Here is a 72,089-nt window from a genome sequence, read left to right as displayed (position 1 = left end):
GATAAGACGGTGCCTGGCCAGTTAGAGCTTTGTAGGTGAGTAGAAGAATTTTAAATTCTATTCTTGATTTAACAGGGAGCCAGTGTAGAGAAGCTAATACTGGAGTAATATGATCTCTTTTCTTAGTTTTTGTTAGAACACGTGCTGCAGCATTCTGGATCAACTGTAAAGATCTAAGAGACTTATTAGAGCAGCCTGATAATAAGGAGTTACAGTAATCTAGTCTAGAGGTAACAAATGCATGAACTAGTTTTTCTGCATCGTGAATGAATGAACTGATGAGTCAGTCTGGGCCCAAAGTTGAGTGTTTTTAAGCTCTCTCCACGCCCAAAACGCATTCATCTCTATGGGGAAATTTCTCGCCGTTTTTCCCAGTTCCCGTTGAAATCGCTGTCCGAATCTCGGAGAACAGTCATAGCACACGATTCCCGACCAGGACGCACGTTTTGATGTATTTTTGACGCATGTGCTTCTTACTTTGTGCTGTTTACAGTCTTGTTGCTACACAGCCACACAGAATAAACTTAAATCACAAAAACATTGTATATATATCTATATGGAGAGAGAGAGAGAGAGAGAGAGATGTAATCAGAGAACAAAATGTAAATTCATACAGTTGAGTCGATAAAAGGTGCATGTGAAAGTGTTTTTGTATGCAGAAGAAGAGGAGGAAAACGAAAAGAAGAAGTAAAGTCACACCTCGTCTTCTTCCTCATTCCTCTTGTAGGATTTATGACTCTAAATTTCCACTTGTCTCAGCATTTAATTTAAATCATCTGCTTTTCTTTGGTTTGCTTGTCATGCTCTCACCTGACCCTTGAACAGTGGGAATTGAAACTTGTTCTAGTGTACTAGTGTACAAGTTTTTGCTGTGTGTAAGTTAAGTGGGCGTGGATTGAAACTTGGATGGGGGAAAATTAAAGTGAAGAAATAATGTGAAAGTTGAAGACATCCAGTGGACTCAATAACAGGAAGTGAACATCTCTCACTCTCTCAACCCTGCTGCCCCCAAGTGGCCAAAAATATCAAAAAATGAAGTTTGACTGGCTCACACTAATTCACTGTCTCAAATGCACACAATATGTTGCATTATTTCATGGACTGATGTCAAGCAGTTACCCTTCTAAATGTAACCCAGATATATCAGTTCAAACATTCAACTCTCCACTAATTTTGCCTTTATTTCAAAATAAGAGTGCACTAATACCTAAGATAACTTCACCACGATAAACAAATCAATCCTCAAAGAACTGCTTTCAGAACCAAATTTGCTGCATGCAAACAAACAGGACTAGCATTTAAACATTACATATCCTGCATAATAGCTTCTTATATTTCATCTTTTATCTCAGTTAAACACACAAGCAAATAAAGAAAATTTTAAAAGTCAGAAAATCTGACTTGTAGTCAGGCACTCTACTTTGTATGAAGATAATCGAGTTCTCCATGGCTCAATTTATTTCTGGAACTGTTGTCAATCAGGACAAGTCCTTGAGGCCAAACCTGCCTAAACAGTGCAGGCTCATTGCTAGTTAGCTGGATCGTGACTGACACTGCTTACTGTGAAGTTCATGAGTAATTATTTAAAAGGATTCTGGTCTAAAGTTGGCAGTTTGAGGATTTATCTTCTTTTTTTTAAATCTTCTTTTAAAATAAAATCAACATGAGTAGAGAGTTGAAGTGAGAGTCAGCATCCATATTATTGGTTGAATGCAGATCATGTGATTGCAGTTACATAGGTGTGTTGGGAACCCTCCCAGGATGTAAGTAATACAGAATGACATTCATTTACATTTGTGTTCTTGCATTGTTATGAGTTCCATTTTGTCCTACATTGTGTTGCCACTGTGTTAAAGATTAGATATTACCAGTGAATGGAGTCAGACTCTGAGAGAACAGTGCATGATTGGTGGGATTCTCCCTAACGAACAAGCAAGACAATTTTATGTGATGATCATGACCCTCCTATTCAAAGGAAACCTTACTTTTCATTATGAAAATATAGAAATTATAATAACACCAACAGATTCTAATAATTTCTCAATGAATTGCACAGTGGCGTAAGGTAGTTACAATGGGCCCCAGTGCATAGTATTATGACTGGCACTGGTGCACCCTAGTTACCAGTTATGCTTCATAAATGGTAACCCACACACACACACACAGCGCACGCACACACACACACACACACACACACACACACACACACACACACACACACACACACACACACACACACACACCATTGCATGGTCTTGTCACGTGATCAAATAAAGATTTTACATTGGACATGTTGAACATACGTCATTTTACAAAATTATGAAAATCTATAATCTGAAATTTGGGTATGGGTGCATATTTCTCAATATTTGTCTTAAAGTCACTGTGAGGGACTTTTAACTGGTTCTGAATCAGTCTCAGTTTAATACTGGTGCCTCTATGACCTTCATCAGCAAAGCAGACCATCAGAGAGAAAAATCTCTATTTCTATAGAATTATTCTTTATGGTTGTCCTTGGTGCACCAGGTCAGATTCTGGTGAAATCAGATGAACTCATACAGGTTTACCATAGCTTTCAACCTGCAGTTTGGTCTCCGGAGGGAGGAGGAGAGCTCAGCGCCTGGCAGTAATGTATCCTCCTCCACGCCAGGACTAGAGCTTTGCCTCTGAATGCACAGGAGAACAGGAACCAGGACCAGGACCAGGACCAGGACCAGCTCATGAGTCAGTCTTGCCTGTAATGTTGAAGTGTGCTTATGTTTGTTTAGCTTGTTCCAGTTGTTTAGCTGTGTCTGTATCATTCTTATTTTACATACGTTTCTCTCATTGACCACCAGATGTCGCTCTGATGTAATCTTCTCTCCCTGTGGGCCCTCTGGAGGATTTGGGTGATGAGGAGCTAATTGTTGAGTTTCATTTCTGAAGATGTAGCATCAAGAGGGTTCATTACTGTCCTGCTGTAGTCAGAACACTTATTTTCTTTGCCACAAGCTCATCACCCTAACAGGTTGCAGTTTAAATGTCGTAATTATGAATCAGACATTTTCCAGATTTTTTATTTATTTATTTAATGTTTCTTTTTGCCAGCAGTTGTATCCAGCAAAGTAGATCATAAAGCAGCAGACTTGCTTTATCTTCCTAATCCTACGTGTGTAGTTGATCTCTATCTCTGTATCTCTCTGGTTTCAAAACAACTTTATATCAGGCTCAAACGGGAGGGGAAGCCAGTTTCAGATCCACGGTTGACTTCACATATGTCCTCAGTTTAGTTCATCTTTAGATGTGCCCCCTTTATCTACTGGGCTCATATTGCTGCTGTGATCTTGGTTGATACCGGACAGCTCCTTATAGCCCTTCTCAGGGAGGGTAAAGCCTCTCCGGCCTGCAGCTTGCCACAGTAAAGCCTCTCAGCTCCTGCAGAGGGTCAGCCTTAACATTTTGTAAGTGAGTTTGGTGCGTTTAATAATAATATTCTTCATAATTTGATAATAATATCAAAACGCATATATATATATATATATATATATATATATATATATATATATATATATATATATATAATATATATAATAGTATGTAATAATAATAACTCACAATAGCAATTCTGAGACGTTTAGTATTTATATATATATTAGAGTTTAGCTGTAACATGTATTTAACAGTAATGATTTCTGTTTTTTAAGCGTGTAAATTGTTGTTATTTTCTTATATTATATTATATATAATATATATATAAGAAAAAATGATGTGTAATGTTTTTGAAAAATAAAGTGTTACAACACACTGCTCTGTCCTAAATTATCTCTCTAATATAGGTCATAGATGCAATACTAGAACGTAATAATATGGACTTAGCGTTTGTGTACTGTATTTTATACATTTTCTTCCTTTGTTTCGTCTATTTTGCTGCTGCTATTCCGTGTCCTGTAGGTGCAAACTCCCTGCAGAGAGTGACACCAAAGATGATCTCAGATTGAATCTTAATTTTCAGTATAAAGAGAAATCAAAAAATAGTCTCTAACATGGAAGCAGTGCTGAGATTTAGAGACTGACCTTCTGACAGCGTCTTCATCCAAAAACAGCTCTTATCAGCTGTGTGTGTGTGTGTGTGTGTGTGTGTGTGTGTGTGTGTGTGTGTGTGTGTGTGTGTGTGTGTGTGTGTGTGTGTGTGTGTGTGTGTGTGTGTGTGTGTGTGTGAGCAGCGCACCACCTTATAGAAACACGTATTTAGAAGTGAAACAACGGCAGGAAGAGACGTTTCCTGTTTAAATGTCTGACAGATTGTTGATATAAGGAGTTTTTAGCCTTATTATTATGTTGATAAATAGCTGAGTGATTTACAAAAACAATTGTAAAATGAATTAAAAACCTACAGTGACTATAGGCTACAAAGAACACAGAAACAATATAATTCCCCAAAGGATTCCTCCTCATGAACACTGTGAGAGCCGTTGTTACATGCTACACTTCTGTATTGCAGAACGACCTCAGACACTTTCAATAACTGTAGGACTATTGTAGAATTATTATGAATTTTATAAGGACAACAAATGGTAGTTAAGGCATCTAAGAAGGTAGGAAAAGCAGGCCTACTTAATCAGTGAAAGCCAGATACGAATTTATTATTATTATTATTAAAAAATGAGGATGAATTACCCCATATAGACAACAGTTATTGGTGTAAAAATGGAGCTCTAAGGCCCCAGTTTCACATACAAAAACAAACAAATAAAACAAGGCCTTAATATGAAATATTAATTAGGATTTACAGTAATTAAGTTGTCCCTTCACTCAGTCTTCTCTGCATTCCAGGACTTTTCTATTAAAACCTTGAAGAGTGCGCCTGTCTGTTGCGTTGCATTTCTTTTATTTTTTTTCTTTGAGCGCACTTTGATGAAGTGTTTGGGTACGGTGATGGTGACAGAGGCTTTGAGTCACTTTTCTCCCACAGCCAAAGTGATGAAGGTCCGGCTGATCAGGCGGATTACAGAGTAATTAAAACCTATAAATTATCCACCGGCAGCGTCTTTCTAACAGGGCGAGATAAGAGAGCGCTATACTCCGGCTCTCGGACTGGAAGACAATACCGGCTGACAATGGTGGTTGTACCTCAGAGAAGAGGAGACAGAGGAGCCGGGTGCGTGTATCAGACATGCGTGTGCGTGTTTAATTAAGCATTTGAGTATCTAGGAGCTGGGCTATTTAGTTTAATATGTAACAAAATAGGTGGATGCCTTGTGTTGTAGGCCTATTCTCCATTATGGCACTTTGTGTGTGAGAGATAACCCAAAAAATGTCCTGTACACCAGCTATGTGCCACATTAAAAAACATCATTCTGTCGGATGTTTGGATGCAGGACAGAGGATGTGAGGGAAGAGGACAGAGGATGTCGCATGTGTACAGATTGTAAAACCCTCTGAGGCAAATTTGTAATTTGTGATTCTGGGCTATACAAAATAAACTGAATTGAATTGAATTGAATGCAGGACACTTTCTCGAAAAAATGCCAAATTCGGGAATCAAAGAAGTGTAAACCTTTATTGGTCTGTCCCACCGACCTGTCCTCTTAAAAGTAAACTTCCTGATGGTGAGCAGTTGTGCAGACAGCAACGGTGTGTGTGTGTGTGTGTGTGTGTGTGTGTGTGTGTGTGTGTGTGTGTGTGTGTGTGTGTGTGTGTGTGTGTTACCATTTATGAAGCATAACTGGTAACTAGGGTGTGCACCAGTGCCAGTCATAATACTATGCACTGGGGCCCATTGTAACTACCTTACGCCACTGTGCAATCCATTGAGAAATGATTAGAATCTGTTGGTGTTATTATAATTCCTGATGGTGAGCAAGTTGTGCAGACAGCAACGTGTGTGTGTGTGTGTGTGTGTGTGTGTGTGTGTGTGTGTGTGTGTGTGTGTGTGTGTGTGTGTGTATAACTTTGATCCTGCTATCCCTCAGCGGTAAGAGATGTAACAGATGTAACAGATGCACCGTAACCAGGCTGAAGGCACGGTGACGGAGCAGCTCTAATCTCTTGTTTGGCTTGCCCGTGGAGTCGTGCTCGCTGCTCCAAAGTTCCAGTCTTTAAACAGAGACGCCTAACGTCATTGGACGTCGTCACCCACTGTCCTTAAGTGTTCCGGTCGTTGATTGGCCCGCTGCGCTTAGGACGTTACATTCACCTTCGGTTGATGTTTGTGAGTCTGTATGAGTGTGTGTGAATGTACGCATGGTAATGTGATGCACGGACATTGTGAGGATCCCGACTGTCATACAGCGGTGAAAAGCTCCGGGTGTGTGAGAGCAGTGAGCAGTAGCATCCATAGCCAGGGTTTATAGTAAGTCACCGACCATGACGCGCCGGAGCCCCTTTACGCAAACAGGATGTCCACAGTTTGCGAATAATTACACCAACCAGCAATATTTCGGAGATAAAATAACTATGTTTTAGTGCTTCCTCTTGTCATATTTTGGATACAAAACAGGTGAACAAAGTGGAAGTGGATTGAGAGAACAGAAGACACGTTCTTCACAAAAAAAAGCAGCGATGGAGGAGCAGCGGGGTCTGAACACCACGGATAGCAGCGAGGGAGAGAGCGTGTCCCCGTCTCCCAGCCTGCCTTCGCCGCCCATACTGCCTTTGCAGGTCGCCCAGCACCAGCAGCCCCACAGAACCACCAACTTTTTCATCGACAATATTTTGCGGCCCGACTTCGGCTGCAAGAAGGAGCAGCACAGCCAGGGCGCTCGGGAGAGGGCGCAGACGTCGGGCCGGGAACGCGTCCACCCGGCGGTCAGCAGGCCGAGCCTCCCCGGGACGCCATGCCAGGACTCCAATTGCAGCAGTGACAGCACTTCGTCGTCGTCGTCCGCCTCCTCTGCCTCTTTGGCGAGTCCCAAGAAGAAGAGTAACGGCGGCTGTGGAGGAACCGCAGCCGCCTCCACCGGGAGCAGCGGCTTGAAAGCCGAGGAGAGAACTGGCGGCGGGGATGGGGAGAACACGTCCTCCTCGCTGGTGGTGCTGAACGGAACCGGGGCGTCCACACCGGAGAGCCAGCCCTTGCTCTGGCCGGCCTGGGTCTACTGTACCCGGTACTCGGACAGGCCCTCATCTGGTAAGGCAATAGTTTCACGAAGAAAAAAAAATTCTGAAGGCGCAATTGTTTTTTTTAATATATATGATGTGAAGAATAACATTATATATAAATAAATAAAAATCTATGTGATAAACCACCTTTATCACATAGATTTTAAAACCTTCTTTTTCTGACACAAATACATTTATCCTACATGTAGATATTTTTCATTCAGAATTAAAGCTCAAAATAATATTTAGACAATTTTAAGATTGTATAAATCTCAGGTCATAGCTGACCAATCTTATTTTTTACTATATCGTTATAAACTATTTTTTTTAAATTTGGATGTTTTAAATAAAATAAGTGTTTAATAACGTTTTTATGTTGTCAGGTCAGAGTTCACCTTCCTTGCTTTCTAAAAATATTTTTATTTCACTATTACAATGAGGTCGGTGGCCAAATATTAGATGAGTTCGATTAAATATATTCCTTCAACGATGATTCATGCAAACTAAACTTAAAATAAATAGTTTATATTTTATATTTTATCTTGTTGGACAAGACTCACGTGTGATTCTCATAATCAACAACGACTATACTTTATCGTGCTGGGTGCTGTATAGACATTTACAGAATGTAAACATTAGGATTTTGGTTTTTTTTTTCCTCCTTCACTGTGAATTTTCATTTTATTTTATTTATTTATTTTCGATTTTCGATTTTCGATTTTATTTTTTATTTGATATTAAGTTATCCTTCTATTATTCTAACCTCATCCGTGTATTTGCAAAAAAAAAATAAATAAATAAATAAATAAATAAAAAATGTAAAAAGAGCTAAACCCGCTCTGGATCTATGTGTTAAAATTCAAATATGAGAAAGCAAAGGTGATCCTGCAGGTTGAGTCATATTACATGTCATTCAGTTGTCTGATTTATTGAATAACTCCACTATCTTTTAGACACAATCCGCCTTGTTACATTTACATATGCAGCTGGCCAGCATTGATCATGTAGGATTATGATTGTACAGATGACAGCTACAAGCCCCGCAGCTTTTGGCGGTGTGTGACACGTGTTTTTGGTTGACAGCGGACATTTTCTATCGCTATAAAGTCCTTTCTCCAAGGGATCACTGTGTGAGAAACCTGTAGTTCTATACGAGCCGGCTGTGTGGAATATATGAGCTGTCAGTAAAGCATGGCGGAATAAAACACAATGGAATTACCCGTTAATAGCGGCTATCAGCCCTCCCTACCAGGAGACATTTTGAATTAATTGGCCGCCTGACTAAGTTTCACCAAAATACAAAACAGACATACAGTATGTGTGGAAAAAAAAGGGTTTACGTGGAGCCTTCTGAATATTTTCATTTTTTTGCCGGCTGTATTGACTGGCTTTTTTTTATTTCATGATATCAAGTTATCTTTAACAAAAAATAAGAGATAAATCGGTTGTACTATAATTTGAAGTATTTTGTTAATCTGCACGAGAATAAGAAGCAAATAAGCCTACAAATGAATGTGTGTGTGTGTGTGTGTATTAATAAATAACACTCTTAGGGGTGAATTGTAAACGAAGAGCCTACATATTTTATTCCAGACCCACACATGATTAGGACTATTGTATGGATGATATGTTTGTAGGCACAACTATTGCGCTTTATTTGACTAGCAGTCTGTGTGAAATGAGCTTGCTTATGAATTTATCTTCGTTCAATCTGGCTGATCTTTAATTTCCACGTTTTTAATCCAGCATGTGTATTCATATTTTTAGTGTTTCTTCACTTACAAGTACAGTAAGTCTGTAAGAAAACAGTAAGAGTGTGTGCAAGGTTTACGTCACGTCAGTTTCCTCCCATTCTGCGGCTCCTCTGTATGTATAATATTTTCTAAAAAAACAGTATTACGTGTCTACACTTTAAAAATGACGCAATTATTGTGTGTGCTGTGTGATGTGCGTGTGTTGTATATCAGACAACCAAGGGTTCGGGCTGCTGTATTCTACTGTATAACATGATCTTTATATAGATATATGCCTCGGAGAGCTATAACTAAAAAGACAATCACACAAATTATTTTGAGGTTATTCTGAATATTATTATTATTATTATTATTATTATAAAAGAAAAATAGCTTTTATATAATTCGTACTATTGCCATTAAGACAAATAATAATAATATTAATGATACATATTATTATTAATAATAATATGAATACGTATTATTATTATTAGTATTATTGTTATACCTTTTCCCATATGTTTAGGAAGTGATAGAGATCATCACATTCGCACACAGTCTGATGTTGACTGACTGGTGATGTTGTGATTTTTATTCACACAATTTCTTATGAGGTTATTCTGAATATTATTATTATTATTATTATTAAAAAAATATAGCTATTATATGATTCCTACTATTGCCATTAAGACGAATAATAATAATAATAACACATATCAATACTAATAATATGAATACGTATTATTATTAGTATTATTGTTATACCTATTCCCATATGTTTAGGAAGTGATAGAGATCATCACATTCATCATATTCAATTCAATTCAGTTTATTTTGTATAGCCCAGAATCACAAATTACAAATTTGCCTCAGAGGGCTTTACAATCTGTACACATGCGAGGAAAACAGGAAAAACTCCCCTAAAAAACCCCTTTAACAGGGAGAAAAAAGGAAGAAACCTATGGGAGAACGACAGAGGAGGGATCCTTCTCCCAGGATGGACAGAATGCAATAGATGTCATGTTTACAGAATGAGCAGCATAACAGAGATACAACACATTCAATGTATATGACATAAATGCTTCATATAATAAGACTACTTATAATAACAGCAGCAATTATTACATTATCGAGTCCATCGCACACATTTTTGAGTCTGATGTTGACTGACTTGAGATTTGTTACTCGTGAATATTTATGTCCCCGCTCTCCTGTCCTTTTGCCCCTACTGCAGGCCCAAGGACACGGAAACTGAAAAAGTCAAAAAGCGGCAAAGAGGACAAGCGGCCTCGCACGGCCTTCACGGCCGAGCAGCTGCAGAGACTAAAGACGGAGTTCCAGGTGAACCGCTACATCACGGAGCAGCGGCGGCAGGCTCTGGCCCAGGAGCTCAGCCTCAACGAGTCCCAGATCAAAATCTGGTTTCAGAACAAGCGGGCCAAGATTAAAAAGGCCAGCGGCTTCAAGAACGGGCTGGCGCTGCAGCTGATGGCGCAGGGACTGTACAACCATTCCACCACCACCATCCAGGAGGACAAGGAGGAGGACAGCGACTGAGGCAGCCCGGCCCGGCTCTCCACACACACTCTGTACAATGTAAATATATTCTATATATCTAATTTAATGATGAGGACGGGGGCGGGGGAGCTGAACGGATCTTCTTCTCCTCTTCTTCTTCACCTTCCGTCTCCTCCTCTTTAAAAAGTGACTATAAAGCAGAACAGACTGCGGACTCTTCAGACTGAACTGCCACCGCAAAACCAAAGAGATTCTATCGGGGGAAACAGAGCCTGGACACGTTCAGCAACAATAAAAGAGAAGCACTTTGCTTTGGCTGCTGCTGCCTCACACAGCGGCCCTGCAGCAGCCATGATGAACTCCATCCAAACACCAAGACCAGCCGTTGGCTTCATGACACCTTTTTGTTTTGTTGTGTTTTTTCTGCACCAAACTGGACCAAGAACTGTACTAATCCCACAGAACACTTTACAGAGATGTCACACAAAAGAAACAATACAGGGCAGGGGCTACACAGGCAATCCTTCCGGGGTCATTATAGGGATATTAGAGATATACTTTAAAGGGGGTCTTAGCATTGTGAACGGGGGGGGGGGGGTTATCGTTCCAATTCAAAAAAAAATTCAAAAATTTAGAGGGAGTTTATGGTCTAAAATTAAAATGCAACCAGAATTGTTGATGCTGATTCCATTTTTACACGCAGCATATTTTTTATTTAACAATTTTCAGGCCAAATTCAATATTAAATGAATAAATGATTTAGTATTGCCCCACCAGAATCTTGAAAAAAAACTACAGATTTAGACCACACAGAGATTATGAATAAATAATCAACGGGGCAAATAAAATTAGAAAAATCCCCCCAAAAATTTTTTTTTTTTGGGGGGGGGGAGAGAAATTGAAACATCAGTACCTCAGTATCTCTATAATCCTGCGTACAGTCTAACTCCATTAAGCCTATAGTATTCCTATAAAACAACAAATACACAAAAATCCATAAAACATAGCAGCGTTGAAATTATTAACACTAATATAAAACAATGTATCATAGTCCTAAAACTTCCTGTATTGTGATTTTTACAGTGACTCTTTCTCTAGACTTATGGCATCTCGTTTCATTTTATTTTCTAGTGTTTCTGTTTGCAGCCTTCATGGTGTTTTTATAATATCCCTCTGAAAGTGACTACAGGATTACTACAGTTCATAAAGAGGGGATATATATACAGGAGGCGTATTCTGTATATACACCAAATCACATATGGAGTAATTTGCCCCTCTGTGTACATTTCCTGGTGTTGCCTTTATTTTTTGACATGAAGCTGCAAAGGCCTGCTGGCCTGCAAGTAATCTGGAATACACAGTATGTAAGAAAGAAAATATAGTATGTGTATTCAAACCATGTTTCCAAATAAACACTTTTATATTGGAAAAAGAAAAAGAAAAAATCCTCAGGAAACACAGTGAGTGTGTGTGTGTGTGTGGGGGGGGGGACGACAGCTCATTGGTGCAAGTGAGTGGGACAACTGAATCCATATTCATAAGTCTTTGGAAAGGAGGTGAATTTACACTGCGAGACGCGCCGCTATCAGCGCTGTTCAAAGCGTTGCAGAGCATGAAATTGCCTCTCCGTGTCCGTGTTGTATTCACTCATTTCATCAGCAAAAGCCCTCTGTTGGCCTGAAATAAACATATAGAGGTGTTGGAGCTATGGAGGAGAGAGAAGCTCCCTTTGTGTGTGTTTGTGAGACATTCAAACAGCGGCTCAGCGGGTCGAGGCATATCACACCTATATATATATATATATATATATATATGTTATAAACACATGTTATAAAGATATGCTTGTCATATCACATATATATATATATATATATATATATATATATATATATATATATATATATATATATATATATGTTATAAACACATGTTATAAAGATATGCTTGTCATATCACACCTATATATATATATATATATATATATATATATATATATATATATATATATATATATATATATATATATATATATGTTATAAACACATGTTATAAAGATATGCTTGTCATATCACACCTATATATATATATATATATATATATATATATATATATATATATATATATATATATATAATATATATATATATATATATATATATATATATATATATATGTTATATGTTATAAAGATATGCTTGTCATATCACACCTATATATATATATATATATATATATATATATATATATATATATATATATATGTTATAAACACATGTTATAAAGATATGCTTGTCATATCACACCTATATATATATATATATATATATTTATATGTGTTTATATATATATATATATATATATATATATATATATGTTATAAACACATGTTATAAAGATATGCTTGTCCAGGAAGATATATTTTTTCATGTCTTACAGAAAATGATGCATTTGAAACCGTTTAAAAAAAAGACAATAATCCCATGAATTCATACCTTTTTAATTAACAAGAAATGAATTCTCTATTTAAAAAAAAGAGTGTTTGCAAGACCTGATATCCAAGATGTACCCCCCAAAATATACATAAAAAGCTATCGAGTTAAAATTCTATTTACAGTGGCATGGATGCCTGGGTATAAAATGTTTCTTTCAAAATGATAGATTGCTGTGATCTTTTGTCAATGCCAGGTTTTTATGCAAAAACTGACTTGTGTGCGTGTTTATAATAATTCCCAAAAGTGAATGAAAAGACAAAATAATCCCTTACTTTCTTCTTTTCCATTTATCTGCTGTTTTATCTAAATTAATTTATTGCTTTCATCCTTTTAGTCGGCTAAATTACAGGAAGAGGCTTCCATATGCATCTTTACTTTTGAGCAAATCCTTATTTCCTGAGGGAGGGAGAGAGATAAACACATGTGATTTTAGACTGCCAATAAGGGAAAGATAGGTGGAATAGAGAAATGCCTGCTGGTTACTTTGAGAAGTCAATGAATCATCACTCCAACTTTCACCAACTATTTAACTCATCATGTTTATGTCACGCAGACTGAGAACCTTAAAACATTTTCTAAAGTAATGAGGAGATTTTTGTACGAAGAAACTATTTATATATATATAAATCTATCTATCTATCTATCTATCTATCTATCTATCTATCTATCTATCTATCTATCTATCTATCTATCTATCTATCTATCTATCTAGACATTTATAGATAGATAGATAGATAGATAGATAGATAGATAGATAGATAGATAGATAGATAGATAGATAGATAGATAGATAGATAGATAGATAGATAGATAGATAGATAGATGGCTATAGAGATGGATGGATAGATGGATAGAGTTATTTTTGTAAAACATGTCTAACTTTGTAAAGCTGCCGAGTGTCAGTCCACTGCGTTATTATTTTGGACCAAATTACTTATCGAGTGAGCATCTTCCTGATGAAACCTGGCTATTTCCTCCAGCCTGGAGGTCATCTGTCTTCCAGAGCTTCATACTTCCCTTATAGGAAGAGTTCGTGTCTTCTGTAATCACTCTGGAGCCAGGCCAAATAAAAGGAAAGAAAACAGAGGGTAACAGTAGGCTGAGATCAATTTGTCAAATTCAAAGATAAATGTTGTGACAGGCTGACTGGATCTTTGCCTCTACCTGTTTTCTTCCACTCTGCTGGTCTCGGATCTGTCGGGCAGAGAGAAAGAGTATGCTCTCATTCACAGGGCCTCTATAATTATCCAATAGGAACAGATGATGTAATTTATTCACATGCTTCAGTCCTGCTTTTTCATTCCATGCATGCATAATTGCATAATAAAAGTGTGTGCATGTGTGATGCAAATTTCAAAACAATTAGACAAATTAACATTTCCCTACCAATTACACTTGACTGTGTGTGTGTAGTAGTAGTAGTACTATGGACTGTTTTTGTTCATGTGAAGCAGAGGGAGTGCAGAGTATAGACGTGGTCACACAACTGGCCCTGCGGCTACAAAGCAGCTTTAATTTACATGCAAATGAAGGTAATAACCAGACCCACTGAAAACAAAAAGCTCTGAATGTCTTTGCTCTGCCTGTGAGGTTCAATTTTTTCTATGTTTACCGAGAAGGAGGGCTGACCCAGGATCAGAACGGGACCGGTGAGTTTTTGCTGCATCAGTCACTTTTTCTGGTTCTATCAAAATAAATTATTTAAGTACAACGATTCTCAATTTTTTCAGACAGAAAAACAAGCCAAATTCTTGATCAGAAGTGCAACAAATAGAATTCTAACAGCAATTTAAATAAGGGATTAAGATTTAAAATCAACAGATACACATACAACTCAATACCCCATCTCTGATCACTGGCAATGTTTTGTTACATTTTTTGTAAATCTTATGGTGTATTGTTCATTGGCTTACTGAAATTTCAGGGTCATCTTGTCAAGTTCATCAAGTCAAAAATTGAAAGTTTTATATTCAAATATACGACAAGGTTCTGAAAAAATACTATGAATAATAACTTTAAGTATAGTTAAAGGTTCTTGGTAAAAAACCACACCATTTTCTTTTAATATAATTACCTTTTTTCACCTACAGATGGAACAGCAGTTTTATGAAAATAACATTATGTTTGCGTGGAGATCAAACAAGGAGAATCATGCTGTTCACTTTTGACTCATTTTGGGATTTACGGTAAAGCAAGCTATGGCCAATAGGTTGTGCCAACATTCAACAACTTTATACTGAAAATGTTCCCAACAAAATGTTATTCTTCTCAGAGAGAACTTGGTCACTGATGAGGTAAACACAGTTCAGGCTGTGGGACCCTTGCAAATACAGGTTTTACATGCATACAGGCTTGTATACTCGTGTTCCATATGCACACACACACACACACACACACACACACACACACACACACACACACACACACACACACACACACACACACACACACACACACACACACACACACACACACACACACACACACACACACACACACACACACACACACACACACACACACACACACACAGTGGTGGGTGGTGCAGGAGGAGACACTCCACATGTCTCGCTCTGTCTACCAGCCTGTCAAAAAGTGAGCTGTGAGGGCCAGCAGAGCAGTTGTGGCACAAATGGTTGCCTTTGTTTTATCATGGGTGAGTAACAGAAGTGGCATTGAGATGTAGAGGCCTCCCACACTGTTGCTAAACACTGTGTATATATATGTGTGTGTGTGTTTAAATAATACATGGTTAGATGTTATATGTGTGTCCATCTGTCTGCCGGTCTGCTAGACAGTGTGCATTCAAGGTGGATTGCATTAATTTATTAAATATCAGATGTTTTGAACAGTCCACCTCTGATATGATAAAGTCTTCTTCAATAAAACGGTCAGAAAAAGCCAATGTCATCCGTTAGCATTTATTCATTTAAATGCTCAGGACTGTTAGGTCTCCCCCAGTTTCCTATATGACTGAGTGGTGGGTCATTCAGCCTTATAGCAGTGAAATAATTTGAATTAGTCTGGGTTTTAGTTGTAGGGTTTAGTGGCCCATGATAGTGACAAAGCTTCATCAGAGGCTTTACCTGGGGAGGAAACCTAGAAGAGCAGAAAAATGACTGAAGGTAAAGATACACAGTAACGATAAAAGCTGCTTTAGGCCACACATACGGCTCATGTATCTAAAGCGCCACACTGGTTCGACCTCGATGCAAAGACACACTGGTGTTTCGGGGTATTAACGCTGCTCGTCCCACCTCCTCCTAGCCCCTGTTTCCTCCCAGACGAACCATGCAAACAGGATTACGTTATATGGTCCTCTTCCACCGCTCCTCAACCTGACTGCAATTCAAAAGGGCTGAGCTGGGCATCTCCCGCAGAGGCGACGCCATTTTGTCCATTCAAGCCAGCAAGTAGGCGAGCGTCGATCGAAACCCTCTGTCTGCCTGCCTGACGTGTTTCTGATTCACTTTTTAAATCAAGTGACACGTTTGAGTTGTTTCAGAATTTGTGTTGATGATGAAGCTGAATATATCATGTCAGGGAGTGTGGATCAATGTCACAAAAAAAGTTCAGTTTTCCTTTAAATGTCTCAAAATAAGAAAATAAATAACTGCATAATCTTTTAAAACACTCTTCAGAGGTGCATCATTTGTAATTCATTCTTGATTGCCTCAAAACAAACACATATTGTAGCTGGAATTGACAGTGTCAGTGAGCTTTAAACATTGTGGTCTGTCACTGATATTTTTACAATTTTTAATTACTAGAGGCTCCAAATTCAGCACATCCCATCACCCAAAACACACTCCCACTTAAATCCATGAGACAAGAAATATACCAAAACACAAAGCGTTTTATTTGTTTTCTGAGCAGCACCGTAAAACTTTCTCCTCTACTCTTCTGGGAGTCGACTTTGAAAGGTCAAAGAAGCAATAAAAATTGACAGCGTTGGAATTTCCCTAAATTATCTGCTTGCAATCGCCTTTACCAAAGATTGTTGAAACAAATGGAAGGAGGCTTACCTGTGTGTGTGGATGAAGTCAAATAGTTTTCGCGTCAGTGTAAGTATACTTTGCTATATTTACAGCAGGAATCAATCTGGTACTATATCTAAATATGATAAAAAGGATGGAAAATACAATGTACCGTCATATAAATCTGCTAATCACATCAGAGCCATGACACTTTTTTAAGTTCTTTTTAATTCATCATCCTCTGGCGACACACATGCTATAATGTAAACAATTGTAAGGCACTTTGGAAAAAAGGAATCACTTTATTGTGATATATTGGTTTATAATTAGTATAAACATGAAGAGATAGAAAATGCGTTGAATTTAGAACTTACTTTTGCCTGAAAAAGTTTTATTCTATTGTACAATTGAAAGGGAAATATGCGTAAACAGTTCTAAATACAGCTAATAACAGTAACATGGGAAATGCTATTAATTTAAAGTTTCAGAAGCAAGCTTGAATTTCAGTTTGAAAATGTATTCTGCTTTGTTTATTATTTCTATGAGCCTAAATGGTTGTCTTTGCCTTCACATGGATAATTTTGTTTTTGTGAAAGTACTGCTTTGCTGTATCATATGCCCCATAAATATGTATGAGCGACTGGGAGGAGGTTTCTCATCGCCGCAGCAGAGCCGACATTTATTGAGGTGTCAGCGATAGATGATCAAGGCGAGGGGTCCATCGCATGAAATGAAAACACTGTTTCGTGAGACTGTATGTACCTCCTCTGGGCAATAATAGCCTTGTGCTGTGTTGTGATATTGAATCTTATCATATTCTTGCCTGATAAAAGGTTACATAGTGTTTGCAGATAGGAAGAGAGGGACAGTAGTACTGCCACTGCAGTTATTACTGAGCAACAGAAGATAGGATTCAGGATCGCTATCAGCAGTATGTAAATGTGAAACACAGTGTTTTATTGAAGCCAAGGAAGAGGACATATTATTACAAAGTTTGGACTATAGTATATATCACAATACAGCAATCAACTTATATTACAGGTTTTCCATATCTCTTTCCTTCTTCTTTAAGACTTGAATATCATGAACATGCTTCACTAGAAATACTTAAACGAAAAATAAAATGTGTCACTATGCTCAAATCCCTACTGGTAAATAAATTCCAAATTTGAACTTTGAGCTTTGTTTTTGAAGCAAAATTCACAGCACACATGGATATTTATTATCCAGTGCTTACAATGGAGTAAAAGCTAATGTAATATACAGTAGTATCACATCTCAATTAGGGCTGTCACAATATTAGATCTTCACTACATGATTATCGTCACTAAAATAATTCACAATCGCAATATCATTATTATCAATATCAAATTAGTTTGTTTATCTTTATGTTAAAAATGGGTCAAATGACAATAAAAAGTAAAAAGGGTTAATCATAGTGATGAAACCTACAGAGAATTACCAATTGTGCAGTTCCCTTCAGTTCAATGGAGCTTTTAGCCTTCTTCTGCTCACAGTTTTGGTTTCAACTGAGTTCAGTCATCAGCCTTGTTTCCAGCAGCAGCAGGCCGCTGTTTTCAGTAAAAAGACTGATAATAAAGCCAATGTACAGTACCTGCTCCGCACCAAACTGCAACCAGACACAGTTAGAGACTAGCTGGTGAATATAGTAAAGCATTTAGCAGCTAAAGAGGCAGATATAAAACAGCAACAGAGCTAAAAGAAGAGTGAGTGCTAATATCAGGTGGACAGGAACAGTACTCCAAATGCTACCCCAACTTTAAAAGGTGATAATATATACATGTTTATCAATGTTGGGTTTACAGCTTGTTCCCAAAACCATCAAATAATTTCCAAATGTGTTACAAATGAACATTAAAAATATATTAATGATCGTTTTATGATCTGCCACCATGGTGGTTAGGTTTAGGCACAAACACATCTAGTTTAAGCTCAGTGAAATTTTGGGGTCATTTTTCCAGGGAGACCCAATAAAATTGGAAGATTCTGCAAAACCCGGCGTTAGGTTTATTGCTGCCATTGCAAAAATTATTTATTCCCAAATTGCGTGTTCATGGCAGCTATAGTAATATACAGAAGTATACTTCCTGTACTGAGCGCGAACATTTGCAATGAACAGGTTGTGCATTGCAGGATTGTCCGATACACAGGTATACTGGACGGCTGTCCTGGGCCTGAGGGGCCAAAGGTCACTGACAGATGGTTTGAGGACAGTGACAGTGGTAGTTAGTGCAGGCCCCAGTGCACACTATTATGACTAATCTAATGTCTAATGCACATCAGTTACCTGTTATGAAGCACAAACACACACACTGTTGTATCGTTGTGTTACATAGTCAAATACAGACTTGACATTGGACAATATCAACATACGTATTACCCAGCAATCATCACTGCATATCCGTATATGATAAAAATACAAACAATTTTTTTTTTATTAAATTGAATATTTTGTAATAGTTTATTTACAGTTTTTTATAATTTATGCAGAATTAGCATATCATTTTGTAAACGCTACTGACTATTATGCAAAGAAAATTAAATCAATATTATCAATATTAATAAAATGTGGATTTGATTACAGAGCCTGTTCATCTCTGAATACGTTGACATAAGGCCAGCTGTCTCTATTGGCCCAACCACCCAATGGGCACTAGTGCACCATATTTTTTTTAGGATGATTTTCACAGCTCCACGTGAAGCTTGAGTAATAAACAATAGATTAGTTAAGGTTTATGGTATGGTGTTGATGTTGATGTTTGAAATGAGTGTGATTGTGTGTAGAGTGCAGGAGACAGAGACTCAGACAGAGAGAGAGAGATGGAGAGGTGGAGTGGCTGTGCTCATCCCATGTGTTCCTCAAAGAGTTCAAGTTACAACTGGGAGGCATTTTGGGAATGGAGCTCAGCGAAGACCGTGCCTAACAGATTTAACACCAGCAAGCGTCATGTGTGGTCCCTATGGAATTTTGTGTGTGTGTGTGTGTGTGTGTGTGTGTGTTTGTGTGTGTGTGTGTGTGTGTGTGTTTGTGTGTGTGTGTGTGTGTGTGTGTGTGTTTGTAAGAGAAATGGATCACATGTGTGTCTGAACCTGTACCTGTGTATTTAATCGAGGGACTTTCAGTTAAATAGTACCTCAGTGGTGAAGCTGAGTGCTCGTATACAGAATTAAAAGCAACATCAATACAGAACAATACGGCCATATTAAGCATCCAATCCGATTCTGCATGAAATGCAGTGAAAACCAAAGCGACACAGTTGCTGAGCTTTATTTCATACAGTCAGTGTTGTTAAAGGCGCTGAGCTGACAGCCACAGTGTAGATCGTAGGTTTCATTGCTGTTCATATGGATTACATGATGTCAATGGCAATATTTTTGGACGCCAATGCATACGGGCAGGAATGAGGAGAGTGTGTGTGTGTGTGTGTGTGTGTGTGTGTGTGTGTGTGTGTGTGTGTGTGTGTGTGTGTGTGTGTGTGTGTGTGTGTGTGTGTGTATGTGTGTGCGTGTGTACTAGAAATAAGAGGACAAATCGTCAAGGATCAAGGGTTCTTCTTTTTCATTAAAATGAGGAAAAACAATGTAATGAAATTATTTCAGTTTTATTGATGATACCATATCATATCATCTGCATATTGTACTTTCATATGAAATAAAAAATACAATACAATTTCCGTGAACCAAGCTATTTAAAATGAAGGTGCATGTTTGCTGTTGGAAACAGGATTTTAATGGCGATATGATGAACATTTTTGTCTACAACCAACTCTATGTTACTTACAGGCCTAAAGCACAAAATGTTGTTCATTTGTACCCACATGGCTGATAGACAGTGCCTGAACATCACACAGCATGCATCTCCTCTATCACATCTAGCCTGGGCCAGTACTTTGATTCAATAAAGATGAAAGCACTGAATCCAGCTTCACATTGTGTGCAAAGGGAAACTCCTCCAACAAAACCTGTGAATGCAGTCCTTGTAGCTTTCAATCTCATGGCACGTCAGCCAGCTGTTCAGTGGCAATGGCTGACTGATCCACAGAGATCGTATCATAATTGAATGGGTCAATCACAGAGTCAAACTTTTTGTAACCCAATGCATGAAGGCACCCTTCTCTCACTACATATACATCTTTCCTGATTGTAACAACATGCAGTCTTGTGTGTCAGGAAACATTAATTAGGTAGATAACTTTTTTTACATTTTCATAGTTTGTCTATTGGATTAATGTGGTAGAAACGACGCATCCACCCTATGGCCAGGAGACTTTTGAGAGGGGGCAGCCCCTCCTGATCACCAAACTGTTGCTGCTATCAGGTCAGACGCAGCGCTGCCGCTGACCACCAGCCTGCTGTGACTCCCTGCGCTTTGGTTAGTGCTGGCTGAATGCTAATGATAAAGCTAACCACCTTTTTCTTGGAGTGAATTGGTCTCCTAGTGGCAGCAAGGATGAAACCAAAACAAGAGTCATTTTCTAATTTCTGCCAATTTGGATTTAATCCGATAAACAAACACGGACCTTTTATCTTCAAAGGGATTAACAAACCCTCAGCCCAGTTCTTGGTCATCTCATGTTGGACTGAAGACAGATGGGAGGCTACAGTGACTCACCATCGCCTCTCCAGGTATAAGTGGTATTAGAAGACAGGACGAGCCGGGGCTATCTGGTTAGCATGCTCATTTGAGTAGATATCTCTGCAGCACAATATATAGACGGCTATGATATAAGATCACTGTAACCTCACATTCTAATATCATCACATTCTGTTGATGATATTAGAATCAACACATTGCACCTTCAACAGACAAGGGCCACATGTTTCAAATGTTTGTGAAACATCTTTTGATATGGCTACTCCTTACTGTGTAAAAAAACACAGCTAAGGTTCTTTGAGAGAAGGTAGATTATAGCTTGTTGTGATGTTATTGTGGTAGTGCCTTAATTGTGCAGTGTGTGTAATCAGCCTAGGGTCCAAATAATAAAAACAGCTATTTATTAGAGAAGATCCAGGTTCCAGTAAGCTTAAATTCAGGTCAGACTCATTTCGAGCAGAGCAGCAGCAAATCTGGCGTTTATGTGGGCGATTCGGTTGTGGGCGGAGAGTGAGGAATACATAAAATTGTGGGGCATAATTCTTGCTCATCGCTCATCCATTGGTTATATGCTTTTTAGCGAGGCTGAATGGCTGCCTTTGTTGGATCCCAATTTATCATCTGCCCGACTCCAGCGTGAGGGGAATTGTGCTGCTTTTCCATGGGACCCTCCAGAGTGCAGAACTGCACAGCTGGTCTGTATAAGCTGCCCGAGACACTGACTGATTAACTCACTGCAGGTGCATTTGCTAGCCTGTGCAAGCTCCGATTCAGCAGCAGTTCCTCTTCATCACCAGCGTGTTTGAGAGCCTCTTATGAGTTTATGTTGATATATGCAGAAGCACATTGCCTGTAATACACGTAGAATGTGATAAGTGGGAATGTCAAAGCTGTTTGGTGCAGAATTGTTTTATTATCGTGTTTTTTGTATCTTTGTGTGCACTTTTTTTTGTGTGAGGAAGCTTGTCTGCTCCATGGTTGTGTGTTCTGCTTTCAAGCTAATATTTGAAAGCGCTTCCTAATGTCCTTTTCCTTGCCCCCCCAATCATAATCTCCCAAGAAGCTGAATAGAACCAGTCCATAAAAGCTATATCATGGCCCCACTTGTTCCCGGAGTTGAACTTTGGACACTGCATGTGCACCTCCAAGGCTTATAGACTCTCTTAGTGGTAGACTTGGAGCCGAGGACTCCCATATGGAAACCATTACACAGTTGCAAGAAACAGATTTGCTCTCAACTCCCTTTTCCCAGGCGAGAGAGAATGGAAGTAGAGGTCAATCACATGTTTTCGTGTAAACAAAGAAACCGCATGGCAAGAGGTTTGTGGAGCACACCAATTCCTGAGGCTTCAGGGTGCTGTCTGCAAAGGAGGAGGTGTGTGGCGTTGGTAAATGGAAGCAGTGACCCAGCAGAGGTCAAGTTGAGCCTGCCCTCTGAGTGGTATCTTTCCAACACCTTACATCTGGATCATATGAGTCTCTTCTCACACAAGAATACAAACTAAAGATACCACACATGCTCCTTCAGAGAACATCCACTTACAAAAAAATCAGACTTTACTTAATATTATATTAATGATGAGCAGATTTGCAGTACAAATAAAGGTTCACTTTGCTGTTTTATGTAGCATGGAGATGAAACTAGAAGTTCATTTATCTTTTCTGGTTGTAGATTATGTTACTTTGTGGCACATTACAGTAACCTACTGCTGTAGGTTATCTATATCTGTTTATGGTACGTAGTCACAGGTGTATTATACCTGCATATACACACCGTTTGTATTTACTGTATCCTACCTACAAATAAGTAGAGATACATATGAGAGTCTCTCTCCCAGACTCAAAATGATGTGCTTGAAAAGAACTGGCCACATCTGAAGGGAAAAGTAATTATAGATGTTCCTAATGACCACACTGGAAGGGCCTATACATACTTAATTTTTTTTTAATTAAGGTCAATATACAAGTTGTATTTCTACTGAATCACTGACTGGTACAGCTAATGAGAAGTGAAAAGCTCCTATGCGTCACAGGTTAGTCCGGAGGTGCCCGAGTCAGAGCTCTGCAGTGGGACTCTATTGGCGCGAAGTGGGTGTGGTTTTCTAACGGTTGGCTTTGGAAATTTACTGAAATTGTCAAATGCAGCCCCCCACCCCTGCAATTATGTACTTGGCTTACAAACCAAGTGCTTGCCTTGTGAAACTAGAAACATCACAGTGTGTGGCTGCATGCAAATCCTTGCTAATGATACACTTGTTGGTCTATGTGGCCCACACACCACCTCATCACCTTCTCTTCCACCTCCTTCACAAACATGGCGACCAGAAAGACCAAGCATGTTTAAAGAATTCAAAAATTCATGACAATTGAGTTCCACATACAACAGCCTTCATGAAAAGGTTTATAAATCAGACGTAGCTTTAGATGCATATTGATGGGACGATAGAAGCTTGAAAAATAGCTAACGAAAAAGCTGGTTAAAGCCTCCGCCCTGCAAAAGAGTAAAAAAACAAACATTTTTTCACAGGTGATGCCCTGTTAATTCTCTCAAGGCGAATGTTTATTACCCTGCCAGGTTTATTAGTCGTATGGTATCTGCCAAAAACGAAGAGGGCCATATGTGCTGCCATGCTGTTAGCGACAGAGCTGCTGTTACAACCTGGTGGAAACTTGCAGCTGAGAGCTCTCATTTCCCAGAGGTAAACCTATGATACTTTGTCTCTGCTGAGTAGGACTCTAGTGTGGTTATTGTTCTCTCATATAAATGAAAGGGATGTTATCCAGCGTTGGATTTATAGCGCGGATGCAGAGAGAAAGAAAGCAAGGCTTCACAGTGCTTTACACCTTACCCTTAACAATCGACTTTAACCTTCTGCTGCGCTGTGATAGTGGCAAAGGTCACGCAGAGATGGAATGAGTTTTAGGCTTTAGAACCAGGGCACGTCGGACCATGTCTAATACCGTTCAACCCTGGGGTAATGGCCTTTACCTGTCTGCCCAGCCGGCACTGCAGCGCACAGACAGAAGATGAGATGCCGTTCTCCTGTTCTCTTCCTCACCTTGAACACAGGCAGACAACACACACATTAAATTCCCTTTACACACACACACACACACACACACACACACACACACACACACACACACACACACACACACACACACACACACACACACACACACACACACACACACACACACACACTCAGTATACAGTATTGTCTTATATTCACTCACCTTCTATATTAAAACACAAACATACTCTTACATGCATGTATGTGTAAAAGCAAACATCGCGTACATCTGTTTATTCACATACACACCTGCCCCTCATTGTGCTTACACATAGAGACATGCACATACACATACAAATTCATGAACAATATGTATTAAACATAAAACAAGTATTTACACATACACAAATTCTACAGCTTGTACATATCTATACTACACATTCAAATGTAATATACACAAGTATAAATACACATTGACTCACAAACAGAGACAAGATACAGACATGTAAACACATGTACATGCACTTCCGTACATTAGGTTGACTAAACAAACTCCATGTGCTGAAGAAGGCTATAACTTGTAGCTGAAAGTGTCAGAAAGTTTCCTTTAAGTAACTTGTGCTAATAATGTTGTTTGGTCAGTTATCTTCGATCTTTGAAGATCGTTTCCTTCTTTTTTTTCATTCTTTCATTCTTGCTCTTTACTTTTTATGAATAGCAGCATTGTAAACTGTTGAGCAATTCTTACCTGTATTTCAGGTAAGAATTGCTTTACACCAATCGTCCTAAAAAACCCCCCACAAAATAACTAAATGCACACACCAACACAAATATATACTCAGATATGGATATTGCTTTACCCATGCACATTCTCAACATGCATCAACATGCAAACAACACAACTGTGGTTATACAGCTTCCCCACACACATCCACACACAGCAAGCACCGACATGCTAGCTAACAGTGCTGCAGTCGCTGATCTACAGCTGGTAAATAGGATCCTGCCCAGGTTCAGCTCAGACTTCACCTGAAGGGATTGAACATTCCTATGCCATCAGTCAGGACCTCAGCTACCTGTATGTCTCAATCCAGCCGCTCTGACAAAACGCATCACAAACTTCACCATCTGATAATTGATCACTTAGAAGTTGATGCTTGGGGCAATGACCAGGCAGTAACAGATGAGTAAAAATTGTTTACAACGATAACATCTGATTGAAATTGTATTTTTAGTGGATCAAATATCCATAAACAATAAGTTTTTTAGATATATTGTTGATCAAAAAGAAACCTGCCTCTGGTAATGTCTATGAACCAATATCTGCATATGATTACAGAAACTGGAGGCAACAGGACAACATTTAGGTTTTGGAAGCCTTCTGGTCTGTTCGAGCAGGTTTTGGTTGCATGCAGGTATAGAAAGGTAATGTATCTGCAAGCCACCTCCAGCACACACTAAGATTACCAGGACCAAGAAACTTTTTTTTAGATTACAAGTGTTTTGGCCAGGGCAAGTCAGTGTGTGGAGCAAAAGAGGCCGGAAGCATGGGCCACAATGGGAACCCAGTGGCTCTTGTCTGATGACGGTTTAGCCTTTTATTAGGTGTCATTTTCTTCAACTGGATCGTCGGGTCTCAATTTGTTAAATGGACTTTAAACAATGACTGGCGCATGGAAAAGGAAGTAGCCCAGATATATGCTGGCTACACCGGGAGCCCCAAAATATTGGCCGAAAATAGAGGCTAAATGGTCGTCAGACGGACACAGTATGTGGACGAAGAGTACTGCTCCATATTGACACTCCGTTTGGTGGTACAATTTTGCTACATGCTAGTAGCTAACCAACACTGGCTCTCTGAATCTTTTACAGTAAATTTCAAGCTCATTGAATAGTACAGGTATATTAAACCTTCCAACAAACTGTATACAATTTAAATTTACAAGAATGTAATGGTAAGATGCTCGCAGTGAAACACTTCTCTGTAACTTTTTCAGTTAATTAAGTATCATACAATGGTGTATATAAAAGGTTTGATTTACATACGGACAAAAAAAGGCCCCCCTCTTAAAAAAAAACAAAAAACCTAAAGAGTAACATCAGTATTTTTCAACCTACTTTTCCATGTTTTTGTGTCCAACTGACTGATGGAGACAACAACTTTGAAATTGTTGCAGTATTGAGCTAGTGCGCTACAGATGTAATCCAATATAATTCAATAGGGGCAGGCTGGCACAGTCAATGTTCATCCACTAAAAGTGTTTTTGCCACTGTCAGGCCAGCCCGTTCTCATTCGTAGGGCGTCAAATACCTCCCCTTGGTATCAGATACCGACTCACAAGGTACTGTACCTTTTAGCTTTTGTATGAGACGCACCAGGCTTTCAAGTAGTTACAATGTAAACCCATCCGCGTCAATATTACACGCTCAGAAAAAATGCTCTGTGAGTGGGATGAGGTTGTTTGAAAAAACACAGGGCTGGAGGGAGGCTAAGCAAGGGTTTTTGTTTGATTCACAACGTTAAACAGGTGTTTACTGCGACCCTTGTGGAGCGGCATAGTTGGACAAGCTGGGTTACCCAGTGCTCAATATGTGACGAGTTAGGATGAGAATGTGTTGGTCAGGCTCAGATTGTTCTTATAATTGTCAGACATTATGGAAAAAGTCTCGCTCAAATAGAAGTCTTCATCTGAAATATTGTGAGGTGACGTGTTACCTGAAGGCAAACATTTCTGCCGGCTGGGCAGAATTTCTTTTGTTGGAGAAAAGAAAGCGTAGCTTAGCGTTATCCACAATATTTTGAAGGCTGAATATTAATCCGATTTCGACAATGTGGATGGAGTCTATGAATTTGATTGATGCCCATATTTATTTTATGAATATACTAATGAAGAACCACAAAAAATTGGAAGTGACTGTGGCTCAGTGGAAAAGCAGGTCGTATTTCAACCAGAGTAGTTTTCAACCAATCCCTGCAGTTCGATCCTCGGCTCCGCTAGTCAATGTCGATGTGTCTCCTGCGGTGTATGAATGGGTGTGAATGAGTGGTCGGAAGACTAGGAAAGCACTATACAAGTACAAGTCCATTTACCATGTACCATTTACAAATGAAAGAGGATAACTACATAGAGAGGTAACAGGCAGAGGAGGGTGAACCAGCTGCTGCACAGACATTTAGCTCTGGAGACTGGTGCTGTTGCTGTGGGTGCTGTGACCCTCTGTGCACAGAGGAAGAATACTGTAAGGAGTGCAACCTGTTGCTGCTCAATATTTATATTTCACAACGAGCTTCTCCTTGAGTGCGACACAATAACAAACAGTCTGGATCAAGTGAGAGGTAAAGAAACACGATTCATTTCTCTGTGGGGTTCTTTCCATAATGTTGTGGCATAAACAAGCACTTTTAGTGATTTAACATGACGTTACTTGATGCTAGATTCACTAGCCCTCACAGCTCGTTACGCAGCTGCCGGTTACAGTCTTACTCAATACTGGACTAATTTCAAAAATTGTTGTCCCCATTAGTCACTTACACACAAAAACATGTTGAAATAGGTTAGCTACAGTATACAGACTAAGCTATGGATGTCCAGGATGAAAAATATCTAAGTTGCCCTTTAAAAACTACTATTTTAGAGAGCTAGAATGTACATTATGGCATCAAATTAAGTAAGACTGAACTTGTTAGCACAGATGCAAACTCAAATACAAGTTGCATGATCTGATTGTGTGCCGCATGTCCACACCCAAACTAAGAAATGTCTCAGCACAGTTTTTAACTGTTTAAATTGATAAGAACACATGACACCTGTTTTAAATGGAAGAAATATTTAAATTGGCATACCTCCAGACGTAAACATCACCTGAGACACAAACACACACACACACACACACACACACACACACACACACACACACACACACACACACACACACACACACACACACACACACACACACACACACACACACACACACACACACACACACACACACACACACACACACACACACACACACACACACACACACACACACACACACACACACCCCTTCAGTCCCTGTCAAACTGGTGTCTGGCCTCAGCAGACAGAAGGTTGGATGTGAGCAGCTCTTCATCTCTCCGACACATTCGAGTGACACATGGAAACCAGGCTCCCTGGGTGTTTCTGGTTGCAGTAGCCGGGTGATCTCTGGCTGAACCTAAGCCTCTGATGGCCTCCAATGGTTCAGGCCTGATCTGAGCATAAAGACTCACAGAACATACACACTGTCCATAGCAAGCTTTTCTTTTACAGAGGAGGATGGGATAAGATTCATTCTCATTGAAATATCTAGCATTCAAAAAATATTGGCCTCCATTTTTAAACATTCCTCACACAAGGGTCACAACTTTAGATGTACTGATATGAAATAAAAACAAATTTAGTGGTTCTCGGGTAGGCTTTTTTCTTATCAAATATTTATCTAAGTATTCAGTGAACATAGAAAATAATGTTTTATTCAATTGAATACTTGACTTATTGAAACAGAAAATTTGATGTGCAAATTCTAACTACATCTTTTAGATTCATCGCTTTGTCTGAAAACTGTAGCAGAGATTTATTCTGTGGATATTTCATAAGATTTCACATTTTCAAGGTACCTGGTATTTTTCAACCTAGAACCTATTTCCCCATGTTTTTGTGTCCAAGTGACTTATGGGGACAACAATTGGTCCAGTATTGAGGAATACAATGCACATGGCTGTTGCGTAACGAGCTGTGAGGGCTAGTGAATCTAGCATCAAGTAACGTCATGTTAAATCACTAAAAGTGCTTGTTTATGCCACAACATTATGGAAAGAACCCCACAGAGAAATTAATTGTGTTTCTTTACCTCTCACTTGATCCAGACTGTTTGTTATTGTGTCGCACTCAAGGAGAAGCTCGTTGTGAAATATGAATTATATTGAGCAGCAACAGGTCGCACTCCTTACAGTATTCTTCCTCTGTGCGCAGAGGGTCACAGCACCCACAGCAACAGCACCAGTCTCCAGAGCTAAATGTCTGTGCAGCAGCTGGTTCACCCTCCTCTGCCTGTTACCTCTCTATCTCTCTCTCTCTCTCGCTATCCTTGGCCACTGTTAAATTTGTAGGTGCTCTACATCCATATACTTTTGCTCAAATAAATATGTGCGGCCATTAAATTCAAAGAGCTTATCAGCAAAATATTCAGCCATGACTTGACTATCTTTTGGATAACACTAAGCTACACTTTCTGAACTCCAACACAACAAGCTCTGCCCAGCTTTCTCCTTTCCACAGTAGATAATAATAATAATAATAATAATAATAATAAACTGCTCAAGGCATTCTACCAGTCTGTGGTAGCCAGCGCCCTCTTCTTTGCTGTGGTGTGCTGGGGTGGTGGCATCAGGACTGGAGATGCCAACAAACTCAACAAGCGGGTGAGGAAAGCCAGCTCTGTGGTGGGTCTGGAGCTGGACAGTCTGGAGTCGGTGGGTGAGAGGAGGATGAAGGGCAAACTCAGAGCCATCCTGGACAATCCCTCTCACCCTCTCCATGAGGAACTGTGGCAGCTGGGCAGCTCTTTCAGCCATCGGCTGATTCTACCAAAGAGCAGGACTGAGCGCTTCAGGCGCTCATTTGTGCCCACTGCCATCAGACTACAGAGACCACAGTCTGTCATCATGCTGATAATAGTCTTAAGCAATCTGAGCTAAAGACTACTACTGAGCCTGTCAGTGATAAGAACACTGACAGGTGTACGTTAATGATGATGTTGCCCTAAATGATTACATTGCAGCCTGTGAGCGGATGCAGTCCGTACATTGTGGCTCAATAATGGATCCCTTTTAGAAATTGTTGTCCCTATTAGTCAGTTAGATTCAAAACATGGGAAAATAAGATCCAGTTTGAACAATAGTTAAAGAGTTAAAGTTAACCTTTAACTCAAGGCTCATTTTAACAATATCTAATAGATATTATAATAAGAGAATCTAAAAGAAATGGTTAAAGCTCCAGTTCCATCTGTAATGCTATACCCCTACTGGGGCAGCCAAAAATATGAAACAATGTCAGTTGTGTAAGAATCAATAGATTGATAATATATCTTATAGCTATACACATGCTCTTCAAATTCAGACGGCAACCTCTGGTTCTAAAAAGTTTGCAAGTTTGCATTTTCTCTAAAACTTACCCGGATAATATTGGATGAGATGTCATTACTTTTTTGAGAATTGAGAAACAGACTCATAGTTCATTGTTGTATCCTCACTAATACTGATATTTGATGCATGCTCCATTGCTGCTGTGGATTGATAAAGATTAAAGATAAAGCTTGTTGGATACATTACAAGGCCATTTTCTTTTTCCCTCCGTAGATCTCCACTGCATTGCCAGATTATCTGCAAACACAACATTCCACAGCTAAAAATCAGAGTTTCTGTGTTTCTGTGTTCTGCCAGGCAGCCCAGCATACCACACCTCATTGCTCAATCTCAGAATCTGTGATCTATTTTCTCCCAAATTAAATGCACACAGTTTTTCTGAGGAGTGAAACATTTCACAGGACAGAAAAAAGACCATAAGAATGTCGCAATACTAATACATTGAACTGTTGGGTGTACAAAGCACGGGTCTATGACACTGCTGAACAGGGTTGATGTGCTGCGTTCAAAAAGTTTAGTGCATCTGATATTTTATGAGTAAATTTAACACACTCAATTTGTGGATGTCCAAGATGCAATTTCAAATTGGTATGACACTGAAGTCAAGGTGAGGTGACGTACAAATAAATTCAATAAAAACAAAATTCCTATCAGTAGAGTCATTGCATGTCAAACAGCAAAAGAAAATTGTTTAGCTCTATGGAGTTGCCCTTAGCGATTACAATGCCATCTGCAGCGTGCTCACTCAAAATACAAATATGAATCTCCCTATTAGTCTCTTAGACAAAACACTTTAGATTATAGGGGTTAAAAAAATACCAAAGATACTCCTTGAGATGCATACACGTGACCCCAGCATAAAACAAATAAAGCAAAGGTATTTTTAAGAAAAAAATAGTTCTGTGTCATTTGGTCACCACCTCCAAAACGCTGGACATTAACACAATACCTCCAGCACTGGATACTTCACCTATTTAGGCATCTCAAGTGAAAAAGATAGAACACACTAAAAGACTGGGTTAAAATTTGACGGAGCTTGGGGTCAATATAGCACAGAAGCAATAATGGGTTTACCCAGTACCAGTTTTAGCCCGGTGCCAGTGTAATGGTGTTAATAAGAACCCATAAAACCAACCAACAGAAGGCTGTTTTGACCCTGTAATGTTAAAATAAAACTGACCCTGAATCAATTTTTAACCCACCTAACAAAAGGGAGGATACCTTAATCGCCACAGCCTCGATAATAGTTACATGTTCAGGGAATGGCTGTGTTAATGGTCCCTCTGATGTTTTTTTCCAATATCAGCTCTGTGGAATAAGTGACTTTTGGAAAAAGTCTGCATGTTTCCCTCCACAGACGAAGCAGGGGCCTGAATTCCACAGCCTGGCTTGTTTTCATAGAGTCTGTTCCAAGTTATTTGGCACCGTAATGGCTTTACTACACAGAGGCTAAGGCACCAACGCATGGCATTGTTTGACTAATGCTGTGTTCAAGTTGCACAACCTTTTTGGTGCTCAGAGCTCATTGACAAACTAATCTATCACTAGAGCTAGTGTTTTGCCCCATCAGAGATTGTGATTGGTGCGACTGGAGATTATTGAGACTGTGAGCCTTGTCCAAAGGTTTCATATGTGCAGAACAGATTGCATACAGATCCTAAACTCTGGGACCACAATATAGTTTAGCTGGCAAAAGACTGAATCCAGCTCAGGTTGTTTCTGCTCTCTATTCAAAGCGTTACTGCATCTTTAACCACTGCCTTGATAAAGACTGAAAGAGCTGTGGGACTAGACAGCTCCCTCTGTGAACTCATATATTCTAATTTCTGCTATAAATCTGAAACAACATACTTTAATGTGTAGATTTCCAATTCCCTTTGCTATAATGTTGCAAGGAAGACTTAAACATAAGCTGTTAAAGTTTTAGAAAACAAAAAAATGATCCTGTGTAGGTCACAAGTAAATCTGATCTCTCAATTTCAGTTTTGCTCCCAAGAAATGTTGCTGTAGTCCTGCATCCCATTGAAAGCACCATAACTCCAACACACTTAAAAACAAGTGTGCAATTTTAAACACTATTTAAAATAAAATAAAAGACTATTGCATTATTTTCAAATCTTGGTTTTTGGCTGTTGCCATCTTTGTTTTTTTTTTTGAAAAAGTGACAGAAGAGGCTGGAGCTCAGTAAAACTGAATGTTGGATAAGACATTTCTATGCCACCAAATTGTCACAAAGAACTTTCTTGAAGTGAAAACACACTGTGAATAATTTACTTAATGAACATCATGCATTATTAAGAAAAGACTTTGAAGAAGCGATTGAGACCATAAACTCAAAGTTGTGGGATGTGTGAAAAAAGAAAGCAACAGAGGTCCACATATCCTGACTTTTAGTGCTAGGTATGGGCCAAGATCCCACAACATTGGATCCTGTACTTTCCATGATGCGATTTAAAATGCATTACATTTCACAATGTCCCCAGTTTGTATGCAGACTGTCCTTTAAAAATCGGAACTCTTTGAGCCCAGTCCAAGATAAATAATCCCGACGACATCATTACGACAACATTTGGGTTATTTTCTTAGACTTGACAAAGCTCCTTCAGAGTCACAGAGGATAATATAAAAACTGGTCACAGTCTGAGCAGTACATGGTGATTTTTGTTGTGTTAAGTGTTATAGTGCCACTTCAAATGCTATAGGGAAAATAAAGAAATCATCAAAGTATTGATCATCATTTGTCTTATATTTATTTCTAATTCTAAAATGTTGAACAGCAGTTTAACGGTCTATCTCCACAATTCAGTACAATTCACAATCTCTCTCATGTTGTCAGCAATCATTTTCTAACATGTATTATGCATTTAGAAGTTTAAACTTCTCTAACTTCTTTATCACAGCATCATTTGTCATTTCTGGCACATTTTTGGGGGTTTACAAAAACATATTTTCCAAGAATTCTGGTTTAGAATAAAACGGGATCTGTAACAAATCAATTGTATGCTGACAAATACATAGGGAAAGGAGACATTCAGCTGACCAAGAAACATTAATTTCAAAAATAATGTCACCATAGGGTGTGGATATAATGACAAGTCTATGTGAGCACAAATGCCACGTATATTGTAGTGTTATCTACTATCTGTGGAGGGTCTGTCAGCAATTTCATTTTTGCTTTACTTTCTGTGAGTTCTTCAGGAATGCTTTCGAAGTGCGGTTTTCAGGCCCTTTCTTCAGCTTCAGAATCAGTGCAGGATTTCAAAATCACATCTAGATTTGACTTAATGAAAAACTGCAGCTCCTGTGTTAGTTCATATGTACTCAATGCTAAGAGAGGCAGGGGCTCCGGAGAACCGTGCTCAGGATCAATAAACGCTCTGGCATAGGATTCCCTTGCCCCTGGCTCATGCAGAGAGAAAATATATGAAAAACAAAAAGGCTTGCCAGCAAGCTTTTGGGACTCTGAGCGTGTATTTAGTCTAGCTCCCAATGTCCCTAAGTGGTTTCAGTTCAAAGCGCGTAGAGTAGAGCCAAAAGCAACTGTGAAACCAGCCCCTTGATCACAGTGGCGTTGCCTTTGATTGAATTTAGCATTCAGTGGTGGGTCGAAATCCCAGCAAGAAGGCGTGAGAGGTAGAACATGCAGAGGTCGAAGTAGTCATGTCCAATTTCCCACTTATGTGAGAGAGAGAGGGGACCAGTAGGAATTCTGCCCTGAGTTTTGCCTATCAGGCGACATGCAGGCCTTAATGATAAGGTTGTTAAGGAGTTTATGCAAAGTCCCCAGGAAGAGCCCCAGGCTTTAAATCGAATTTAACATAGTGGCCAAACAATGGAATTACAACTTACTTACATACTTTTTCCTGTAGACGTCTGTAAATCAACGGATATATTCTTTTAGGTATATCAACTTCCCACCTTCCCAGTATGAATACTTGAATAGCCCTCTGATAATTAACATCAGATCCTTAAAGTTGACGAAACCAGAGTTATTCGTTGTTCATGTGAATGAGCCTGAGACCGAGGCTTGTATAACTGTATCTATAAACTGACGGATGAAAATAAAATCTAGGAACTACAATTGATTTTGGATTTGTGCATTACAGAGATAAGCATTATTAAGACAAGTTTAAAAACAATTGTATCCTAATTTAAACCTAAACTCTTCTGCTTTGATTAAAGCCAGTGGACATCAGAGTGTAAAGTAAAAAACAGTACATGTTGCATCATGTGAGCTTGAGTTGGAAGATGTATGACCCAGTGTCAGACAGTGGGGCTGAGCTAGCTGTTGCTGGTTGGTCAGTTCTTGTGAGCTGGCTGCTCATCTTGTTTTTACACCTGTTAAATACAGAAGATTGTTATGTTTGCTTTGTAGTGATTTGAAATTACCTTTGATAGAGCCGGGCCAAATAACTGAAAGTTATGTCATGAGTAACGTCACTAACTTATTACTTTGTCCATAAAGAAGTAGTGTAGTTACTTGTTCAATAACTAAAAAAGAATGAGCTTTTGATAACATTTTTCCAATTAAGGTCTTGTCTTACATCGCCGACACTGTATAATCCAGCTCAGGAAGACCAACTACCATCTCTTAGTCTGTTTCCATCTACCTGTTTTTATTCACATTTTCAGTTTGAGCATTAAAAAAACCCTGAGTGGAAATCATTTGAAAATAGAGCAAAAATATCGCAAAAAAGTGTAAGGCTTGGCTGAGATGGAAAAGTTTGTGAATTGATAAAAACAATACTCCAATGTTCAATGGAAACAGACAGTGAATAAATCTTGTTAATGATAATAATAATACTTTTTTATTCAAAAAGTATTTTTATTGTACTCAAAGACTTTACACAATATGTTGTATGAGGCATGGGACTTAAATGTCTGCTAAAGCTTCCGCTCCACTGAAGAGATGGAAAGTAGCTGCAAACGAAACACCAAATCTGTGTTCAGTGACGACAAAACAAAAAATGACCAGATTTTTGACATTGTTCTCTTCTGTTTGAGGTTGGGCTGACTCTCTTTAAGTTGAATGGAGAGTTAGCTACACCAGCTATTTAACATGATGCAACCAACTCCTGCTGTAATATTTATATAGTAGTAGATGTAAACAAACATTCATCTTCAAGGATCATTTCAAGAATTCAAGGACAATTTATTGTCATTATGCATCATGGGGATGCACAATGAGATGCAGTTGTAGTTCATTTGTAACACAAGAAAAACATGACTAACAGTAGTGCATTCATGTAGTGCATTTTTCAAATTTGCACCAGGAAGAATGTTAACAGCAGCAAATAAAACAATTCTCTGGGCAGGTAATATGGCTGACTTCTTATCATTAAAAATTAATTTTCTTTTGCTGACCAACTAGAAATTTGGTTAAAATGTGCGCTTTTTTGCATGGAAACCTGACTACTATCATCTTGCAAACACCAGCCCCCTAGTGTGAAAGCATAATAGGCATTCAGAAAGAGCCACTTGGGTAGTCTGCAATTGTCTGAGTAAATAATTGAATTACTGGTATATAATTTAATAGTATCATTAAGAATATCATCCTATTCGTATATATACATTTATATCATTGATAAGCCTGCTGGTGATTAAGGTCATATGGTTTTCTCACAAGACATCCTTATATACAAGCAGCTATCTAGCTACTAGTCTTATTTGTGATCTAATAAACAACTATCGATTTTTTTCACCTTCAAGTCCCTTCGGGGTCTTTGTAGAGTGGTCCATTTGGTTGGTTTCTCTTCTTTTTGTTTTTTGGTACACTCTGGTTTAGGACAAGGTAATGCAGACATTACAGTGATTCAAGAAGAAATCCATCAAAGGAGCAAAGAGACCGAGTTTTTCACCCACTTTCTAAACCTACAATCATAATGTTTGGTTATATTTAACCATATACTGTACATAAGAAGTGGATGTAGACATCGTGACGTTTCGTGGTTTGTTGACACCTGTGTTGAAGAAGACTTGAAACTAGCGATTGAGACCATCCCCAACTCATGTTTATAATGTCTACTGAGATAATAAGTCTAGTGAGAAATACAGTCATTTTTCATAGACTTCTGTATGATCAGACTTGTTTTTGCAACCAGAGGAGTCGCCCCTGCTGTCAGTAGAGAGAATGCAAGCTTTAAGACACTTCCGCCTTCAATCGGCAGAACTGGAGGTTGCCACCTTTATTTAACAATGAATCAGGAATTCTGGGTGTCAGATTTTAGAGATCTCATATCTATGTTTTGTTTTAATATGAGTAGATAACAACATCTCATTACAAGGTTACAAAGTTATTTATTGTCATTGTAACAACAGGGTTGCGCAAGGAAACGTCCAATTTTGCTACATTAGAAAAAAAAGACCAAAAAAACCAAAACAGAAAACAAAACTCTAGTTTATGTGTAAAATGGGTCTCACAACCTGTGGAAAAAAGAGACAAACAATTCCTGAAATGTACTGAGCATCATAAGCAGTGAACAGCACAAAGATGAGGTGGCACTGTAATAAAACCTCCTCAGGTACAGAGACAAGAGACTCACTTATGTTTCTCCCTCTGTCTCTCTCTCAGCTGACTAACTACTAATTATCCTCAGGAAGCCTCATCAAGATCGAGGTGGGGTGAGCACAGGCGACGGAGCATTCAGACATAGAGAAGAGGCAGACGGTGGGTGTCTGTCTCCTCCCTGGGCGTGAATGAGGCACCACCGCCTGGCTGCTCACGGCACACTAGCCAGCCAAAAAGGAGGCACTCACAAGGCAGGCGTCAAGAGCCATTGGATGGTATGATTACTGTGCCCCCCCCCCCCCCCCGCTTACCATTCTCCATGTTGGCCCGATTGTCTTTCATCACTTCCCTGATGCGTTGTATACATCTTTCACTGTTGAGTATGAATCACTTGCTGTTTAAGCCCCTGATGCAAGGCTCCAGCTTTCTTCCCTAGTTAAGACACAGTGCATCATTAGACGGGTCCAGATGCTTAGGGGCAAAAATACCCAACCAATATAACTTAAGTTTATCTATTAAGGGTACTCTTTGTTTACTGTTTGTTCCTGAATTCTTAATTTAAAGGGACACTTCAGTGATTTAGTATTGCCCTTAAAGTGCCTGTTAAGAACAGGCTGATTGCTGTGCCGGTGGTGTTGCTGCTTGGAGCTTTCTTCAGAACCGTTAATACAAACAACCTCAACATTACGTCCTGACATGGCCTAGTTGCATCACACATCCAAGTCACGGCTGCTCATGATCAGAAACACTGGTGAAATACAGCACTTATTCTGTAGAGCCCTGAAGCCCCGCCCCTGCTGCTAAACAGAGTTTATTTATATTCAATGTTTCACGTTTCAAAATTGCACCAAAATCGATTCCTTTAGGTCCACAGTAATACACACAGCAAGTGTGAAGTAGGTCGATTTACGGTTGTCAAGATATGCAGAGAACATACAGACAGACCAAGATTCCTTTATTTTTCCTGTTAAAAGGAGTAGTTTCTCAAGCCTATTTGAGGTAACTGACATCATCAGGATAATACATTTTTGCTCATTCTCTAAATCTAAATATAGTTTTTTTCCATAATAAATGCCCAAAATGACCAGAAAATAATAACGTGTGGATAATTATGTGTCTTTACATCCGTCCCATTTCTTTTGCCACTTGAAAATAACTTTTAGTGGTTACCTGCACTACATGTAACAACCATTACATATATTTCTGACAGGTCCATTGGCAAACTGACCAAGCACTAAGATGAATAATACCATAAGGACCAACTTCTGTTCCTCTTAACATCCCAACATGCTCTGTAAAATCTTTGCCTTCAAAGTTCGGATGGTATGATGGCACATATTTTGATTTACATCTAAAATGTCAAATCTACCAAATACGTTAAGATTATAAAAGCTTTTCAACAAAAGTCCCACTTCATTATTTCCAACCTAAACAACCTCTGTTTACTGCAAATATGTTGAGACAAGACACCATAGATATATACACAACCCCTTGTTATGTTAAGGACACAATATTAAGTATGATACTGTATATAGACAATATGTAAGCCATTTAGGAATACAGCAAACAAACCTAAAACTGCTTTATAAGGACTTAGAAGTCTGATTCCAGGAGAATATCCTGACCTGAGAAAAAAAAAATGTAGCAGGTCAGATAAGACATTCTTTTGTCATACTGAGGCTTCCAGGGACAGAGTGGTGATTCTTCATACCTTATCTGAACAGTATCTCTGTAGGTCACAGAGGCGGGATAATGTCTTCCTGGTACCTTGCTAATGACAAGCCTTCCACTCCTCCTCCTTAAAGGTCATGACTAATTCCCTCCATCAGCTACTTTGACACTGTGCAGGGAGAAAGAGGCCATAAAGCAGGGAAATATGAAACTCCAAAACTTTATGAGGATGGGTTGCTGGGTGCATATTGATTCTAAATGGACTTTTGCAAAGCAGCAAAATATGACACAACTAAATAAAAAAAGACCTTCCAGCACTCTTTTCCAAAGGTCAGGAGTAACAGCTACCCCCAGACCGGCTTCATGCCACCCAGGTGGATGCTCAGGTAAATATTTATATCTTGTAGGGTATCTGTATCCTGCAAGCAGAGAGAACTCAAGCCAGCAAGCCTGCTGAAGTGTCTATTAGCAAGGCATTGTTTCTACAAGCTCAGGGTCTGTCAGTAACTTTGTTTATATGCACACTAATATTCCACTATTATTTTGAAAATCACGTATACAGCATTTTCTTTCGGATAATCTAAATCAAGCCATCTTTCACATGAAGCATTTTCTAATTAACATGTGGGATATGTGTCTCAAATGGGATTTTTACTTGAGTTTGCGAAACAAAACCTCTTTCCTATTTATGGCCAGCTCTGTGCGGATCACTCAGCCGAAAACTTGCAGTGATGCATGCCCAAAAGAAAAGCCCACATGATGAGAAGAAGAAACATTATGAAAGAATTGGTTATCAACAGGTTTTTGGATATGCTCTAATATTGCATTTTGTATTAATGTGTTGTCTTTTCCTCTTTATTACAGGAGCTCTTATGACATATGACCGATGACACTTATCAACATCGGAGAAATGAAGCATCGGGACTGGATTCATTTGTGGGAAGTGGACCTCGGTACGATCCCTCCCTACGGCCGACCACCCAGACAACAAATGTGAATTAATCAGCAGCTGAAAATATTCCACAACAAATCCTGCTCCTTTTGAGTTAACTTCAATACAAACTACAATGACCAGCTGTTTGAGGAAATTAGTGAGACTTTTTAAAATAGGATTTGTGAGCTGTTTTGAAAGAATTACATCTTCAGTAAGAACCAGTGGATTTTGAAGTCAGGAAGTATTGAGATGGACTAAAAAAACTGTTCTTACAACATGCATAGAAAATAGCACATTGTTAATGGTTAAATGGGTCCATATGTGTATTTATTTAATGAACGTTTTGGAATACTTATCACCACACTGACGTCAACGTTTTCACGTTAGCCTGCTGGCATTAGCATTTAGCTCAGAGCACTGCCGGACATAATAACACCATCACAGAGCTGCTAGTGTGGCTGTAGCCTTGTTTCAAAACAGGAGGACTATCTGAATTACATCTAGCAGACTCAGATTGTGATTTTTGAGTAATGGGAAAAAGAAAGGTCATGTTGCAAGCTTGCAAGCTGCCCTTTGAAACAGTGGAGAGGGACAGCTTCGCTTTAACATGAATGGAGTTTTAAAACGAGACATAATCAGTGACAGTATAGGGGTCTGTAGGAGAAGGGGCCAAACTAAATTGTCTTTGTAAAGGTTTGTCTATCTTTCTTGAAAATGTTTGGCAAGAACCTTAATGAAGATATATTGCAAGGCAATCATATATAGCCATCAATCTATCAATCAACACTGTCAGACAACATTCTACAATGTTCCATGTCTTCACCAGTTGAGGAAGATAAGCATGCAGTGTCAAGGATCTTGAGGCGGTTTGGTTTTGGCTTAAGCAGGTCTGAGGGACACACCCAACCCTATTATCAGACAGACAGGGGGATATTAAAAGGACGCCACGGTCAAAACGGGGTTCTGCGTCCTCCCCTGTTTCCATCCAGACAGCAGCAGACGCCTGTTGCTGTCTGCAGGCAGGCGACGCCACATCCTGTTTCCAATAAATCACCCTACAAAGACCATCCGTGTCAGGACGCTGATTCTATCAGTGAGCCGACTTCTGTACAGGTGATGACGTGACACTAAGTACGCATGATGAACCCAGTTTATGACAGCAGTTCACAATCAGACACACCCATTCAACACTGAGACAGGAGCAGATGGAATAATAGCCGTGATTGTCATCATAATTTATTGCATTATAATGCCTCTGCCAATATAATACATGTATGTAACAGACAGCTTTCCAGTCAGCTGCATCAGTACGTTAGTCCTCTGATCTTTACTTATCTGCGCAGTAAATTGTATTTATTAAAAGAGGCCTTTCTGCCCCTGTGATTCATTACAGTCTCTTGTCTTCATGTTGCAGTGCACCACTTATTTGATACACTGCAACCAGGCTGATTTACAATGACACCATCATCATATGTCAATACTGGGCCCCAGTGCCAGGCAGAATGCAACTATAGCTTCAGGCTGCTTTTATTTTCTCCATGTTGAGGTTGAACCAACGTACAGTTGTATGGTGTAAGTCATTTGAAAGAAGAAAAAACATTGTACAAATGACTGAGTATTCAAAGTCCATGCCTTTAACCAATTTCAACCAATTACATCCACTAAATGATCAGATTAGAAATAAAGGCTACAGGAAGGTTTACTGGTAGTAGAATGTCAGAAAAGGTCACAGGTTCAATCCCTTTAACAATTGTCTCTGTAAACGTACCCAATACCTTATTGTAGACCAATTCTTAGTGTTGGTCAGTGTAACTAATCTGTCAGTTTTCAAGTTTAAGCTGTGGTCTGACACATTGGAGAAACCAGCAAGAGTATGCAAGACATTTTTCCAATAAAAGTAACACTAAATCTGGTGAGAAAGTCGCCAAGATGGCAACACTGGCAGCCTGTCCCTTGAGGCCTCCCTTCAAAGCCAATCCCCCAAAATTATTCTGATGAATTCAAACAATGAACATGGCTACTGTAAGAACTCACAGCTCTCAAGCTAGCAGCTTGTGGAAGACTCTGTTGAAGAACAATGAGTGCAAAGGTAGAGTGCGAGCAGGTAGGCAGGTAGATAGACATGCAGGTAAAGAAGCAGGTAGGCCGTCCATCATTTAATTCAGCGCCGATGAAATGATTGGATGAGCTACAATCTTGCAAAATACACAGAAAGAATATTGTTTTCTTTCACTTTCTTTTTGTCAGAGCATTTGATTTATTGATTGCTATTGGTATTTAATAGAGAATTATTATAACAAATGTAACCAAAAAGATTTCTAAAATACATAACTTACCCTAGCTTTAAATACTGCTATCCGTCTATTGTAAATAAATACTACCTGACTGTGCTGGCAATAATTAATGTAATAAGCAAAAAAGAACAATTGATATTTGATGAAGATATTTAGTTTTCTTTGTCTGTGGAGCCGCTGTTGCTATCACTGCTCATGCCACCCTACACAGTTTTCCAAACCAGGGGAAATGACAACACATACACTCTCCTGCATGCGTCAAAGTGCTTTAGACCAATAAAGAAAAGATAAAATGGACAATAGTTAGTTTAAAATATCACAGAAAAATCAACATAATAAATGGTAATTAAAATGAAATGCCAAAGTTGATTGCGTACACTGTTTGAAATACCTTTGTGTGAATATTCCTTTACAAGTCTAAATAATAACCCTTCCACTTTAACCTTAAATTTAATTTTTAATCTGGCTGCTTAAATAGATTCACGAACTTAAAGTCTGTATTTATTGATTGTGGGCGGCTGTGGCACATGAGGTAGAGCGCTTGTCCCGTAACCACAAGGTTGGTGGTTCAAACCCCTCTACCGGCAACATGCCGAGGTGTCCTTGAGCAAGACACCTAACCCCAAGTTGCTCCCCGGGCGCTTCATTGCAGCCCACTGCTCCTCCGGGATGGGTTAAATGCAGAGAAATAATTTCCCCATTGTGGGACTAATAAAGGATTGATTATTATTATTATTATTATTGTCTGTTAACCCATTAAACAAACAATTGTAATGGCATCGGCATCCACTGGCAGTACAGTGACAGTGCTGTGTTACAGTTAGACTTATTAAAATGTTGAGGCACACCATTAAACCGGGAGTTTGTTTGTCTTGGTTGCATGCCATCAGAGGTAACTGTATGGAACCAGCATCTTGTAAAATACCCCACTGGACTAATTAGAACATCAAATGAGTCATCTAACCTCCATCACATCAACACAGTGGTTTTAATTGTCTGACGTGTTGTCTCATCTCAGTACAATGAGAAACAGAAAAGTGTCAAATGAATGTGTGCAGACTGAACAACACACAGACTATAAATAGGAACACATCTTTTATTAACATACTGGAGAGTAACACAAAGGTATCTTGTGTTGAACGTTCCTTGCTGTATGCTTCCTTGTCACCTAACCGAGAGGCAGCTTTTTTAGCTTTGGATAGAGCCCTTACCTTTCCATTCATCCAGGCTTTTTGGTTGTGGAATGATTTTATTGTCTTAATGATCACTACAATTAACATTTGCTGATGTATGATGTCACTGTTGATGTCTGTACATCCAACAACAGCAGTCCTTTAGAGCAGCTATAGCTTCATCTGTCCACACTAACAGTTTTTTCTGATGGTTATGCCCGTTATGTCTAACGTTGTCCCGGCACTCTTCCTTCTCTTCCTGGAGCACGGCTTTCGATGGCATTTGGTTTTATGGGCGGGGATCGTCTCAAGATCCACTGCTCTAAATCCAATCATTCTACTTTCTTAAGTTAATTTTTCTCATAAATGTAGCAAATGATATGGGAGCTACTGGCTGCCGCATCTCCAAGGTGCAAGCAGATTTGGAGACATAATTAATAAATATAAAGCCTTTTTTCAAGATAATAGCTCTAGCATTTGTCTAGATTTTTGCTGATTTCCTTCATATTGAGACATTTGTATTAAGGCAAATGTATTTTGTGTTTTTAGTGTAGCATTGCTGGTTTTAAAATTGTCTGTGGGTTCTTGAGTCAGTCAATGTCATGTTTTTCCCCTGTTAAAGTTTTTTGACTGTTCGATGTGAGGGTCCTGGGACAGAGGATGTCGTAAACTGTACAGATTGTAAAGCACTTTGAGATTAACACAAATTTGTGATTTTGGGCTATACAAATAAATTGAATTGAATATATAACGTAATAGAAGTGTACAACAGTTCAAATGGCTCATAGTGTGTTCCCCATATTTGAAAAGTGTACTGTCTTTGTTGTAATGAATTTTGTCTATAGGAATATATGATTTCTTTCCTTTGGTGTAAGATTCACAACACAACAGTGAATTTGGTCATTATCGGTTCTTATTATGAAAAGAGATGTATAAGATGCTAGAAATAAGAAATTCTTACTTCGACCAAAGCAGTTTTGTACTTGTCAGTGTTGATCAAATAGCTTTATAACTGGTAATTCTAGTTTCAAGCATTAATTTACTTAGAACCAGTAATTAAATCTCAGTAACAAGTTATAATAACTTAAGATAATCAAGGGCAAAAGAGCTTAAAACAAGTAAAATGCTCTAACACAAAAACTTTTTCTGACACGACGAGTAACATCTTGAGCCTGAAACTCTACTGTTGACAAAAAAATGCGAGCGAGAAAGAGAGAAAGATGTAACATCAATTATAGAAAAAAAGCTATAATAATAGAAATATGACTAATATCAATAATGGAGTGGTGGATGAAATAAAATGAATAATAATAATCGCAGAAATAATAAAATAAATATGACTATAACTAAAAATAAAAGCAGCATATAAAATAATGATAATAACAGTCATAGTAGCAGTAACAAAAAAACGAAATATGGTTGAATGTCACAGAGTGTGTTTTCATGTTTATGATTGAATTTTGGAGAATCCTGTTTACAGCAACTGGGATAAGCCCTTATCTTGTTTATGAGAAACAAGAAAGAAACTGGAATACTGTTGCATAGCTAAACCTTAACTCCGTCATTGAGCACTGTCGACTAGAGAGAGAGAGAGATGGTTGATGCTCTTGGAGCAGACAGCTGGGTGGCGATCCAAAAAGATTACTATGACGATGAGATGCTATTGAAAACTCTTGGCGATCGGAGTGGTGAAGAAACTAGAAGTTAAGTTATCAAGTGGAAGTAAGTGTTCAGGTTAGAGTTTTTATTTTGTAAACATCAGAGCAGCTGCACAAACACAACGCAGCAATCAGAAATTGGGTTACTAGTATTCATCATGCATATGGGGATATGAATGACCCAATTCCTCTGTGCTCATGTAAACATTGTATCCTGAATATGACCATAACTGGGATAGTCCTAATAAACAGGTTATTCAAGCCCCATGTCACAGAAGATCCATTGTGAGAACTTAAGCAATATGTTGTGCTTCCTACTTCCAGTTTACTGTGCTTTTAATATAGTCCTGAATCTTAACTGCTTCTGTTTTGGGTCCAAAAAAAGTTTGACAATATGTTTTATGGTCATGACATACAGCAGTGCACTCCCCTTTAGGGTGTGAGCAGGCAGGAAGATGCTATCAGCTGGCAGGACAAGCAGACACAAGATTCCTGTCCAAGGCCGGTGATACGGTCTCGTCCAGGTGGACACTTACAGGCTGCATTTCAATACAGCAGGCAAGTCTACAGAAAGAGAGCGCAAGCACCACACCTGGGCATTTTTTTGTCACTCTGTGTTCTTTGTCACCTTGTACAAATGTTTTGATTCGGAATTGATTTTTTTTCTTGCTCAGGCTGTGCACATTTTGTGTGTGAGAAAGACGGAGAGAGATAGCAGCAGACACGGAGGAGAGAAAGAGGAGTACCTTTTTACGAGCTAACTCCGTGCTCTAATGAATACAAATGGGCCCTCATCTGCTCCACTTTGCATGGCTGCTGGAGGGCAGTGTGTGACACCAGCAGGCCCGGCTCCACGGACACTAAAGAAGCTAATCATTACCCTTTCAGTGGCTATCTATCACCAGGCTAGCCCTACTAATCTGCCTGTGTCTGCACATGATGGATGTTTTGCTTCCTCTAATGCCAGCTCGCTCGTGCATGCAGACAGATAATCAGAAAGGGAAGTGAAAGCATATCTCATCATTACGATTATGATCCATACCGACAAATTACTACCGAGGGGTTTTGAAGCCTCACAACTAGCTCTCTGATGACATTCATAATCATTGATCACTGTGTAGATCCTGGTGGTGATAATAAATGAGTTATGGCAAACGGTTGAAAGATGGATGGGAGGTGTCTGACTGAATATGGAAATGGAAAGATATATGGTTTAAACTATGGCTGTTGTGGGAGCACAGGTTTCCCCAAAGATCATCTTAAACCCTCTGTAAGCCAAGAGACAAAGGCATGCAATCTTAGTGTTCTGGGAATACCTGGATCAGAAAATGCATTTCAGAGGTTGGGGATATTGTAATTTGTGCTATACTCCCCTTAACTCAGATTTACAGATGTTCCTCTGCCGTCTTCTGAAAACAATAAGCCTTCCGACTGAAAACAAAAGCCTCAATAATAGCTAAAGTGTATTCATCCAGCACAGAGAAAGGTGGAAAGAGGGAGGGTAAACAAGCCAAACAAACCCCTGAGGCTAAGCCTTTGTGCCAGCTTGCTAATTTCAGCCTCCCAGTCAGGCGTTGTTGATTCCAGGAGACTCTCTCTCTCGCTCGCTCTCTCTCTCTCTCTCTCTCTCTATCTGGAGGGTTGGGGTGGTGGTAAAGGGGTTGGTGGGAGCGTAATCCTTGGCCTTTTCATTGGCCTGTAATGATTCTGGGGCTGGGTGGCTAATAGGGCATTATCGCGGCCCCTGCCTGGCTGGACAGCTGATTAATGTCGTAGGAGAAGACATAGGGCCTTGCCGGGGCCTGATAAAAGGGCGCTGGGATTGGAGGGAGCAGGATGATGAACGAGCTACAGAGCCCACGCCCGTGTCTCATTAGCGCGCCCCTACTCTTTGGTGTTGAGCTAATGTAGCGCGTCGGCATTGCGGCCAGGGAAGAATGCGGTTGGGTCTGAAGAGCCAGGCAAGCCGAGCCTACGATAGCTAGGAGGGAGCGGACCAGAGACGGGGGAAGGGCAGTCTGGTAGCAGGAGCTAATTGAAGATATTTTTCCATCCACATACACATCCATACTGCACCATCACCATGCCAACCATGTCACATTTCTTATGTAACAGTGTACACACTAATTCAAACAGCTTTTGGAAGTTTTTCTTTATACTTGTGTTTAAAATAATCTATTAGAATCTAGAAAACAGGTGCCGTGTGCAATACATCCCAGTGCATTTTCAAAATAAACTTTTGTGTCCACAGGAAGTTTAGGCATCAAAAGATTGTGGTTTATGTGTGACTGTGACACGTGACTAACTCTACAAAATCAGTCATCATTGACCTTTCGTTTCCCACGGAACACAAACAGCGGTCGCCTGGTTAAAGTTCTGTGTTAGGGGCGCTGTGTACTACGTCAGTTGCTCTTAGTGTCTAACAATGACATGGATGGGTTCAAATTGAAGTTAGTTGAAAGCCCACTCCACGCGTCTTGATCAAACACAGAGGGCCACTGCCATAGCAAAAGAAAAGGTTGGCTCAGCATTTCCCAAACACAAGCATCTTCCCCAGAATTGTACTTTTTAAAACTCTTCGGATTAACGCACTGCTGCGCAAGCATGAGACTGATTATGCGGAAGTGTTTAAGATAATGAGGTAACAGCAAAGAGGGATTTGTTTGGTAAATAGTGAGCTTACAACTGGATACACGCAAATTGGATTATACTGGACGAGTTGGTGAGACAGTTTGTAAACGGATGATTTGATTTTGTTAAAATCCCCCCCCATCTACTTCAATTCATCAAGAATGTTATTGTTTTTGTGATTCTTCGTTCACCACGGAGGCATGTGGAAAAAAACCCATAATAAATTCCAGGTTACACGCAGTGAGTAATTGATATTCAAATGGTAATTTTGTTTGTGAAGTATCCCTGTAGGGTTTTTGAGGGCTTCAGGGGATTCTATGTCTGCCATTCTTTCCAAGGCCATTCAAGAGTCCCAACAGCATAAATATTACTGCCAATACCAATCAAACTCTCACTCTTCCTCCTCAGTCTTTGCAATAGGTGATTGCTAACTTTAAAGGTCAGCTAGTGCATCTTAAGCCTTTGTAATGTGATGTAATTATGCTAGAAGCTGTTAAGCTAACAGTCAAAAATGATTTGCTTGACAGGAGGGCCTAGCAGGTCAGTCAAGTGCGTGTTGAGTCATCAAAAATATCTCTATGTTTTAGAGGAGGAGAAAAGAAAAACATATGGCTCTGTCTAATGGTTAAGGTAGCTTGCCAGTGACAGCAGCTCAAATCCTGTTGTTGTGTAGTGTGTAATATTTGATGGTAGTCAGTTTACAAGTTATTGTGTATATTTGTGTTGTAGAAGTCTTACTCCTCACGTTAATGTGGTCAAAACTTGGATTTGGCCTAAAACTGCTTAGCGGACTACATCCACAAGATGAAATTGTGTGTTTGTGCTGGTGTTTTCAAGTGTGTATGCATGTCATGTGTGTGTCTGTGGAACATGCTAAACATTTATGAGGATGTTCCCTGTCTAATTTGCTGCAACCAGCTGTACGCCCATTGCCCCCCACCTGCCCATAAAAAGCCAATTCCACCCAGGCTATTGAGCTCTTTGATACATTATTAGATCATTGTTTAGGGTGCTGTTGCCCTTGTGGCTGAGAGGGCAACGTGACAGCATGTGAGTGATAAAGGGTGTTGTCCCAGGGTTGAACCCTGACCCCAGCTCTCATCGGGGGGGGTCAGAGAGCAACATTCAATGAGGAGGAGAACCCCGTCTGCTTCTGGTGCACATTTGGAATCTGCATGCCATTCTGATCAGGCAGCCCCTAATTACACAGTCAGGAAATGGGACTGCTGTCAAGCCACATTCTGAAAGTCAAGAAGAGCTTTAAAGGTGCATAGCCGCTGTCCCTTTGTATCTGCTCTTCACTGTCAGAAATTGAAAGTGATGCAAAAAAGGAAATGTGATACAGGATATTTTATATTTGCAGCAGAGGGTTAGTAGTATACAGAGAACAAACTGGATGTTAACCATTTCAAACAAAGACAGAGAAAAAAATATATATTAACAATGGAAGAAGACATCACAGTCCAGCCCACAATGCTTGACTAACAGGGGATATTGGTGAATTAGGAAGCTGTGCAGTATTTCTGTAAAACATTTATTGTTATATATTTCACCACACAACCTTTAATGTGATGACTATTACATTTATTTTAGCTGTGCTACTTTGGCTCAGACTGTGGCAGTGTGTCAAAAAATTGACATTACTGCTATATTATTGGTCAACATGTCACAAACCAATTTCCTATATATTTATTATTTTCATATATATATATATATATATATGTGTGTGTGTGTGTGTGTGTGTGTGTGTGTGTGTGTGTGTGTGTGTGTGTGTGTGTGTGTGTGTGTGTGTGTGTGTGTGTGTGTGTGATACTGTGGTTCACTATGGATGAGTGGAAATACATTTGTGCCTCAACAGACTAACAAATTCATGAAATGACAGCTAGCACTTATACAGCTACAGCAAAACCTCCCAAAAAGATATCAAGATGGAGGAAAATTGTGTACAGAAATATATGAATGAATGAATGAATGAATGAACACAAAATATGAACGATTGGATTAGTCAGTGAATAAAAGATGCATTCAAAAATGGGCTATTAGAAAAGGAGAGTGCGTCTCCTTTTAAAACACAGTCTCATATTTAGGTGTGTTTGATGGGTAAATGTATAAAGTAGAGTGTCTTTTGTGAAATAAATGAGCAGCTAGTCACTGTGGGTGGCAGGGAGGCACAGTTGTTTAGGGATATATGACCCCATGGAGGGGTTAAAGGTTTATTAAAGAGCCAGTAAGTACTTGTTCAAAATAGAGCCCTGACCCATTACCCACTCTCCCCACCCCCCACCTGCTCCGCTCATGCTCATGCACACACACACACACACACACACACACACACACACACACACACACACACACACACACACACACACACACACACACACACACACACACACACACACACACACACACACACACACACACACACACACACCACACACAGAGACATGCATACAAACCCGACACATTAGTATACACAGCAAAAGCACCAAAACACACTCACATGTTCACATTACACCTGCTCAGGAAATGGCAGTAGATGAGTGCTGGGTACAGAATAAACACTGCAGCTCTGCTTAATGACAATAATTCTGATCACTGTATGATGACATAGTCAAAAATAAAGCAAGCCTCCATAATAAAATAATAATAGCAAGTTAAAAATATAATCATAAATAAAACATACCTGTTTATTTATTATATATTTTTGCTATATATAGTATTTAGAAATGTGTGCTTGTTCCGAAGGTAAGAGAGAAGCAAGAAAATAAAAATGTGTTATGTCGAGCAAGCAGGTATGATGAACAGTGTAGAAGAAGTTTTAAATGAGTTGAATCCAATCAGTTTAATTTTTTTTCTTTAGCTAATGCTGTTTCATAAGCCTTCACACTAGTCAAGAATCAAATTCTGGTTGAAACTATTCTAAAAGAAAACGCCTCAAAGTAAGCACTTGGATTATCCACCCAAAATATCAGCTATGGGCAACATCAATCCAATAATGCTCTGAATGGAAGTGAGTGGGTGCTGTGACACGTAAACCCTAGTAGGGAGTGTTGTTGTCAGATCAGACATCAAGTTGTATCAGCCTGGTGTAGCTCTAGTTCTGTCTCAGATCATTGAGTCTGACCTCCCCACCCTCCTCCTGAAACACTAACTAACCTTCTTTTCCCATCCTGAAGCGGGGAACAAGACTTTCTCAAAGTCATAATAAAAGCGGCTCAATCTCTCCTGTGATGCATTGATGTCTAGACAGCTACTTTCCCATGAAAGGCTTGAAGGCCTTGTCCCTCACGCTCACCCTCTCCTCCCTTTGTCTTGTCCCAGTGTCTCTCCATCTTACCCGCTGGCACAGGACAATTACCAGCAAGCGCTACTTCCTAAACGTGTCATCGGGGGACGAGGGATTCCCTGTCGGGCCCCGGCAGCCAGAGTCCGAGGGCAGGACCCCCGTGATCGACCATGCAGAGCCACAACACAAGAGAACGGCTGGTTGCTCTGAAAGGCCTGGCGGATGCAGGTGTCAATCATTGCATGAGAGCAGGACAGTGGGAAAATATGAACCTGATGATGACAGTGGGCTGAATATTTATCTGGCATGATCATAGACAGCAGTAATGATATTACCATATTATGTGTTCAGGCAATCTGGGGTCCCAGAGCTACATTGAAAGGTGAACTAATATATATTGATTTTGATTAGAAATCTTTCTTCAGGTAAGAGCAATGTATACGCCATAAGTTTACAGCTCACAGTGTCCCCATTCCACATCTTTTTCCTCCCAAATCTCTTAGCGGCGCCTCCATGGACTTATCACTAGCTAATGACTACATCGGCACACCAGCGAGGGGGAGGTCCAACAGTGTGTCTAGGTCTTTTCATGCCACAGGGGCCTCTGCCACAAAAGGCTGTCCACAAAAGACCCCTCTTATTCTGTCATTATTGACACCCTTAATTGTGTGTGCTGTCTGATAATGGCCCTCAAAGCCTCTCCGTATCAGCAATAACCTTCTGTCTCGGTTGTATGGGGGCGGGTGTCTCTCTGATTCAGAGCCATGCGCCACCGCTGAATAAATGTTGGATTGTTCTCTCTACCACTTTCACAAGGTTGAAGCACTCTGTATTCATAACCATTGCCTGATTTTTGCGGAATGTGTGTGAATTCTCAAACCCTCTGGAGGTCATCAGGGAATCCCATTTTCATATTGTTTATTAGCAGGTTTGTGCGTTTGCCATTACTGCAATTCCGATTGTGAACCACAGGCACTTTGCGATATCGTTGTCTTATTAATTACGTGCGAGGATGTTAGTGCAAATCTCTTGATACATCAGGCGTGGTCTTCAAACATGCTGCTTTATTATGAGAGGAAATCGGGGCCTTAATTAAACCACACACTTTTATTAGCACAGTGTGTAACAGTGGCTTCCATTCCTGTCAGCGATGAATGCCTGACACTGTTGGTTATGCCAGTCAGTGGTCTTTAAGAAATAAGAACTGTCTAATCCCATTGCAACTTGTGTAATTAGAGGGAATGCTCTTGTCATTAGTGAGGCACAAATTGCCCACTTACCCTGGCTTATAAATATTTCAGAGACACTTAAATAAATAAATAAATAAATTCCTTTCAATTGTACGGGTATTGAAAGGAATTTGCCTGAAAGCAAAATAATAAGTTATTTATGAGGAATGTTAATCAGTTATCTTTTTGCATTCACAGCTGCAGTGCTTTTATTTGGAAAGGTCTAGCCATTGAAACAAGCAACCGACAAACTTCAGCTGTGCTACAACTTTTAGCCACACAGTAATTGCTCATACAAAATCTTAACAGACAGACAGTATTAATGCTAATAATGTAACACAGTCTCAAACATGGACATGAATTATCCATTTTTTTTTTTGTCGCTCGGCATGACTTTCAAACTAATGAAGCTGTAGCGTAAATTCAGTCAGGAAGACAATAATCTCGTATGCTTAGTCTTGTAGTTTATTTCTCATACATCTGCCATTCACTCCTCTCGCATGCTCACTCATAATTTTCTCGCTGTCATTGTTCGGGCCGTCAATCATGATATCAGCTGTTTAGATCAGCCGGTCTCCTCTATCCAATAGCACAGCGACACAATTACATCGTTAGCCTATCATCTTGCTGCTGTCTCTTTTTAAATATGTCTCTACCTTCAGTACGTTCATGCTGCTGCTACGCGCCCCACCACCTCCGCATCTCCGCAGATTCATCAGCTTCACCAACTGAGTTTCAAGTCAAAGTTCTGCATTCAAAGTATTACAATATGTTAGAATCCATCCATCCATCTTCCGTAACCTGCTTATCCAGTTAAGGGTCGCAGGGGTGCTGGAGCCGATCTCAGCTGTCAATGGGCGAAGGCAGGGTACACCCTGGACAGGTCGCCAGTCTGTCGCAGGGCTGACATATAGAGACAAACAACCATTCACACTCACATTCACCTAAGCTGCATGTCTTTGGACTGTGGGAGGAAGCCGGAGAACCCGGAGAGAACCCACGCTGACACAGGGAGAACATGCAAACTCCACACAGAAGGTTGTCTAGCCCGGGAATTGAACCCCTCTTGCTGTGAGGCGACAGTGCTAACCACTACACCACCGTGCAGCCCATATGTTAGAATTATCAACAAAATATACTCAGAGTGAAGGTTTAGTATGTCAAATAGTTTTCAGCAAAGTAACTAGTCACTTTAGCTGTTTAATTAAAATTAAATGTAGAAAATAAGTATAAAGTAGTATAAAATGTAAAGGGAATTAAAAGTAGGCCTAAATCAAAATTGTACCCATGTATACAAGTAATGCAAGTTAATTTCCGTCACTATGTGCACCTACTGTATATGCTGTAAAAATCCTTTACAAGTCTTTATATTTAGTTTCTATATATTTTGTGATTATTTAAACACAGCTGACTGTATATGAGAGTAGACATTGTAAGTACCAGAACTTTTATGCAATTGCAGATGATCCATTGGGCCATATTGATAACATAAGTGTTCAAGTGTTGCTGTTGTCACTCTAAATATTGTTGGTCACACTACATGAGCAGGAGTGATGATAGGCACTGAGCAGAGAGAGAGGTTGCTGAGGTGACAGTGTGAAAGCTGAACAGGTCTATTTGCAGTGTCTGCACTGCAGAAGGGGTTTTCAACACTCCCATGAGTAGAAATAATGTAATGGCAATAAGAGTTCCTCCTCTGTCTAGACAATATTTGGCTAACTGATGTGACAGTATTGCTGGAGTGATTGAATAATTCACTTTATTATCCCAGAGGGAATTTGGTTTACAGTGTGCACAAAATTTAACATACACAATAAAACATACACAGTGAAAAAACAATCACATAGACATTGTGAAGGACCAAGGACGCATAAAGCTGGGAGAGCAGGCAAAGGCGGAAAAATTAGGGATTTTATTGACCAAAAGTATTTACAAAATTTAAGATGGGTAGCAAAATCAAGCAAAAGTGACCCACAACTTAGATAAACAGAACTTCAAAACAACATGGTGACTGCTCCTCTGACCAAGAGACATTGGGTACATCCCAAGTCTCTTAAATTGCCTCCTCGATTCCCTCACTTGCGTCGTTTCCTTGCATCTTAGTCCCGCCCACGAGGGATGCATGGAGAGACGCAAGGAAACCAATCGAGGAGAGAGGAAACATGAGACGTCCTTTCCTCCGAAGCGTCACGTGAAGCGACGTCTGTTTCTGATGGCGGCCGCTGATCACAGCTGATCAGCTGTCAGTCTGCTTTAACAGCTGGAGAGACTTTTGATTTTATGTCTGCACACATGATCACTGTACTAATATTAATAAAGACACAAAGTAATCATCACTGTACTAGTATTAATAAAGACACAAAGTAATCATCACTGTACTAATATTAATAAAGACACAAAGTAATCATCACTGCCAGAGTATAAAGTATTTCTCTTTGCAGCCTGTTACCTGTTTAACAAACTGCACTGAGTATTTACACTGTGTCCTGTGTATTTATTCTATGTTCTGTGTCCAGCTCATAAGCGCAGCGCACCGATTTCTACCAGACTGCAACACCAGGCACCAGCGGGTAATGCAGCTGTTAGCATCCTTCTATCCACTTCAGGGCTTTATGGTCAGTTTCCAAGATGAACTCTCTTCCTAAAAAGGTAATAATTTAGGGAGTCCAGGGCCCATTTTACTGCCACACATCCTTTCTCCACTGTGGAATAACGAGTCTCCATTGGGAACAACTTCCGGCTGATGTAAGCCACTGGGTGACGATCGTTGTGCTCTCCCTGCAAAAGCACAGCTCCCAAACCTCGCTCTGAGGCATCTGTTTGCAACACAAAGTCTTTAGTAAAGTCAGGACTACACAAAACAGGGTTCTTACTCAGTGCATCCTTGAGGTCCATGAAAGCACACGCTGCCTCCTCACTCCACTCCGGCTGAGTAGGGTTCATACGCCGGGTCATATCTGTGAGAGCAGCGGCACGAGAGGAATAGTTAGGCACAAATCTTAGGTACCAACCTGACATTCCAAGGAATGACTTCAGCTGGGTCTTTGTCTGTGGATGCAGACAGGACTGAATGGCTTGGAGTTTGTGTGTTTAGGGTTTGATAACTCCGTTGCCAATATTATAGCCAAGATATTCAGTTTCGGTCCTGGCAAACTGGCACTTTAAGGGGTTGACAGTCAGTCCAGCCTCCTGGAGATGTCCGAAATCCACCTTAACGATAATATCATTCAAATAGGCTGCAGCAAAATCTGAAAATCCCAACAATACCTAGTCCATTAATCTTTGTAATGTAGCTGGGGCGCCATGCAGTCCAAAGGGCATTACAGTGAAACAGTACAGACCCCATGGCATACGGAAAGTTGTTAACTCACGGAACTGCGGATTCAGCGGCACCTGCCAGTAACCTTTGCAGAGATCATTAGTGGTTAGAAATTTTGATTTACCCAATCGGTTAAGGAGTTCATCAATGTGAGGAACTGGATAGGACTCAAACTCAGAGATTGCATTCAGATAAAGAAAATCCATGCAAAATCTTATGGTGCCATTTTATTTTGGAACCAAGACAATGGGGTTACACCACTCACTTCTCGATACAGCAATGATGCCCAGGAACAGCATCCTTTTCTAAGGACCCCAGGAGGCGCTCAGGGATTCTGTTGCTCATTCTTCTCACAGCAGCATTCTTTTTCAGAACAATGTTGTGTTCAGTCACTTTTGTACAACCAAGAGTTTCTTTAAACATTTCTGGGACACAGAGGGCACTGACCTGGGTTTGCTGATCAGCAGTAAGGTGGATGAGATCAGGAAGTGTAGGGACAGGAACAGGAAGATGCTGCTCATCATCATCGTCGTCCTCTTCCTCCACATGTCTAATCAACAATACGTCTTTCTGGTCGGACCTTGGAATCCATTCCTAGAAGGTTAACATGTTGTCACGGATGTGGTGTGGACCCAAAAGCAGTACGACCAGGAGACAGATAAAGTTCTGGAGCTTTATTTAAAGCTGAGCACACAGCAGACAGACAGGCAGGGTCAGACTCACATTGGGAAACAGGCAGGGGATCAGGCAGACGGAAACCAGAGGAAGCAGAGGCTAAACTCGTGGTCGGGGACAGAAGGCTGAGTCGTTGACCGGGGCACAGGCAAGGCAGGGAAGTCCAGGCAGGCAGGGTCGGCAACGGGAAATCAGTCTACGGGAAATTGCTGGAAGGTCTGACATAAAAACGAACGATCTGGCAGCGAGTGTGTGACTGACTGGGGTATTTATACTGCAGGGTGTAGGTGCAGCAGAGTGAGCAGGTGAGAGGGATTGTGCTGACGAGGTGGGTGTGGCAGACAGGTGCACTGCATGAGGCTAATTAGGTGAGTGAGGGAGAGTGTGGTGAGAAAGGGGGCTGGGCTGTGAGCTGGAAGTGGAACTGGAACTGGGAGTGGCCGGAGTGAATTGAGAGAGAGTGACAGGCAGGTGAACAGAGTGAGCCAATTAGGTGAGTGAGACAGAGTGACAGGGAGTACGGAGCTACTGACAGTATGGAGGAAGAACTGTGACACATGTAAAGTTAAATTTTCTGTTTTATCACATAAGGCCCTTGCCACTTAGCTAGAAGTTTGCTCTATTGTGTGGGGAGCATTACCAAGACTTTCTGTCTGGGGGAAAAACTCCTTTCCCTGGCAGATTTGTCATAACAAGTTTTTGGTTTTGTTGGGCCTCCATCACATTTTGCTAAGCCAGTGCAGCCATCTTTCCCAGCTTCTCCCTCATGTGGATAACATAGGCAACAACACTCTGTGGCTGTTTTGTGACCATTTAGCCAGTGAGTTTTAAGCAAAGTAAGTGGACCTCTTACCTCATGTCCATACAAGAGTTCCACGGAGAGAAACCAATTGATGCCTGAGGGACCTTGCAAAAAGCAAATACGGTAACCATTGGTCCCAATCAGATCCTGTATCATTTATGAATTTTCTGAGCATTTGTTTGAGGGTTTGGTTGAACCTCTCTGTCAAACCGTCAGTCTGAGGATGGTATGGGGTAGTCTTGATGACTTTAATCCCCAGCAGTTTGTATACATCCCTCAGCAGGTTGGACATAAAGTTAAACCCCACCCTTGCAAAGAATTGCACCAAACAAAAAGCAAGTGACTTTGCCTTGATGGTTTTTAGTGGGAAGACTTCTGGATATCTAGTGGCATAGACGGTAATTACCAGCATGAAGCAATATCCTGACTTGATTCTTTCTATGGAGCCCACAATGTCCATACCAAATGGAGTGGCAATGACGGGCAATAGCTGAAGGGGAACTTTAGAAGGATATCTGGCTGAGGTTTGTTGACGTTGAGGACAGCTTCTGCAATACTGGGCCACATCCGCACTTAGACCAGGCCAGTGAAAATGTCTCTTAATGTTTTTCCCTAAGAGGCCTGCCCAGGGTATTGAGTGACCCAGTTTGAGTACAACTTCGCTAAGGTCTTAGGTTCCATTAGCTGCTTTGCGGACCCTTGCTTGTGGTACAGCATCCTATTTTCTGTGAAATATCCATCTCCCGTAATCAGTTCAGATCCTTCCCCTTCCTCCGATGGCCTAGCGTGCTGTAGATAAGCACCAAGACTTGCGTAATTTTGCTGCATTGCCTGTATGCCAGTTGGTATTCGATACACCAAAGGTTGTGTTGGGTGTGGTTCAATGGAATTATTTACTTCAGTGTTTTGGAACTTTTCATTTATTTTCTGGCTACGTGTTTTATGATCTCTTCCAGGCTTAGTTTAAATTTTAGCATTGTGAAAAGGAAGTTCACTGAGAGGTTGGATAGGCTGTTTGATCTCTTTAGCTCTTGCCTGTGTGAGTGCGGCATTACAGAAATTACTTGGATACAAGAGATCAAGCAGGACCGGCAGATCGTGACCTAGTACCACTGGAAAGGGTAGATTGTCAACAACACCAACGTTCAAGAGGTAACTCTGGCCTTGCACTTTAATATACACATCTACTGTGGGATAAGATCTTTCGTCTCCGTGTACACAACAAATGGGCACAGTGTCAATCATACACATATTGTGGGGCGGAATGAACTGCCTATGAACAATGGTTTGGCCCCTGCCAGTGTCAATGAGGGCCTTTAACTCACAGCCAATCATTTCCACCATGGTCTCTTTGGCTGTTGTGGCTGCCTTTTTGGCACATAGCAGATATAGGTTAGTTTCACTGGATTCTTGGGACAAACAGGTTTTGTGTGTCCCTCTTCACCACACAAATAACATACAAGGCTCTTGGAAGATCTAGAGAACGACTTGACCGCTGTAGGTTGCTCCTTTACAGGAGCCTTACCCCCTATTGAGTCCATCCTTTGTGCTGACCGAGAGACACCTGGCCATTTGTGGTCCTTAGTTGACTTCCAGGAAGCAAAGCTCCATGGCTGCTTCTTCCGTCATACAGCAACAAACACATCCGCTAGGTCAGCTGCATCTGCGGCCGTTGTCGGGTTCTGCTCCCTAATCTAAACCTTTAGCTCAGGAAAAAGTATTGTTCCAGGACAATAATTTCTCCAATTGCATTCACCTTCTTTCCTTTTGGTTGAACCCACTTCCCATAAAGCTCTTTTAACCTTACATATAGTGCTTCTGGGTTCTCATCTGGTTCAACTTCAAGTCTGCGAAACCTCTCTGTAGGTTTCTGGATTAATGTCATATTTTTGAAGAATAGCTGTTTTAACTTGATCATTTTCTAGAGCATCATAAATATCCATATGGACATAAGAACTTCTAGCTTTGCCTGTCAATAATGGAATGAGTCTGAAAGCCCAATATTCAGTTGGCAATCTGCATGCTGCTGCTATCCTTTCAAAAGTGACAAGAAAATGTTCAATATCATCAGTATCAGTCAACTGCTGAAGCGTTGGCTCCTGGGTAGTTGTCAAATGTACTGCTGTGGAACTGTTACGGGAGGCTTCAAACTTTGTCTGAGCTGGAGGGTAATCAACCTCTTTACCACATCACCACCTGCACACACACACATACACACACACACACACACAAACATAAACATGCAATCAATCAATGACAGCTAATAGATGAGGAAGTCGGTAATTTTGGCCTTGTGCAATATCTTTGCTGGATCAAAGACAGGTTATTCTTAGTCTGAAAAAAACGAGGTTCCGACCTCAATGGTGGTTACGGCCATGGTACAGGAGCTCGAACCCTGATGTGGGTCCTGACTATCAACCTGTACACTCTGGGAAGCAGGCAATATTGAAGATGATAGTCCTCTTGTTTTGAACTTCACCGCTGTGTTCAGCAGATGGTTAAGAGCGTTTGAAACGCGATAAATGACTCGGCACACAGTTGAACGAGGACATGAACCACCTCGCCTATTACTGACTGGAAAGATCTTGTAACATATCACTGTCATTCGTTGCAGAGGGGCGTCTCTGCTCTTCTTCCCTCTGTTTGTGTGGGTGTAGACATAAGTTGTAGTCAGGCATTGCTTCGGACCCTGTCGACCTAAATTAAGGTGTTTTATAATATTACGCACTGACTCACTGGCAGTGCCGGGCTGGAAGTCAAATATAGTGTTAAATTAAATGCTCATGGTTGAGCTGATTCTTTTTCTTAATTTATTGCTATAAAATTAGCCATGTTGCAGGTAAGAAAGAGTCAGAGGTACCATATATTTTTTGACTTACTTTGATTGCTAAGGTCTAGTGGACTTGTACTTGTATAGCACTTATAGTTTCTAGTCTTCCGACCACTCAAGTGGCTTTAACATTCACCCATTCACACCCATTCATACACTAATGGCAGGGGCTACCATGAAAGGTGCCACCTGCACATCAGAACTAACTAACATTCATAGACCACTTTCGCAGTAGCAATTTGGGGTTAAGTGTCTTGCCTAAGGACTCATCCACATGGCCAACGAAACCATCGATCCTCTGATGGAAGGACAACCAGCTGAGCCACAGTCACCCCTGTGGTTGGTTTAACTCCTTATATATAGGTACAAGACCAAGAAAAGGAGAGCACCTTAAATAGTTAAGTGAAAATTATTTAAGGAAACCCTTGTTTAGGGTGTTTTGTGCAACCGCTAAGTGTTAGCTACAGTAGATTGGAAAATAGCAACATGGCATGGGGCAGTGAATTTGATGGATTTACTGTTTATTAAACCCATAATCACACCCCGTTGTCCCTCTGCCTCACTCCCTGCTCTGCTATTGACTATAGTCTGCTAGTGGCAGGGATCAGAGACCCAGTGCTGCCCCTGGCCACCAGCCCACTGTTCTGCTCATTATCTCTAACTTTTTTTAATTTTAGCATGAATAACGTGGTGGGATTAGCAAGCTAACACTAACTAGCTAACTAGCCAGCAGCTCAATCAGCTGTGCTCTGATTGTTATGCTCCACAGTGGTTACTGAAAAAGTCCAAACAATAGATGCTGTGGGGAGAGGAGTGGAGGGAGTCTGGTTAGAGTCCCAAACAATCGGCTCTATCTCAGAAGTGGACCACAAGATTAGGGCTGATTTATAACAGTAGATGGCGTTTTGAGGCATTTTCCACCAAGAAATGCAGATTTTTAAATTAGCTAAGAAATGGTTGTATTCAACACACCATTAAAGTTTAGTCAAATATTTTGGCTAACAGCTTTAAAACATAAGCAGTAAATCTAAAATATGGTGCATAGCGAAACTGTTAACAATGGCAGTAGTGGTAAAAACTGTGGAGGTACACTGAAGGAAATGTTTCTCACAGGGTTGGAAAGGGGTCCTATCCCTGCTGCCCACCCACATCTACAGAATATGAGAGTTCTGACCGAGTCCCTGACTCCCTCCTTGCATTCTTCACTCTCTCTATTATGGCTCCCCTCACACACATTCACACTCATAAGGGTTCATTGCCCCTTTGCTTTTTGATGTGAGGATGTGTCTAGTGAGCACTGGCTTCACTTCTGCATGTGATACGAGCAATGTCTTACAATGTCTGCATGTCTCATACTGGTCATACGGTTCTCATTTGCATGTTTTTATTACTAACAGCTCTCAAATCAAAAACAGTAACCACATATATATTTAGTCACCTATGTGTCTGCTTCTTCCAACTTGTCAGTGCTATCTGAGTAAAGCACTGTCCTCATATATAGTATATATATATAAAAACTAGAAAACTTTCCCTGTGCATCTGACGGCACTTGGAACCTAGCCCCGGCAGACTAGCTGGATCCTCTTACACATTCTGCTCATCTGTAACTCATTCACGGCGTTGAATGATGAAATCAGCTCCTTTACCCTGATCTGCACCCTGCTGCCATTTCTGCCAGCCAAGAGAGCACGGCCCTCCATACTATCCATACTTCTGGACAGCTTCTTTCTTACTGTGACACTAGTGGTGTACAGTTTTGTGAAATGCGCTGTAACCAATCCAACAGTGTGCGTAATGCGTCACTTTCAAATTGTGGGTTTCCATTCCCAATGATATACCCCAACGCCCTCCACTAATGTCATCTTTCCAACTTTATAGCTTTAATCTCTGCTGTGCCAAAAATGTTTATTTTTTTTGGCTCTCCCTGTCCTGTTTCTGTTGGAGCTATGACTTGATTAGACACAGCCACTCGACTGACCTGTTCTTTAGATTAAAGACTTGGGACTGTGGGAAATGCTGTTTGGTAAAGGCAGCTGACAACAGAAATATAAATTGACCACACAATTCAATTTTTTTTAATTACCTAAATGATCTAGACATACAGAAGTGAAGCACACCATATTCAGTAACGCTGAGCAGAATAGGAAATTAAAAGAGTTTTCCTGATTGCACTTCAATAACATTGACATTTTTAGCGACCAAGTATTACAATTGACTTTCATGAAATTAAAACACCTAAAAAGAACAAAGCCGTGGTAGCAACCTGTCAATCACAAGGTAGCCCCGACCTAAAGCATACCGTTCTTTATGGTCTGTTTGACTCTAAATGGACCATCATTTTACAAAATGAACATCATGCTGTATTGAAGGAGACTTGAAACTAGAGACTGAGAACACAAAGTCATGTTTACAATGTTTAATGAGGTATAAATCAAGTGAGAAATTTCCTCATAGACTTTCCATACAACTGGGTTTCTTTTTGCAACCAGAGGAGTCGCCCCCTGCTGCCCATTTGAAAGAATGCAAGTTTATGGCCATTCCGCATTGGCTTCACTTTTCAAAACCGAAGGTAGGAAAGCTCACTTCTTTCTAACCCAACACCTCCAGATTTTTTGCATTGTGAAACTTGTAGTCTTCAGACCCAACTGACGCTGACTCAACTGACATCATCTGAGGACATTTATCAGACTTCACCCAGGTCACTTTGGAGACACAAAAGGCAAAAATCTGTGGAGGCCCCCCTTTTACCCCACTGAAGCCACTGTCCCAGGTTCTGTTTAGGGGACATATTCCTCAAAACAAAAATCCTGCACAGCTTTGAAGGTTTTACTAAATCCAAGTTCCTGCTATTCTAGCGACAACAGTACGGTTGTAGAGGTAATACAGCATTAATAATGATGTGTTTAGCTGAGCACTTAAAGGAATTGTTTTTCAATATACAGGCAATGCATGGGTTCTGAATATTAAGCCAGTGTTTTGCTGCATTGTTATGACAAAACCTCAAGGGTTCTTAAAAGTTCAGGTTATGAACACGTTTCACACAAGCTGCTATAGTGGCATCTCATGTCAGAAACCCATCCTTCATCTGTCTTTTTCTTCCCTCAACCTGAATTTATTACTTTTGGCTGTAATATTGAAGATTATTTTGCCACTGCTGTCACTGTTCCATTCACATTGGATTAATATTAACTGCAGGTGTTCAGTGATTTTCTTTGTGTAAACCTTTCATATCAGTCATTTGTAAAGTATTCATTTAAGTAAAGATGACACATGCATTATGCTGAATGCAGAGCCTTACTGACAAAATTAATCCAGCACAAACTGAACCCCTAGATTTTCGGGTTCAAGTTTGTGGATTTGTTTTTTTATGATCTCCAACAATTATAAATCATTCATTACTTAATATGTGTTGCCATTTGTAAGCACCCTTGCAAACAGTTGAAAAAGGAATCCAGTTTAATAACGTACAGGCTTGTACAGACCTTCGCTCGGCAGATTGTCACATTTGAATGTGGACAAAAGATAAGAGAAACGCTCTGTAATTCAGGAAATTGCTCTTGTTGACAGATGTGTGGGAGAATTAAGGCAGGCCACAACAAAAAGATTTAAACGATAATAAGTGTGGATTCATGGATTTGGTGCAGATGTGGCAATTTGTTCATGCCAACTGCCTCAAATAGTTTTGTTAAAATCCAACTCTTTTAAGGAATCCTAAATCATCTCTGCATATATTAGGGTAACAAATAAAAAGGACCAATGCTTTGTAATAAAAAATAAGTGAGAACCAAAGGGGTAGAGTTATCAAAGAATGGAGATGAGAGGAAAGGGGGAGAGGAGCAGGAGAAAAGAAAACTTAGTGCAGAGGGGGAGTTCACAGAGAAGGGTGCCTAATTTAAGACAGGCCAGAGGCCAGGTGTCCAGCTGGTGTTGCAATGGTGTGGTCTGGCAGCGAAGAGTAAACACACATTCCTATCATAGGAATGCATGCATGTGTCCATATATACTGTGTGTGTGTGTGTGTGTGTGTGTGTGTGTGTGTGTGTGTGTGTGTGTGTGTGTGTGTGTGTGTGTGTGTGTGTGTGTGTGTGTGTGTGTGTGTGTGTGTGTGTGTGTGTGTGTGTGTGTGTGTGTGTGTGTGTGTTTTCTGAAGGTTTCAGTGTGAGTGTGAAAAAATGGATCAGTGATTTCAATGAGACTGATACTGAACCCCAAATTCCTCCAGAAGACTGTGCCTTTGGTGTGCGAGTGTGTGTGAATGAACTTAGTGTATCACCTGATGAACACATTGCACCTTGCATGGCAGCCTTGCCATCAGTGTATGAATGTGTGAGTGATGGGTGAATGTTGACATGAAGTGTAAAGTGCTTTGAGTGGCTGGAAGACTAGAAAAGTGCTATGTAAATGCAGTCCTTTTGATTAAGAATCAACAGACCCAGAAATGTAAAAACACCCCCACCTCTCCTACACCCAGAGTGAAAAAGACACAAAACTACTACTTGGCTATGTCATTTGTGGTCATTTTGCAACTCTTTGGGGTTGTTTATATAATCATGCATGATCATAGGCTACATACACAAGAGTGCACAAACGCTGGTGCCTACAGCCACAGTAGCAGGGTAAGGTGCTGGCTTTACCCTGCCTTTCAATAATATACACGACATGGATACACACATACAGACTTGACATTCCACACATAACCTCCCACCAACCTGAAAAGTGGCCAGATAGCTGCTGACCACTACTCCTGACCCAAACCTCCCACAGGCAGGACAGGTGGCTGGGGAAGGAGCTGAGGGTAGCTGTGGGGAGATCGGACAGTTTAAAACAGATTATGTGACCCCTCTGACCCCACTGCATCAGACCCCTTGACACTCTTTGACCTTTGAGGCACCTGCGCAAGCTGCTCCATGATATGTGGACAACCTGTTGCCATGCACCATCGAGTCAGGGTGTGTTTACTGTACATGCGTGCACGGAGAGTTAAAGTTTATCTTATAAAAACATTGACAGGGATACTGTGCAATAGTATCTCCTCATGCTAACAGGTTAACCTTTGACAGAGGTACCAACATGATCCACAAAAAAGACGGCAGTGTCTTTTATCAGTTCCTTATATGTTGGTATTCTTCTCTCATGGTCAAACAGAAATAACATAAACAGGTTGTCAGATGTATGCAGCAAAATGTGTACACATGCTTATTTATACGTCTGTACACAGTGTGAAACTGGGAATTTTACTTAGGGCTGCTTTGGCAGAAACTCATACATTTTAAAGTCTCCTGCTTTAAGCTCCTTCTAATGAAATACAATACTCATGTCTGTGTTAAGTGCAGAGTGACCAGAGTCATTTGCTTTTGTGGCTGCCTTGCGTGTGATGCTTCTGTTGGACCGTCTGATGGAAGGCTGAGAGTGTTAAACCTTAACTTTAAATGGTATGGCAATACTATGTGACTTTGTGTATACAAATAACTCAGTAAATTCTATTAGATCCTCAAGAATATTCTCTTTAAGAGATTATACCATACCAGCTGCTCTTCTTACTCTTTACTTCTATTAGCAGACCCTATGCAATGTGAACTTACAATAATAAACACTTAACATAATAGCACATCACAAGGTAACAATCAATTTAAACTAACCATTTAAAAAAACTTGGGTAATCTAAGATAAAACATAAATTTCCATCAAAATAGGCTATTCATTTTCATAAACATTTTTTGTTTATTAATTATTTTTATTATTGATTATTTCTTAGCATCCTCTCTTGGCTAATATATCTAGTCGGTAAGCTACTTTGAACTTTAAAAATCACCCTGAATAACTCAAACAGTCAGTTCATTTTCTGACACAACAGCAGCAGCTCTGTTTGTGAGGACTGTTTCCGAAACTAAAGCGTAAATTTGACTTTGTACGTGTTTTCTAGGATACTGTCCTTCCTTCCTGTAATCCTTGCTTCCCAGCAGTTTGGACACCAGAGCTCTCTGGGAAGAAGGAGATGGGCAAAGGGCAGGTCACAGAGCCACAACATCCACTCCCTTTAAAGTATGCAACTCCCCCCCGCTTCTCTGCAGTTTACTGCCTGTTGCTGTTCTGTTGGTTCAGCAACACAGTTTTTATACTGCTGAAGAGTAACTGGGAACAAATGTTTGTTTTCAGGAGTAAGGGAAACATTAAAATCAGCCCGACCCTGGACTCTGAAGAAGTTGCAGCTCTTGGGCAGAACAGTAATGGTGCACCTGGGCTCTTACATACTGGGCTTTTCCAGTGACTAAACTTTTGTGATTACCTCTGGGCATGAAATCTCTCATAAAGCCACTTTATATATAAGTCATAAGAATCCAGGAAATCCAATGTTCCACTTTTACCTTTACTTTCTTTACCTGAGCAGTTCTACAGTTAACATGGTGAAACAAGTAACGTCAACAAACTAACTGGTGTTATTGTGAAATATAATGTTAGTTGCTCCAACTAGGGCAACCTAACAACCACACCTTTCAGTCTGCATCAAAAAAATTAACATGTACAAAGTTTCTGTTAATCAAGTTGACTCTCCAATGAATGCGCTGTGGTTGCTGGTGGTGAAGGCAGATATTGAAAACAGTGTTTTAACATGTGTCCTCATAAAAGCCTTTAATTTTACTTTAATAAATTAAAAATACAGCAAAATGTTCTGAATGAATCTGAGTTCCCTCTGTAAACAGTTACGTAAACAGTGACGCAGTGTACTGTATATGTCTAGGGCTATTATTGTGAAAGGTCTGTGTTTTGGTTTGGCCTAAGGAGCCTCCATGTTATCAATTTACCTTGATACGGAAGAAAATTACTTCACTTTTTGGCTGAGTAATATTTGCGTTCTCTGTGAAAGTACTTATGACAAATAAAACAGTTCCATACAACATTTTGATTTCAAATTAATTGCAGAAAAAAAGGGCTAATAGGTGTGTAAAGGGCTTAAAGGGGCAAAATAGGAGATTGGGAGCATTTCAATTGCCTCTCAGCGGCTCTCAAGACAGCAACAGCACCATCAGTTTACAGCTAGCGATTTTAACTGTGCTAATGTTACCGGCACAAGACCTAGGGGAATCTGAACCGGCAGCAAAGGTTACACAGGCTAGGCGGCACTGTGTAACCAATAAATATACTGTGGATTGACAGAAAGAGGACCAAAGTTGGCACCGTGCTCAGGCCAGAGCTTGTTTTATTCTGAACTCAATTGCATACCAAAACATTTCACAGTTTCCATAAAACATGGTGGGACCAACTGCCGATAAATAAGATAAAACATTCTCCCCAAGAAAAGTGCATATTTATTCAATTCATTTCACCTATATTCCACATTAACATCAATTAGCTCAACTCAAAATATCTCACATATTAACACATACAGATAATACACACAGAATCTTAAATTACAGAAGGCTTATGTCAGTGACTTACTCAACCAAACTACGTTCTAACTGAAATTAACGGACAGAACTAGCTAGGCAGCATTACGACGTTCGTTGGAACAATTAGCTTCAAAATTAAGCTAAATACACTTTACACACATCTCGAAATCATCTTACAACATTGCCCAACAATTACTATTACATTAATCTTAGATTGTAACCCAAGTAAAATACATAAAAACATATTTTGCAGTACCTGTGGATTGACAGAAAGAGGACCAAAGTTAGCGCCGTGCTCAGGCCAGACCTTGTTTTATTCTGAACTGCGCACGAGCCGCCTGCGCATGAGCTGAGCTTGTGGCTACGGTCTCCCTAAAGGATCCACACCAGTACCAAAGCGCCATATACTGACGTGATAGTGTATTACTTTTATATAAATTATGTGAACAGTGTAAGACTAGTTCAATTATTAACAAAAATAGGGGGTCTGTTTTAATAAAAAAATAAATATGTAGCATTTCCAACCTACTACACTAACAGCAGTAACAGTGCAATCAGCGCAGAATGGAAAATGGTAAATTGTAAATGAACTGTACTTATATATGTATAGTGCCTTTGAAGTTTCTCAACCACTCAAAGCGCTTTAACACTACATGTCATCATTCACCCATTCACACCCATTCATACACCATGCAAGGTGCCACCTGTCCATCAGGATGATCAATCATTCATACACCACAGGAACAGCCTGCAGGAGTAATTTGGGGTTAAGTGTCTCGCCCAAGGAAACATCAACATGGACTAGCAGAGCTGGGGATCAAAACCAGATCTGATTGAAGGACGGCCCTGCTCTACCACCGATCCAGACCCTCGATCTGAATAGAACCACAGGTCGACAATGTCTAGAATATTATACTGCTATCATATTAAAATAATATTATGAACAGTTAAAGCCTCAATGGTGCCTTTATTACATGATATGCTAAAACTAAGTTAATGGTCAATAAACTCACAAGGTATACAATAAATTCATACTGATCACAAATTAGCTTATTGTTAAGACATTAACTCTTAGCTAGCAATGGATGTCAGTTTTCGGTAAATTTTGTTTTCGATACGCACTAACTGGTAACAAACAAGTTAAATTAATTTAAAAAACGCAAAATGATGTGAAATACAAGATGCGCTTTCCTTTTGCTCGGTGCTCCATTAACTCAATGAGCTCAAAGCAAAAAAAAATTAAATGGAGCTGGTTATGATTTTGTAGACAGACACATAGCATTTCAATGCCTGTTAAAACATCTTGCAGACACAGAGCAACATTAACTTTCATTTGAAATTGTGTTAAGTGTTCCCCTGATGAAGTTAAATCCAGTAGTCACTCCCCTTTCTGTTTTGGTCGCCACCAACACCTGAAAAAATATATGGCCTTTGACTGCTAACACAAGCTAGTCGCTAATTTTGTCCTTTGATGTTTGGTGCTGAGCAGTTACAATGAGTTTATCAGAGATTTTCCTGTGAAAACACCTGCATGTGGCAAATAAGGTTGATGAGAGCACTGAACCAAAAAACCCAAGCAATGAGCTTAAGGATGCTAACAAGCACAGTATTGCTGTGAGGCACTGACGTTAGTGGTTACTCTCTGAGGGATGTTACTATGAGAGTTACATTACATATAATCATTTGATCCATTGTGAATATGAAAATATGAATTAGTGCAGCTTTAATTTAGCATTTGTTAATGTGCATTTAAATGTTCTGAGTTTCTCCATGTTTTAAAGTGCCTCTCTATCTAAACAGACAATATGCAGATGTGTTGCAGGGACACAGCTGTACAAAAAAGGTCCTGTAAAAAAAATTGGTCAAAAGGTTGAGAAAAATATCTATTGTCTTAGAAGCCGGTTTAGGAAATATTGTAAATCCAGATGCAGACTCATTCAGATCTGATGAGACACCAAACTGAAGACTCTGCAGCATGTAAAATCTAAAAATTACCATGCGGGCCCTTCTGTTTATTTTGACTCCAATTTACAGTCATGTGGGGTTTTTTTTCAATATCAACTTTCACATCTACAATGCATAAGTTCATTGCACATTCATCAGAGAGGATGACGATTCCATGCAGAGAAAGGGGGCCTTGGATTTCGGGAGGCCATCAGGCCCCCCACTGTGTTTCTCATCCAAACTCATTTGGATGTGTGACTGGGAACGAATCAAGGAGAATTACTTTTACTCAGCCGAAAAGCGATCTCACATGCACACAGACACACACAAGCTCTCACATACTCATACACAAACAGTACACATACCCACACATGTACGCAAACATAAGCACACTGCATGCTACAAGAGAGACTTTGAGCATCATCTTTCATGGATTTTTAGGGTTTTATTTCAGGCTTCTGCTCACATTTCATTTTTTTATGTTCTTTGGCTCGTCTAAATCACCTTTTGGATTGTTTTTAAAATAATCTATAACAAAACTGTCCTGGGGAAGTCATTAGCATTCATTTTGGCCATGACTTTCAAAATAATTAGCTCTTGTGGGATGGTTTGCAATTTAGCATCAGAAGGTCCGAATAATTCATTATAGCCCTAAGCTTTTATTGGATTGAACTATAACTGAAATCGAACAAAGAGGTGCACATTTTGTGAGGAGGAATTGAGGAGAGGATCAAGTATTTGGTTGATGCCAAACAAAAGGTCAAGAATTTTAGTGAACCTTGGAGCCTGCCCTCTAAATAATCTAAAGAATGTTGGACTGTGGAAAAAAACAAAAAGAATGGTAGTACTGTATTTCCTTGGACTCATTGTGACAATCACAGAACATCTGTGTCCATTGTAATCTCAAACTGTAAACACAGTGTTAACTATTTACATAATTTAGGTCCCATATTATGCAAAGTAAAATTTTACATGTGTCCCCAGTAACTCTACAGACCCCCAAAGTATCAGAAAAGAACACCCTTTCCCATTTTCTCCTGCTCCATTTATCTGAAAACCTGTGTAAAAATTAGCAGATCAAAATAGGGTCCTGTTTCTACCTCATGCCACATATGGGTTTCCAGGATGAAACAGTCAAACCACCTTTTAGAGAAGACAGTTGTATGGGGCTATATTGTGATTTAAGAGTTGCTACCACTGCGTTGCTCGGTGATGGGGTTGTCCGTTTTCTAACTTTAACCCTTTCACAGTTTGTTTTCCGTTCAGGGAATTTAATTGTAACTTTTTTGTGTCTTAAATGCTGAAAATGTCTTATTCAGCGTTTGGTTGTACTAAGTTCCATGCCAAAGTGCTGAACTCGAGACTTCAAAACAGCAGTCCCCAAACCAATGGGTGACTTCAAAGTGACTATGTCCATTGTTTATATACAGTTTATGATTAAAAAAAATGTGTGTCTCATGTCTGTGTGTTAAGTACAGAGCTGGAGTCAGGACATAGTAAACTTACCTTTAGCCATGCATAAAGGTGGAAAGCAGCTATGGCTTTGTCCAAAGTACACCTTCCAACAACTCTGTACCTTACAAATTAACACATTGTATATGGTGTTTTTAATCTGTAGACAAACTAAAATGTACAAACACCAATTTGTAGTTTTAGGGGGAGTTATGTGATGGAACAGCGGCAAAACTACTATATATGTAGATTATGCAGCTGCATTGAGGCCCAGAACAGTTGTTGCCCGAAAAGGCACAGATCTTCCAGGGTTGTATGGGGCACCCCCCGCCCCGCCACCCTTGTGATCTGATTGGCCACCTATTGTAGTGTAAAATATCAAAGATGGCACAATTGCGGATCTTCTTTATAGTAGTATTACAGAATATCTGTGTAAAAAGGGCTATTGTGTATGGCACATGCCAGAGTACATTCAAGTCAATTGGAATAAGGAGAATAGGTGCAAAGTTACAGGTAACATCAGAGCTTGTGATCTGAAGATCTGAAAACAGCATAAAAAGTCAATTTAAAACTGTATAAGATTAAGACTGTCTGATGTCCAAATAGATCTTATCGGCCGGATTACAAACAGCAATGAGACTTCATATTTAGAGGAAATCAACAACCTTGCAGAGTGGTGCTCAGAGAACAACCTACTGCTCAACGTCAAAAAAAACAAGGAGCTTATTGTTGATTTTAGAAAGGAGGGGAAGACACAAACCCCTGTCTACATCAATGGATCTGTAGTGGAGCAATAGCACAGTTTTATGTTCCTGGGAATCGGCATCACAAACAACCTGACATTGTCATCACACATCTCCATCCTGGTGAAGAAAGCTCATAAACGGCTGTTTTCTTAAGAAAACTTAGGAAGGCAAAATGCCAAGTTCTTGTTAACTTTTACAGATAGAAAATAGAAAGCATGCTGACTGGAATCTTTACAAACTAGCATAGGATCTGTACAGCCCAGGACAGGAGGGCTCTACAGCGAGTATTTAAAACCGCCCAGAACATTATAGGTTCTCATCTTCAGAGCATCAGTGATATTGAAAGGAAGGGGTGCCTGCAAAGAGCTCAATTATAAATGGAAGAAAAAAGCATAAATGTCCCAGAGGAGCTGAACGTTTTCATACTTGAATGGTTTCTGTAGCTTGTATTTAAGAGTCCCAAAAAGTACAGAATAAGTTGAAATTTGGTCCTCCCGAAACGTTTTGTTAGGATTGCAACCCGATCAGAGTCAGAAATCTCATCTGCTCCTCTATTTCAGAAACTTCAGATTCTTACTATTCATGACATCAATATTTTTCAAATTTGTGTTTTTATTTATAAGATTATTTTAGGTGAAGGGAATATTCCTGAACATTTCAAGACTTTCTTTAAAGCAAATTCACAGGTTCATTCTTACTCAACTCATCAATCTTCAGATCTTCATACTCCTGAATTATTTACTTGCAGAGGTCAATTTTCGATAAGATTTAGGGGAACCAAATTATGGAATGGTTTTTCACACTTAACAAAAAATGTTCATCTATAAAAAATTTCAAAAGATGCTTAAAAGACAATCTTACCCCTGTTTTATAATTACTTTCCTTATGTATTATTGTGTATTATATGTATTCCTTGTTTCAGTTTGTATTTTTAATTTGTGGTTGTTCC

At 39.9% G+C, this 72,089-nt stretch overlaps 1 protein-coding gene and 1 long non-coding RNA gene across 2 annotated transcripts; one reads left to right on the top strand and one right to left on the bottom strand.

The window, feature by feature from the left end:
* Positions 1-6,540: 6,540 nt before the first annotated feature.
* LOC129105040 (homeobox protein engrailed-1-B-like) lies at positions 6,541-10,370 on the top strand. Its single transcript, XM_054615910.1, has 2 exons — positions 6,541-7,108; positions 10,048-10,370. The coding sequence occupies exons 1-2, from the start codon at positions 6,541-6,543 to the stop codon at positions 10,368-10,370; spliced, it is 891 nt and encodes a 296-aa protein (XP_054471885.1).
* Positions 10,371-54,553: 44,183 nt separating this feature from the next.
* On the bottom strand, positions 54,554-56,134 carry LOC129105136 (uncharacterized). Its single transcript, XR_008531815.1, has 4 exons — positions 56,027-56,134; positions 55,751-55,897; positions 54,858-54,941; positions 54,554-54,800 (listed from the first exon to the last, which is right to left on the bottom strand). It is a non-coding gene; the product is annotated as an uncharacterized LOC129105136 (long non-coding RNA).
* Between the last annotated feature and the right edge of the window lie 15,955 nt (positions 56,135-72,089).

Source organism: Anoplopoma fimbria, chromosome 16, assembly GCF_027596085.1.
Source record: "Anoplopoma fimbria isolate UVic2021 breed Golden Eagle Sablefish chromosome 16, Afim_UVic_2022, whole genome shotgun sequence".
NCBI classification, from domain to species: Eukaryota; Metazoa; Chordata; class Actinopteri; order Perciformes; family Anoplopomatidae; genus Anoplopoma; species Anoplopoma fimbria.
Note: the sequence above shows the minus strand (reverse complement) of the source record. Positions and strands in the feature narration are given on the sequence as shown.

Excerpts from the sequence above, each read along its gene's own strand:
- LOC129105040 (XM_054615910.1), top strand. The coding sequence starts at position 6,541 with ATGGAGGAGCAGCGGGGTCTGAACACCACGGATAGCAGCGAGGGAGAG. Across the intron at positions 7,109-10,047 it reads CTCGGACAGGCCCTCATCTG|GCCCAAGGACACGGAAACTG; the intron begins GTAAGGCAATAG and ends CCCCTACTGCAG.